Source organism: Carlito syrichta, unplaced genomic scaffold (genome assembly GCF_000164805.1).
Source record: "Carlito syrichta isolate Samal-C Ts95f unplaced genomic scaffold, Tarsius_syrichta-2.0.1 Scaffold303303, whole genome shotgun sequence".
In the NCBI taxonomy this organism is placed as follows: domain Eukaryota; kingdom Metazoa; phylum Chordata; class Mammalia; order Primates; family Tarsiidae; genus Carlito; species Carlito syrichta.
This window is the reverse complement of record NW_007247399.1, coordinates 321,172-393,260: the sequence shown is the minus strand read 5'-3', so window position 1 is coordinate 393,260 and position 72,089 is coordinate 321,172.

Genomic DNA, 72,089 nt, shown 5'->3' with positions numbered 1-72,089 from the left:
TTGTGAGGCTGAGGTGAGTGGATTGCCTGAGCCCACGGGTTCGAGACCCGCCTGGGCAGAGAGACCTCATCTCTACAATAAAATCAAAAAACCAGCCGGGTGTGATAGCGCATGCCTGTAATTCCGGCTACTTGGAAGGCTGAGGCGGAAGGATCGCTGGAGCCTAGCAGGTCGAGGCTGCGGTGGCCGGGAGCAGCCACTGCACTCCAGTCTGGGCTACAGAGTGAGACTCCAACACACACACACACACACACACACACACACACACACACACAAGAGAATAGAAGATCCTTGGAATCTAACTATGTCAGTTCAGTTTTTTAAAAAATTTCTTAACCAAATAAAAATTGATGCCCTTTATAGATTTTTGTAAGACTGGGTAACAAAAAGAAGTCAAAAGGAGTCAAATCAGGGCCATAAGGTGGATATCTAATGAATTTTTATCTCAGTTATTGCAAAAACTACCTTTTTTAATGAGAGGAATGAGCAGGAGCATTGCTGTGGGGGAGAAGGACTCTCTAGTGAGGCTTTTCTGGATCTTTTTGTAAAAAACCTTCAGCTAACTTTCTGAAAACACTCCCATAATAGTCAGATGTTATTGTTCTCTGGACCTCCATAACGACAACAAACAAAATGCTTTGAGCTTCCCAAAAATCTGTTGCCATAGGCTTTGCTCTTGAACAATCCAGTTTTGTGTTGACTGAACTGCTTCCACCTTTTGGTAGCCATTGCTTTGATGGTGCTCTGTCTTCAGGATTGTACTGGTAAAGCCGTGTTTCACCTCTTGCTATAATTCTTCCAAGAAATGTTTCAGGAACTTGATTCTACTCATTTAAAATTTCCATTGAAAGCTCTTCTTTCATCTGCAGCTGATCTGGTCACAAGTTTTTGGCACCCATCGAGTGGAAAGTTTGCTCAACTTTAATTTTTCAGTCAGTCTTGTGTAAGCTGAACTAATTGAGATGTTTATAGTGCTGACTATAGTTACTGCTGTTAATCATTGGTCCTATTCAATTAGGGCATGAGCAAGATGAATTCTTTCCTCACAAATTGATGTGGCTAGTCTGCCGCTTCAGGCTTCATCGTCAACATTGTCTTGTCCCTTTATAGATGAATTATCCATTTGCAAACTGCTGACTTTGGAAAGTCATTGTTCCTATAAACTTTTTGTAAAGTATCAATAATTTCACTATTAATCCATCCAATTTCATCATAAATATGATGTTTGTTCTTGCTTTAATTTTCTTTATAGAATTCATATTTCTTTAATGGGGACTCTTCTCAAACTGGTATCTTGTCCATCTTAGTATTCCAAACTAGATCCTGTTCCAACATGCTATAACAATTTAGTGTGAGTTTATTTTGGTACACAATTTTTGAAATCCATGCATAGTTTTTTTTTTTTTAATCATATTTTTTTTTGTGAACTTTTTGAAGTATCCTCATACATTCTGCTTCCCATAGAAGTAATTTGTGGCATATGAGGTGTGAGAGTGAAGGGAGTGGACAGAAAGAAGTGGTTTCACGAAATCAAGAGTAAGTCTAATGCTGGCAGAGATCCTACTATGAGAAATAGAAGATCAAGAGTGAGGATGATTTACTCTGTGATCATGGTGAATATTGATGTAGTAATGTCATTGATTCTTGGAAAGGTATTAAGCAGAATATACAAACACTGTGAGAAATAGGAGAGATGTAGAATTAAAAAAAGTAATGAACATATATACACATACACAGTGGAATATTAGTCAGTCTCAGATATTCACAGAATAAGAAAAGTTCTACCTCATAGAAGCAGAGAGTAGAACATCGTTGCCATTAGCTGGAGAGTAAAAGACGTTTGTCAAAGGGTACCAACTTTCAATTATGTAAGATGAATAGATTCTAGAGACATAATGTCAGCATTATGACTATAAAGAATAATACTATATATTTGAAATTTTTAATTTGCTGAGAAAGAAGGTATTAAGTGTTCTCACCACAAAACAGGAAGAAAATGATAACTATGAGGGTTGATGCATATGTCAATCAACTTGAGTTGTGATCATCTCAAAATGTAAATGTATAAAAAAAATCAAGCTATAAACCCTAAATATATACATTTAAAAATTGTACTTCTATAAAGCTGTTAAAAAAAAAGAAACCATGAGGTTAAAAACAAATAAGGAAAAAATAAAAATTCCTTGGACAAATAAAGGGAAATGGAAATGTTTGCTGCATAAAATGGGATATTATGCTATTCAATCTCTATTTAAATCTTTTTTTGTCTTACATTTCAGATGGGAACTAAGTTTCTAAGTCACTCTTCTTTCTTCAGGTGTTGTTTTGGGAGTAAGATTTTTTGTTGTTGTTGTTAACCTTCAAATTATTTTACTTTCTGCTGTACTGAAAAGTGATATCAGTTAAGCAACTATTTGAACATCTATTATATTTCCACATTTCATGTGTCAGATTTAAATATTCAATAATGAAACAAACCCAGTTCCATGAATAAATAGTGAGAATCACAGAAAAGGGAGGCATTTATTTTACTGGTATTCTGTGCCTGTTAGTGGTGTTCTATGCCAGGACCTTGACTTTGCCACTGAAAAGAGTTTCAAAGAAGTCAAAAGCAGAAAGGGAGTTAGCAAGTTTACTAAAAGCAGAAGCAACAGAATAGTACACACTTCTGGGTGAAGTTCAGGTAGACACAAGCAAGCATCATGCAGGGGGTCTTTGGCTTGTGGATTTTGTGAGCTACAATAATAAAGGAGTAGAATATTCTATTTAAGGAGTGAATTTTTCTACGGGGTGGACAACTCCTAGAATTGGGGTGATATCCAATTTATTACTATGAATGGGCAGGGTTGGAACTGTCTTGATACTGGGGGTTGTGTTAATTTTGCATGCTAATGAGCACATAAGGAAGATAAAAGTAGGTCACAGTTATCTTAGGTTAACCTTGGCTATTGATGTGCATGCTATCAAGTGTCTCTAAGCTAGTTCCTGCACTGGTGATTAGGTCAGGAAAACAAACATTTTGAATAGACTGCTGCAGGCATTGTTTAATAAGAGTTTTATGGCATAAGGGTTTAAGCTGTAGATATGAAACTGTAGTTTTTCAATGACTAGGCTGCTTGGAAGTATGGTTCTGCAATGGCTGCAGAAGGTGCCAATGGGCTATAAAATGTTCCCATAGCCTTAAAATTCCCTGGTTTAACATGCCTTTATTTTATCACTTCTTCCTTAAAGATGTTTGGACTCTAAATTATTTTAGGGAAGCTGAGGGATGGAGATATCTCTTCTGTAACTGCTTCAAACTGAGTGTGGGCATGAGCCTTACCTATAGGGTGCAAATCTTCTTGCTATTCTTAGGATATGTAGGTGTGGAATTTTGTAGCTGCTCGATCAAATAGGTTGATGGTAGCTGATTCTTCTGGAAGAACAGGATGGAATCCCTGTTGTAATTTTATGTGGAACTAAAACTTTTGGATCCCAGAAGACATGAATTTAAAAGGTTAAAAAGACAAGGTCTGACAATTAAGAACCTACTAGGAGTCCTCCAAGCAGTGGGAGGAGTTGGAGATAAGAATTGTTATTTTGGTCTCCCAGGGACTGAGAAATTTTAACCTTATTAAGCAAATATAAGGCATAAGAATTTTGATATTTATTTGCTCAAATCCATGTGGGCCAAAGCAAGTTTTTTGTTTGTTTATTTGTTTTAGGAGAAACATTGTCCTTTCAGAGACAGAAGCAGCCCATTTACATTTAGCTATTATCATTATTAAGCATAAAAAGGAAAATGAAATTTTGGTTTTATTCTTTTGTGGCAAGGCAGTTATTTATGTGTGTTCCTGGAGGATTGTAGGTAAGCTTTAATATTTTTCAAACAGAAAAACCCTGAGATTTTGTCAAAGTTCTTTATCAGTGCAAGGAGGTTTTTGACAGATTCTCTTGGATTTTCGAGGTATAGTATCATATCATCAGAAAAGAGGGAAACTTGACTTCTTTTCTTATTTGGATACCCCTGATTTTCTTCTCTTGTCTGATTGCTCTAGCTAAGACTTCTAACACTATGTTGAACAGGAGGGGTGAGAGTGGGCAACCTTGTCTTATTCTGGTTTTCAGGGGAAATGCCACATATCTGACAAAGGCCTAACATCCAGGATCTGCAAGGAACTCAAACGTGCCAAAAGGAATAAAACAAACAGCCGCATTAAAAAATGAGCAAAAGACATGAATAGACACTTCTGAAAAGAAGACATACAAGCAACCAGCAGACACGTGAAAAAATGCTCAGCTTCACTAATCATCAGAGAAATGCAAATCAAAATCATAGTGAGAGACCACCTAATTCCAGAAAGAATGACCATCATTAATAAAACAAAAACAGCAGATGTGGAGAAAAGAGAACTCTTTACACTGCTGGCTGGAATGCAAACTAGTTCAGTCTCTAGGGAAAACAGTGTGGTGATTCCTAAAAGAACTAGAAATTGACCTTCCATAAGACACAGCAATCTGCCTTCTGGAAACATACCTGAAGGAACTTAAACCACTTTACCAAAAAGATATCTGCACATGCATGTCTATTGCAGCACTTTTAAAAATAGCAAAAACATTGAACCAACCTTGCTGCCCATTAAAAGTGGACTGGATTTTTTTAAATGTGGTATAAATACATGATGGAAACACACAGCCGTAAAGAAAAACAAAATTATGGACTTAGCAACTTGGATGGATTTAGAGTTTATAATACTCAGTGATTTATCACTTGGATGGATTTAGAGTTTATAATACTCCGTGATTTATCACAGAAGCAAAGAACTGAATACCACATATTCTCATTCATAAGCAGACCCAAAATATTTTTTACCATAATATTTTTTTTTTGAGTTGGAGTCTCACTCGGTTGCCCAGACTGGAGTGCAGTGGCCGCTCCTGGCCACCGCAGCCTCGCCTGCTGGGCTCCGGCGATCCTTCCACCTCAGCCTTCCTAGTAGCTGGAATTACAGGCATGCGCTACCACGCCCGGTTGATTTTTTGATTTATTGTAGAGATGAGGTCTCGTTGCCCAGGCGGGTCTCGAACCCGCGGGCTCAGGCAATCCACTCACCTCAGCCTCCCAAAGGCGCGGGATTACAGGCTGAGCCACCGAGCCTGGCTCATTTACCATAATATTATAAGAAAGGGATTGGCAGTAGCCAGAAACTACCAGAAGTGGAAGTGGGTGGGGCATATAACATCAGTAAAGGTACCTGTTCTCAACCAGGAAAAGTGGGGACCAAAGGGAGGTCCAAACTTTACCTATATGATGACCACTTATCTACCTAATCCTGAATTTACCCCACATCTTTAAAATAATAATATATTTTTTTAAAAAACCCAAGTAAATACAGAAGTCCAGTGTTGAGTTAAAACTTAATTCCCTTTGATGGTCTCAGGAGGTTTCTTTTTGAAGAGAAGTTTCAGGTCTTTCATAGGTTCACAAGTGTGTTCCTGGTCTGTGACTGCGGGCTATGATCCTGAGAAGGTTTGTTTTTGTTTGTTTGTTATTTGAGGTCCTGTGAAGACTCAGAAAATGATTTTATTCTGGATATGTGTATCCAAGTGTTTGTCCCTTTGAGTTTAGCTATGGGGGCAATAAGAAGTACCCTGTAGGTCCTCACTCATTTGGAAGTAACTGATTCTGGGGACTTTTCTCCTTCTAGGTCTTAAAGAGGACTTGTTCTCCAAGTCGCACCTTTGGAGAGGGTGGAGCACTGGAAGGTTTGGAGATGATTTGATTACCATATTTCTTAAAACTTCCTGGACTTTAACCTAATTTATGATATATACTAAACTACTTTGGAGTTTAAGATCTATAATAAGGTTATTAGTTACAAATGGCTTTCCTTATAAGGAAGAACTCCCCCCAAAACAGAATTATCTTTTGGAGGGAGGGCCCCTTGAAAGTACACTCAGAATTAGTTCCTCCTATCCAAAAGGTCAACCAAAGTTTTTACTTGGAAGTTTTAAGAAGGTTACATCCAGATTTATGGAAGAAACAACTTGACTCGTGGCAAACAGGTGATGGGTTCTTCCCCATCACCAAGCACCTTCTGACACTGCTGAGTTTCAGCAGTTTTTGATCAAAAGTTGGCATAACCCTCTTGCCCCACCCTCCCTATTCACTTGATCTCACTTTGAGTGACTTTTGAGTGAAAAAAATCTGCAAAGGGAGACATTTTACCCATGTGGAAGAAGTGACACAAAAAAAACAGTGGAAGTGCTAAAGACATCAACATTAATGAGTTCAAAAACTGTTTTGAGTAGTGGAAAAAGCATCTCGATAGGTGTATTGTATCAAATGGTGAGTAGTTTGAAGGCGACCGAAGTTTCAACATGTAAGAATAAATACACAGTTTTTTTTTTATACATAAATGCCATTTTGGGGGCCCCCCTCATATTTTAAAGGACTAAGATGTAGCTCAGTTTGGGGGACCATTCTGACATGAAGCAAGCCAATAGATAATGCCTGGACCCAGGAGCTTATAGTTTCTTGACAAAGTTTTGTTAAGGGTTTGATTAGCTTTTCCTATATTTCCTGAGGATTGGTGTCTCCAAGTAGAGTGAAGTTGATAGGTGATGCCCAGAGTGCTTGACATCTCTTGTGTGACTTTGGACACAAAGGGGAGTCCCTTGTTTTTCTGTAACATTTGGGGAAGACCAAACCTGAGAATTATTTATCTGCAAAGAAATTTTGTTAATTCTATTGCTTTCTCAGTTTTTGCGTGGAGGGTTTCAACCCAAACAGTAAAGGTGTTCAAAAAAACAAGTAAGTTTCTGAATCCTTTTAAGGGAGGCATTTGTGTGAAATCTACTAGCCAGTCCTCTCCAGGAAGTGTCTCACCTTTGGATTGGCTGTGTTAAAGGCAGACGTTTGAGGCACCCCTGTGGGTTATTTCTGGATCATAAAGGGAAAGATGTGAATAATTGGGAGATGGTGACACTCAAACACTTTCAAAAAAATAGTTTGTTAAGTAAAGTAGTCATGATGTCTCTTCATAAGTGTTCAGAAATCATGTAATACTTTAACAAGAGGCCATTGTTGACTTTTGGGGGGAAAAGATTTTCTGAGTCCTTTGTTAGATGCTCATTCTTTCTCTGATTTTGTATATTTGGGAACAAAAGGGCTAGTGGGAGAGGAGGTAGCAAGGGCAAGACAGTTACTGGTGTCTTGTTTTAAGCTGACGCCTGGAAGCAGTGTTAGTCAAATAGTTACCTCTGCTGACTTCTGTGTGATCTCTTTGATATCCCTTGCAATTCATCACAGCAACTGCTCAGGGCCTTTGAACAGCTTTTTTTTTTTTTAAACATCTTTTTTATTTTAAAATTGTGGGGTACAGTTAAAGGTTAGGTATACAAATATGCATTGTTCAGGCACTGTTGTCGATAAGGGGTGTCTCCCCGTACCCAGACAGATATTGACTCGGTTAATCCCACCTCCCTTTCCCTCCTGACCCCTCCCCATAGTTTCCCGCCACTGTCAATCCTTTTCTTATAGTATTATGATAGATGTTCAAGGTCCACTATATGAGTGAGAGCATGTAATACTCAGAACTTGGTTTCTATGAGAGATCACTCAGTATTATAGACTCTAGTTCCATCCAGGTTGCTGCGAAATTCATGATTTTGTTCTTTTGTATGGCTGTGTAGTATTCCATCATGTATATGTACCACATTTTTTTAATCCAGTGCTCTTCTGATGGACAGCATGGTTGATTTCAGGTTCTTGCTGTTGTGAACAATGATGCAATAAACATACATGTACAGGTATCTTTTTTATAGAGTGATTTGAGTTCTTCAGGGTATGTTCTCAGTAGGGGGATTGCAGGGTCATATGGGAGGTCTATACTTAGAGCTTTTAAGAATTGCCACACTGCTTTCCACAGAAGTTGCACTAGTTTACACTCCCACCAACAGTGTAGCAGTGTTCCCTTTTCACCACATCCTCTCCAGCATCTGTTATTTTTTGTTATTGATAATTGCCATTCTGACTGGAGTTAGGTAGTATCTCAGTGTGGTTTTAATTTGCATCTCCTTGATGATTAGTGAGGTTGAATATTTCTTCATGTGTCTGTTGGCCACTTGGATATCTTCTCTTGAGAAGTATCTGTTCATATCTTTTACCCACTTTACAATGGGGTTGTTTGTTTTTTTTTCTTTTCAGCACGTTTGAGTTCCTTGTGGATTCAAGATGTTAGGTCTTTGTCAGACATGGAGTTAGCAAATATTTTTTCCCAGTCTGTGGGCTGTCTCCCTGCTCTCTTGATGGTTTCTTTGGCTTTGCAGAAGTTTGTCAGTTTAATGAGGTCCCACTTGTCTATCTTATCTCTTATGGCCCCTGCGTTTCGGGTTTTGTTCAGGAATTGAATGCCATTTCCAATTTCCATAAGGGTGTGTCCTGCATTTTCTAAGGTTCTTATGGTTTGAGGTTTTACATTTAGGTTTCTGATCCATTTAGAGTTAATTTTTGTGTATGGGGGATAGATAGGGGTCTTGTCTGAAACTTCTGCATGTGGTCAGCCAGTTTTCCCAGCACCATCTGCTGAATAGGTTTACCTCCCCCCAGAGGCAGGTGGTGGAGGCTTTGTCAAAGATGAGTTGGTTGAGAAATTGAGGTTTTGCTTCTGGAATGTAAATTCTATTCCATTGGTCTATATGCCTGTTCCTGTACCAATATCAAGCTGCTTTGATTATTGTAGCTTTATAGTAAATTTTGAAGTCTGATAATGTGATATCTCCTACTTTTTTTTTTGCTGAGGATTGTTCTGGCTATTCTTGGTCGTTTGTGTTTCCATATGAATTCCTGTATTGTTTTTTCTAGTTCTGAGAAAAATGTTGCTGGTAATTTGATGGGTATTGCATTAAATCTGTAGATTGCCTTAGGTAAGATTGGCATCTTCACAAAGATTTTATCAATTCTTTCAATCCATGAGCATGAGATATTTTTCCACTTGTTTGTGTTATCTTTGATTTCTTTGACCAGTGTTTTGTAGTTTTCATTATAAAGGGCTTTCAAGTCTCTGGTTAAGAAGATGCCAAGGCATTTCATATTTTTTGTGGCTATTGTGAATGGGATTGTCCTTTTTATTTGGGTTTCTGTTTGTTTATTATTGGTATAAAGAAATATGATTGTCTTTTGCACATTTCTTTTATACCCTGAGACTTTGCCAAAGTCCTTTATCAGTGCAAGGAGGCTTTTGACAGATTCTCTTGGGTTTTCAAGGTACACAATCATGTCACCTGCAAAGAGACATAACTTGACTTCCTCTTTTCCTATTTGGATACCACTGATCACCTTCTCTTTTCTAATTGCTCTAGGCAGGACTTCCAATACTATATTGAACAGGAGGGGTGAGATTGGGCATTTTTTCTTGTTCCTGTTTTCATGGGAAATAGTTCTAATTTTTGTCTATTTAGGAGTATGCTAGCTGTGGGTTTCTCAAAGATGGCTTTTACTATTTTGAGTTATGTTCCATGTATGCCTAGATGTTCGAGGATTTTTATCAAGAAGGGGTGCTGGATTTTATCAAAAGCTTTTTCTGCATCTAATGATATAATCATGTGGTTTTTGTTCTGACATCTGTTAATGCATTTAATCACATTTATTGTCTTGCTAACGTTGAACCAGCCTTGCGTCCCAGGGATGAAGCCTACTTGGTCATGATGGATGATTTTTGAGATGTGTTGTTGAATCCAGTTTGCTAGGATCTTGTTGAGAATTTTAGCATCTATGTTCATCAAAGATATTGGCATGTAGTTCTCTTTTTTTGTTGTGTCTTTACCTGGCTTGGGTATCAGTGTGATGTTAGCTTCATAAAATGATTTGGGAAGATTTTCATCTTTCTCAATCTCCTGGAATGCTTTCTTTTTCTTTTTCTTTCTTTTCTTTTCTTTTTTTTTGAGTTGGAGTCTCACTCTGTTGCCCAGACTGGAGTGCAGTGGCCGCTCCCAGCCACCGCAGCCTCGACCTGCTGGGCTCAGGAGATCCTTCCGCCTCAGCCTTCCAAGTAGCCAGAACTACATGCATGCACTACAATGCCTGGCTAATTTTTTGATTTATTGTAGAGATGAGGTCTCGCTGCCCAGGCAGTTCTCGAACACACAGGCTCAGGCAATCCACTCACCTCAGCCTCCCAAAGGCGCAGGATTACAGGCTGAGCCACCGAGCCCGGCTAGGAATGCTTTCAATAGGATTGGTATCAGCTCCTCCTTAAATGTCTTATAGAATTCTGCTAGAAAGCTATCTGGTCCAGGGCTTTTTTTGGTAGTAGTTTTTGTATTACATAGTCAATTTCCTTGATTGTTATTGGTCTATTTAGGGTCTCAATTTCTTCTTGTTTCAGCCTAGGCAGGTTGTGTGATATCAGAAAATCTTCCATTTCCTTAAGGACAGTGTCCAAGAATATGGATCAAGAGTCTCCTAAGTGCCTCCAGGAAGACTTCTTGGGGTCAAGTGTCCCCAGAGTCTTGGTTAGAGGGTGCAGTGGGTCTGAGTGAGAGGAGTTTCAATGTAGGTGCCTCGGGAGGTTTATGAGGAGACCAAAAGTGAAACAGAGTAACCACTTGAAAGTCTTCTCAAGCAAGGAGGAAATGAGAGACAAAATACTAGATATACGCAAGTATAAGTTAGACACAACCAGACAGAGCACTACAGCATCAGGAGGTCAGGGGCTCCAAACTTGTCAGAGAGTGGAGGGATCTTACTTCTGATTCCCAGTAGAGTCACCAAAAACTTGTTACTGGAATTCTGTGTCTATTACCATGGTTCTGTCCTTGTCTGCTTAAAAGAATTCCAGAGCAAGTCAAAAGTAGCAATACAATTAGCAAGTTTATTCAAAGTGAAACCAACAAAATAATACACACTTCCAGGTAAAGTGAGGGTGAACACAAGAAAGTGCCACACAAGGGGGTCTTAGGCTTGTGGGTTCTGAAGAGGTGGAATATTCTATTAAAGGGGTGAATTTTTCTAAGAAATGAGTGGGCAATTCCTGGAAATGGGATACCACCCAATTTATTACCATAAATGGGCAGGGTCAGAACTGTCATGGCTGTGGATGGTGTGTTATTTAGTATGCTAATGAGCATATAATGAAGGTAAAAGTGAGTTATGGTTATATTAGGTTAACCTTGGCTGTTAATATGCATGCTCCATGGGCATCTCTAAGCTAGTTCCTGTGGTGGTCAGGTCCTAACCACAAACATCCTAAGTAGACTGCTGCAGAAACTGTTTGATAAGGCTTTAATAAGTTAAGCTATAGGTGTGAAGTTGTAATTTTTTAATAGCTAGGCTTCTTGTAAGGGTGGTTCTGCAAATGGCTGCAGCAGGTATCAATGGGTTGCAGAATTTTTCTACAACCCTGAAATTTCCTAGCCTGATCTGCCTATTCTATTATTATCAGCTAAGCTCTTCTTCATATATACAATTTCTTGAAATCCATCATATTCTCCTTATCGCTGAACTTCCCTACTTCTAAGTTTTTTTTTCAATAATTAATGATGAACATACTCTTATTTTGCCCTACATTTGGCATAGCCCTGCGTTTGAGTAAATAGCAGTCTTTACTGACATAACCTTAGCTTTATTCTTTTATTTATTTCTGCTTTCATTTGCTTGATTTATACTTCTGGCATGCTACCATCCAATACTAATTCCAATGCAATCTTTGCTTATTTGTCACAGCACTTAGTACAAGGGAAGTTGGTGGATAACAAATGAATAGGTGATGCCATACCATTATAATTAAAGACTTCAATGAGTGGCACCAGGTCTTGCCAGGAGAGGAGTGAAACTCAATTAAATTAAAAATTATTATGGAACTCTATGTGCTAGGCATTCAAGAATTCTAGGGATGAAATAATGACAAAGATATGGTTTGGTTTCTAAAAGTTTCGTATGTTATAAACTAGCTTTAAGAATTATTTATCTGCCCATATTAGTCTCCTGTATGTTATGATTAAATGTAATATCATTTTATTATGAATTTGCTTAAGTAAAAAAGTCAGGTTAGTTAAATAAGCATTTTAAGTTAAGAAAAAAAAATTTGCACTAACTTTTCCCATTAATGTGCATTATAGACCTATATGTTCATTTACCCATTGGTATAATTGTAGCTGCAATTAAATCAGATGTTAATAATTCCTCATTTATCTGCTCTAAATCTCCAGATTTGTCTTCTACCCACAAATAGACCATTTTGACCTGTTATTTTATTCATCTTTATGTATTATTTATATTTATTTTATATTTATTTTATAAATAGACAAAATAACATATCAAGAAATTTTCAAGGAACAAGATTATTTAGAGGGATGACAAGTTTAAAGAAGCATGAAAATGGTAGAAATATTTAGGAGAAAAAAATGAAACTGTAAAAATGCTTACTGAAGACTGCATATAATTGTATGATCTTGGAAAAATGTGTAGCTGGAAGTCACCAATAGTAAGAAAGTTATGAGAAAACCAACAACAACAAGTGCAATTAGATACAGTCTAGGACACTTTGAACTTTGGAATGCAATTTTGAATAAGATAGAAGAAAAAGTTAAAGAGAAGGACGTGGCTTGTCAAAATGTCAAGGAAATCATGCTGAGAGTAAGCTAGGTATGTATGTAACTAGTCTCCTCTTATACATGGAAATGATGTGAATGATACTTGTTCAACTTCTCACATACCTGGAGTGTACCAATTATTGATAAAGTGTATCATATTTCAACACTTAGCAAGTGAGAAAGATAATAATGATTGTGATACCACCCTAAACCATTATGACATTGAACTCTGTGGGAACTTGTATAAAAATCATTCTGGTGCTAAAACAAAGTCAAAATATAGTGGCTCAAAAAAACATTTTCCACCACTGTCTGTTTATTTCTCCTCAGAACATCTAGCCTCACCAGGTTGACGAGGGCCTCGGCACTAATTGTAGTTGGCTGTCATCTCTGGCTCATGGTTTCTGCTTCAAATGTATTAATTCCCCAACCAACAGGAAGTAGAAACAATTAAGCCCAAAGCAATATTTCTGCATATATCCCAAAGGACAAAACTATTGATATGTCCAGATCTAACTTCAAAGGAGGCTAGATATTGCACCAACTAGGCAACAAAGTGTCCTCATAAAATCTGAATACAGTACAGTGCAATACTGGGATACTGATTAACAGTGAGTGCCACAACTTCTACCAATGTGACTGCATGTTCTATGTGAATATAATTACTGCAGGAATGAAACATAATTAAAATGAGCCAAGTTCATAGGATGTTAAGCAAGAATAAATATGTTTAAAGTTCAGCAAAGTGGGATATTTTGATTCAGTAGTATTTACTATTATTTGATTTTATTAATAACACTCTATTAATTTATTAATTATTTATTGCATTAATAAACTAAATGAGATACTAAAACAATATACAAAGTTAACAAATAAAATATTTAATTATAATAAATTATAAAATAAATAGATAAATAGCAAAATATAAATAAAATAATAGTATCTGAGTTATTTTGTTTTGATAATGTTCAATATTTTAATAATTTTTATAATATTAGTTATTAAATAAGATTTTGTGTTAGTAGAATAAGTTTTTTGATTGATAAATTAATTTATGATCTAGCATACTGAGTCCATGAGTACAAGTCAAAGATGAATTTGTGAAATGTCCTCATTTGTGGCAACTGAAGCATTATTTGGTTCAGCAACCTTCCCCATGCAACCCAGATGTTCTGATAAGTGCTGTGAAGTCTGAATGTTGGCTGGATCTCTGTAAGACAATGAATCCCAGAAGCCTTATAAGTTCGCTTTTTATTAGGTCCTAAGTCTTCATATTCTGCTTTATATTAGGTCCCAAGTCTTTCATTTTGACAAATACACAAAATATGCTTTAAATAATTTTATAAATGATACTACAATGTTTTATTTTAATGAAAATTTACTGCGTTCTAGCTTACAGTTACAGAATATAAGACTCAACATTTATGAAATGCTAAATAAGATAAGGAAGTGTTGCTAAACTATTCAGTATAAAATCAGAAACATACAATCTCATGCCTCTGTTTAAACAATGAATTTGGAGGTCGTTAGACTGAGGTGGTCCCAGAGCCCTAGGTTCCTTTGTAAACAAACTGAAACCCTTCTCAGTGTTACTGGTAAAACGAACCTTAAGCCTAGCAAGAAACTGCAAGCTAAACTAACTCTGGACTTTCCACTGGAATGATCCAAATAAGGCTATTGCTCCACTTTCATCAACCAAATATTTTGTTTTCTTGGATTCCACATTTACCCTATAAAAGTCTTCCCCTTGCACCTCTTCAGTGGAACTTCCAATCACAGCCCGCCTCTGCCCAATTCATGAGTAATTGCTTACTCAAATAAAGCCTTTAATATCTGATAGTGCCTCCGTTTATTTTTAACACCTCTCAGTGATCTCAAGGCAGACAAATGTCTGCTATTCATCCCTCTTTAGAAGGTCCCTCTAGGCTTTATAATACACAAAGATTGTTTCTCAAATGAATTGTGGAGAGGAGGTTGAATACTTTTTTTGATGGGTTGGAAGGAGTAAAAGAGTGAAGTGTATCCACTCGATAGGGTAAGTTAACACTTTCAAAGTTTAAGGTACTATTTAACATAATTGAAAAGTTAATGCTCTTCAAAACACTAATGTAGAAGTAAATTTCTAAAGCTAGAAATGTGACACATTATCAATGATGCAAAAGCTCAGCCTCACATCTCAAACAATCGCGAGGGTAGGTGGTTCAGCCTGTAATCCCGCGCCTTTGGGAGGCTGAGGTGAGTGGATTGCCTGAGCCCGCAGGTTCGAGACCCGCCTGGGCAGGCGAGACCTCATCTCTGCAATAAATCAAAAAATTAGCCGGGCGTGGTATTGCGCGCCTGTAATTCCAGCCACTCAGAAGACTGAGGCGGAAGGATCGCCAGAGCCCAGTTGGTCGAGGCTGCGGTGGCCGGGAGCGGCCACTGCACTCCAGTCTGGGCCACAGAGTGAGTCTCCAACTCAAAAAAAAAAAAAAAAGAAGAAGAAGAAGGCTTCTAATGTAACTTAGTTATTCTCTGAAAAAGCACTCTTTTATGTGGTTAAATGAATATATGTGCATTCAGGAGTATGAAAAACAAAGCAATTAAATGAATGGAGTATAAGACTGGGCAGCTTGTTATTAGAGAGCAGAGAACATTCTGGATGAATATCAAGTTTCCTCATTCATTAGTATAGTATCTCAAATCATTAGATCCTCACAATGTGTTTAGAGTTTTCAGGAATATAGGCAAAACTTAAGAACAGAAAAATAAATTTTTACCCTTCATAATATCTCCTTTTTTTAAAAAAAAGAAAAAGTTATTTAAAAATATAAGCATATATGTGGACAATGTAGACAGACTCATGTTTCTAGGTCAGAACATAAGCAATTTTATTTTTCATCCCCTACACAACTTAAAAAATAGCAACTTCAACTTCTAGTTAAATAATCATAGAAAATTGGAGAGGAAAATGTTGGGTAGAGAAAAAATATTATTTTAACCTTTTTATTTTTAAAATTTCATTTTAGTAATATAAATCTACAGATTAAATATTGAAATAAGATCCTTAATAAGAACCATTAGACTTATAAACACTTTTCAGGTTAATGTGCAAAATATAAATGTTTAGTTTAATTGTATACCTAGAATTACATCAGACAAATTAAAACAATTTAGAACTTGGATGTTTCTCCTATATTTTAAGCATTGTAAATATCAAAATGTATATTTAACTATAGAAAGCAGCAAACACTGACTACTTATTTTTAATATCTACAAAAATATATGCCTCTTCTTAATAAATCTAATGTTACCTAAAATGTTATCTGAATTAATGAAATTTATGAGCACTTGAATTCACATGATTTCATGAATATTGTAGCTTTATTAGGAATATGGTTTTATATGCTAGAATTTATACATATAGATCGCCAACATTATTAATATGCTTTATTAATATGTATTGATTGGAGAATGACAAAGTCATATAAAAACTTTTGGACAATTTTCATAATTATATTTCTCTGGAGAGCCTTGAAGAAAGCAAACAAATTACGAACTTGATAATTATAAGGCCAGCGCCAGGATGGTGTCATGGAAAGTAGCATTGAGAGATACTCTTTTAAGTTCTAATACTTCTCTATGTCTTGGTGGGTATGCAAAGAATGTAAGGAACTCTGTTTGGGTCATTTCCCAAAGCTGTGATTTCAGTGAGCAAGCTTGAGGAAGAAAGTGAATTCTCTTCTCAAAGAGTGGGTTTCCGTACAGTATAAGCTGAAAACAAGGAACAAGTTTCATCACCTGAAATATAACTTGCTGCATGTACCAAATTCCAATACAGCCCTGTAGTATTGACCAGGTGGTAATAGGAGCTCAGGAAATTGATGTGGTCATTCTTATATTTTGGTAACTGCTTTTGCCATGAGTAAAAAGTCATTTATCTATAACTGAAGATCTTGTGTCTTTTTTCCAGCATCTGTAAAACTATTGCTAACTAATTTGGGTAAAAATTTCAAGCACTTCATAGTTCTTAACAAGTAGTAAGATGTGTAAAGCAATATTTATCAATGCAGTAAATTTTGCAAAAATAATTAGTTAGTTAGATGTGGCATAAGAGAAAGAGGAAGTATGCAGCATTTTAAAATGGAAGAAAAAGTACAGTGCTCTTATGCTAGAAGAAAGACTGTGAAGTTAACAATCTTAGAGGTTTACATATATATTTGCCTCAGAATTCATAGACCCATCAATTAATTTCCATCATTTCCCATAATAAAGATTTTGTGTTGGTTAGTATAAATAAGTAGTAAAAGGTTCAACATTGTGAAAACAATATAATGTTATGAGATGTGTATGAGAGAGCTCTTTTATGTCCTAGTTAACTTACCTGAACTAATCCAATCACTGATGACACATCTATTATTTTCCCTTTCATATATGATGTGAAACACACACACACAAAACACAGGATTTATGTGTTAAAAACTGTATATTTATTCCAACATGTTGAAACTTCAGTCATCTTCAAAGTTCTCTTCATTTGATGCAATACAACTATCGAAATGCTTTTTCCACTGTGCAAAACCACTTTTGAACTCATCAATTTTGATTCCTTAGTGCTACTACCATTTTTTGTTTCACCTCTTCAATGTTAGCAAAATGCTTCTCCTTGAGGACTTTTTTCATCCAGGAAAACAAACAAAAGTCATTAAGGGCACGATCAGTGTATAGGGAGGTTGCGGAATAGGGGTTATGCCATTTTTGGTAAAAAAACTGGTGAACACTCAGTGTGCCCGTAAATCACTAGTCATGAAATGGGCAAATGCCTTGAAATAATTTCCCCCCAAAATTCACTGAAGCTTAACGCAGCCTCTCACAAAAACGCTAGAGCTGATATACTAATGCAGATGTCTTCCTAGAACACTGACCTAGTGGGGGAAGCCGGTACTACAAGGAAACTGCTCTAAAAAAAAATACATTTTTTTTTTGTCTCCCTTGGTATTAAGACATTTTAAAGTGTAAGATGAACTAGTATTTACTTTTTCCTCTATGACCTGAGCAGTGAATTTTCATCTCTATTTTCCCCCTCTGGTCATACTAAAATTTCTCTATATATACAAAATGAATTGTCTGCATTAAATTTAATTGACTTAATTTAGCTGAGGCAAAAAATCTTTTCGTAATTGCCTAGGTACTGAACTCCCATTCTGGATTTTAGAATCTTCCTCCATTTGTTCTCCTGGGTGTAGCAAGAAAATGAACTGTTAACTGGCTTTTACAGTCTCTACCTGAAAAGAGAAATTTTCAGGTAATTTATGTGCCTTGGAGAGTAGTTAGTGTCCAATGTGCTGTTAGTTTGAGTCATGATTAAAGCCGGCAGGGGATTGATGTCACTAATGACCAGTTAATTAGGGGCATCAAACAGTCCTTAAAGGAGATTTGGAGTATGTGATATCATTAGGCTGAAATGTAATTTTCTTACTTTATTCTTATTAAATTGGCCTGGTATATTTCCTATCCTTTGGTATGTGTGTTTTTAATTAACACACAGCGTATATTTCAGAACACTGAACAAGGCTGAAAAATGCAATATCATCTAAACTGCTGTGGAAAGTATAGCTACTCAAAATTGTGCTTATGTATTTTTGTCAGTTTCATTGGATTTACTTTAAAACTAGAATGACTAATGCCCCTAAAATAAATAATGTTATAGGATAGATGATGACTACCTTATAAAGCTTTTTTGTCTCAAATTTTATCTACAAATGAGTAGAATTTTTATGCAGGTCAATTACTTCATACACATCATAATAATTCTTATCTTTGGTTAGTTGAAGAATAATCACTCTGTGTGCATAGCAAAGTTTTTTCTTTGATGAGGGTAGGAGGAGAGTATAATTTCATAAAGCTACAGAAACAATGTTATCACAATTACATAAGTCTCTATCTTAAAAACCATGAAAGCACATGTGTATATAATAGAGCTTCTAGAAAGAGAAGTCATGTATTTTTATTAGTGTACAGACTCAATAAATACAGAAAATGCTTGAACATATTAAGAAAAAAACAAATGTATTATTACATATTGTATTGTATTATCTCTAAATGATTTTGATTTGAGTATTTTTTTTAAATTTACTTACATGTCTTTTGGTTCAAAAAGAGAGGAGAGAAGGGGTAATATTATGCTTTTGTTAAGTATCCATAAATATCAACACAATCCTGTTTTATAAGAATAATTGATTTGTATTATTGATTGCATTAAGTATTTTGTTTCAGAGCACTGTCAAAAATATAATAAGAGCATATAACTAAAGTAGTGCAAAAAACAGAAAATATGTATTTGTTTGTATTATTCTTCAAATTTTAATTTTAAGAGAAAGTCTCAAAGCAGTATCCTAACTTGTTGAGAGTTATGTGAGCCTCAGGAAATGTTAAATGTTTTCATACAAATTTTTTTGAAAGTTTCTCCAAGGTTCTGGTTCTCTCTTCTGTTAACTCAGCTGGGGATTGAGTAAAATAGAAAATCATTCTATCAAATTGGGAAATGGGTTAAGCTACATTTTTAAATACATTTGGCATATATTTATTTTAGCTGGCAAATGCTTTTGTTTTGTTTTCCTAATAAAATTCCTGTAACCTTCAATCCTTTTGCTAGGCATTTATATTCCTTGATGATGGAAATGGTTAAAGAGTTGGAGGTATAAATATGTTTCTATATGGAATAGAGACTAAAAATTTGCTCCCACATTAGAATAAGCATGCAGATTAATAAGGAACAAAATAAAAATGACAAAAAATGTATTGTTCAAAAACATTACGTTGTTCAGGTCCTCTGACATGGCTTATGATAAGACATGAAAGAGATTTTTCTGTGTGTGTGGTGGACATCTGGGTGGGAAAAAGAGGAAAACGATGAAGAAACTTGAGACATTGAGGAATATCTTCAAACCACAATGCTATTCTGGACCTTGCAAAGGAGAGAGAGTAAGAAGAAAGTTGGGTTGGCAATCTTACAACTGCAGTAGCACAGTTTTAACAAAGTTTTGACTAAAGTGTGTTTGAGCCTATGTTGCTCACCAAAAGACAGGAAGGAGACATGGACTGTAGGAGAGAGACTGCCTAAGAATTTCTGCTAAACTGAATCACTGACTAATGTAGGAAGCAGAGCCATGTTGGTAATATGATGGTGGATTCAGAGCAGAGAACCTAGTGCTGTCTCTGAATTCTGCTCCATGTGGCAGGAAGTCTGAGATGTCCATTGCTGTGGTCATCACTCTTCTGTGATACCCATCTGCACCACATAAATCTATTTATTCCCACAGTTTTACAGAGATGCTCCTACATTGTGTGCAGTTGGAAGATAGGGAACTTGAAAGAGATTAATGTGATATACCACAGCCCCATCATTGAAGTTGATCTTAGGACCACAACTGATACTCATTTACTTCCTCTACTATTAATTCTTAATTTATTCTACCCTTAACTATCAGCTGAAAGTCCTTGATGAATTATCTCTGCTCGGGATTGCTACATGTATCCTTCCACAATTATGGTAGGAAAAAAAATACCAGGAGTATCCAAGTTGGTCATCTCAGTTTTAATATTTCTTCCCATGTGTATTGCAGAAAACCAGTCCTATCTGCTCCTGCTGATCAGGATAAATAACCTCTGCCAATACGGTGGCTCCTTTTCTCATGTCATGACTCCTGTATGAGAGAAGTTCAAAGTTGAAGCTCTTGAGATATTCCCTTAAAAGAATATGGAACCTTTGGGCATAGAAGCTCCAATTCTACAGAACCTAGAGATGCAGTGTCAAGAAACACAAAATTCCCAGTGGATCACTGAGGATGACAGTCAGTAGAGCCATTCATGTGGTTACCTCTTGCTTACAGACACATGTTTTTTCCTATAGACCATAAAGTACCATGTATAAATCTTTGTACATATACAGCATCATGAAGGACATTACGATATCTATTCAGATTAGTGGCAATTCAAGTATGTGTAGGAGTCCATTCCAACATTCAAAGACACCAGTTACGTCTGGATGGTGCACTTTTCTGTTGTCATTCTGATGAACTCCATGTGATTTTTGCAGAAGCCAGACTGGTGAATCAAGCAAGTTATGATGGGAACCCCACCCTCACATTAGGTAGGTTTCGATGATGACATTAATTCTCAGTCCTCATTCTAAAATGCAATGCACACACAAACAGACACACACACACACACACACACACACACACACACACACACACACATACACACACAGATATTTAATTTTATTATACTGACTAGGGTGCAATTTCAGAGATTTCTCACACTGATGGGTATTACTCATAGAACAGAAAATCAAAACAGGTTTAGTGCAAACTGCTAAGTATATACATCACACATATACACTTGAGTACTAGAGAAATAACTACTGGGTAGTTCTGTGGACAAACAAAACTACTGTGAGCCATATTCAAGTCCAGGCTGTAGTTGATACCCTCAAACCCTCACTATAACAGGGAAACCATATTGACCCTTTGGGGTTAATTGAATAGAATTGCATCATTGTCAATGCAGAGTGGTTGTCCAATAGTCCTTAAAGAATTTGGATACATCCCATTCCCCAGTGTACATTCACTAGAGTAAATGGCTGTTAAGTACCTTTGGGTGGGATTGGATAATTATCACACAACCCACCAGACATTGCAAGGCAAATCTCTAGGTGGCCTTAGACTGACCCAGATCTCTCCCCCTTTCTCACTTGTGCTTCTTGAGAATATAGAATGTGATGAGAACACAGTCTCATGAGATAAGGAAGAGCTTGCCAAAATAGCCCAGGTGTCACAAATTTTAAACTGAAACCCAAGACTCAAAGAACAAGGACTCTGCACACCTCAGTCTATTGAAGGCTTCAGATACTTTATAGTGATAATATCTGTCTATTCGTGTTGATTGCCTTGGGGCAAGCTGCTGTGTTTAAACATATGGATGACAGTAAAGTATCATCATTTGGTATTTGTGTTGGTTGCATTGCTTCTATGTTTCTTTCTCAAGTCCTCCTTGATAATTGATGTTTAATAGACCTATTTAATAAACTTTTTTTTTTCTTTTCAGTCCTATGTGGATTTTGGCATGCTCCATCAAAAACTAGTATCAGACAGCATTGCAAGCAATAAAACTTTGAAGACAATGGAAAGGAACTGAGGATAGAAAATGAAATAATTTATTTGAATTTCTGTGATAAGGAATGTGCATATCCAACTACTTAAGTATGAGGATTGATAAACTTTGACCTGTGGAACAAATCCAGCTAGCAACCTATTTTTCTATAGCCGAAGGGCAATAATTGGTTTTTGTTTTATATTTTTTAATAATTAGGTAAAAAATTAAGGAAAAAAAGATGAAAAAAAGAGATAAAAATAACAAGAAGAAGCTGTAGTGACAGAAACATATGTCTGAAAATCCTAAAATATTTACTTTCTGGTTCTTTAGAAATAAATGGAATAATCAGGTTCTCACTACCAATCACATGCAGCAATAAGTATGCAAGCTGAACAGCATCTTTGTTTAGCTAAACTTAAATGCAAATGAACACAAAAACAATGAAGAAACATGACATACCAAACTCATGAGATACAGGTAAAGCAGAAATTCATGGAAGATATACATGCTTGTATTTTTTTTTTTAAATCAATATTTTTTTTATGGTTTTGTGGGGTACAGTTAAGGGTTAGGTGTACAATTACATTTCATTCAGGCACTCTGTTGATAAGAGGTGTTTCCCCTTCCCCAGACAGATATTTGCTACTGTTAATCCCATCCCCGTCTCCCCCATAGTTTCCCAGTACCATCAGTCATATTCTTATAGTATTACATTGGATGTTCAAGGTCCATCATATGAGTGAGAACATGTGATACTCGGATCTTTATTTCTATGAGAGGTCACTCAGTATTATAGACTCAAGTTCCATCCAGGTTACTGCAAAATTCACGATTTTGTTATTTTTTATGGCTGCATAGTATTCCATCGTGTATATGTACCACATTTTTAAAATCTAGTCCTCTTTTGATGGGCAGCATGGTTGTTTCCAGGTTCTTGCTATTGTGAACAGTGCTGCGATAAACATACGTGTGCAGGTATCTTTTTTATAGAGTGATTTGAGTTCTTCAGGGTATATTCCCAGTAGGGGGATTGCGGGGTCATATGAGAGATTGATATTTAGAGCTTTTAGGAATCGCCACACTGCTTTCCACAGAGGTTGCACTAGTTTATACTCCCACCAACAGTGTAGAAGTGTTCCCTTTTTGCCACACCCTCTCCAGCAGCTGTTATTTTTTGAGTTGTTGATAATTGCCATTCTGACTGGAGTTAGGTGGTATCTCAGTGTGGTTTTGATTTGCATCTCCTTGATGATTAGTGAGGTTGAACATTTCTTCATGTGTTTGTTGGCTGCTCGGATGTCCTCTTTTGTGAAGTGTCTGTTCATATCTTTTGCCCATTTGATAATGGGGTTGTTTTTTTTCTTTTCAGCACGTTTTAGTTCCTTGTAGATCCAGGATGTGAAGCCTTTGTCAGACCTGGTGTTGGCGAATATTTTTTCCCAGTCTGTAGGCTGTCTTCCTGCTCTCTTGATGGTTTCTTTGGCCTTGCAGAAGCTTGTCAGTTTAATGAGGTCCCACTTGTCTGTCTTCTCTCTTATGATCTGTGGGTTTCAGGTTTTGTTCAGGAATTGGATGCCAGTTCTGATTTCCATGAGGGTATTTCCTTCATTTTCTAAGGTTCTTATGGTTTGAGGTTTTACATTTAGGTCTCTGATCCATATGGAGTTAACCTTTGTGCATGGGATAAATAGGGGTCCTGTTTCAATCTTCTGCATGTGGTCAGCCAGTTTTCCCAGCACCATTTACTGAATAGGTTCTCCTCTACCCAGTGGTAGGTGGTGGAGGCCTTGTCGAAGATGAGTTGGTTGAGGAATTGAGGTTTTGCTTCTGGAATCTCAATTCTATTCCATTGATCTATATGCCTGTTCCTATACCAATACCAAGATGTTTTGATGATTGTAGCTTTATAGTAAAGTTTGAAGTCTGGTAATGTGATACCACCTGCTTTGTTTTTTTTTGCTGAAGATTGTTCTGGCTATCCTTGGACGTTTGTGTTTCCATATGAATTCCTGTGTTGTCTTTTCTAGATCTGAGAAGAATGTTGCTGGTAATTTGATGGGTATTGCATTGAATTTGTAGATTGCCTTAGGTAAGATGGACATCTTCACAATGTTGATTCTTCTAATCCATGAGCATGGGATGTTTTTCCACTTCTTTGTGTCATCTTTGATTTCTTAGAGCAGTGTTTTGTAGTTTTCATTGTAAAGGTCTTTCATGTCTCTGATTAGGAAGAGGCCAAGGTATTTCATTTTTTTTGTGGCTATTATGAATGGAATTGTGTTTTTTATTTGGGTTTCTGTATGTTTATTATTGGTGTAGAGAAATGCGATTGTCTTTTGTACATTTATTTTGTATTCTAAGACTTTGCCAAAGGCCTTTATCAGTGTAAGGAAGTTTTTGACAGATTCTCTTGGGTTTTCAAGGTACACAATCATATCATCTGCAAAGAGAGATAACTTAACTTCCTCTATTCCTATTTGGATACCCCTCATTTCCCCCTCTTCTCTGATTGCTTGAGCCAGGACTTCCAATAATATGTTGAACAGAAGGGGTGAGAGTGGGCATCCTTGTCTTGTTCCAGTTTTCAGGGGAAATGATTCCAATTTTTGTCCATTTAGGAGTATGCTGACTGTGGGTTTCTCGTAGATGGCTTTTACTATTTTGAGGTATGTTCCCCATATGCGTACATGCTTGTATTAAGAAAATGAAAAATTTCAAATTAACAATCTAGCTTTCAACTTTAAGGTACTAGAAAAAAGATGAAGAGAAACTCAGAGAAGATAATAACAACAATTAAATAGAAATAAATAAAACAGGGTAGAGAAAAATAATGAAAACAATCAACAAACTCAAAAGTCCGTTCTTTATAAAGAACAACAAAATTGACATAACTTCATCCAGACTGATGAAGGAGAAAAGAGAGACAATAAAGTGTGAAATAGGGACAAGCCTTAGAAAAATTAAAATATATATGTTAATATTAATTACTCTATGCTAACATATTAGAGAACTTAAATAGATTTCTAAAAAGAGACTATTAAAATTGACTCAAAGAAATAGAAACTTGAATAGTCCTACAGTCAAAAATTAATTCAATATTTTAGAAAGGTACAACAAATAAAAGCCCAGACCCAAATGACTTTGCTGGTTGATTTTATCAAACATTTAAAGACTAAGTAACACTTTATAGAATCTTCCCAAAAAATAAAAAAAGGAATTGTTCTCAACAAAACTGAATGAGTCATGACTCTTGATTTCAAAAATATTGTGATGAAACTATTATGATTAAGACAGTGAGGTACTAGAATGAGAATAGACCTAAAAATGAATGAAATAAAATAGAGAGTACAGAAACAAATCCTCACATTTATGGTCAACTAGTTTCAATAAGGTGTGTATATCATTCAGTGAAGAAAAAAGTCTTTTCAACAAGAGGTGCTTGGACATTTCTTCACAGAAGATATTCAGGTAGACAATAACACATAAATATATGTTCAACCTCATTAACTACTGGGAAAATCATAATAAGATATAGCTTCTTATCCACTAGGCTGCCTACAATAACAAGAATTAATGAGGATGTGGAGCAATTAGAACTCTCCTACATTGCTGATGGGAATATAAAATCTTGGTGGTCACTTTCTCTTTCTACATTTCAGGTAGAAATATTTTGACCATTTCTTAAAATGTTAAACATAGACTTATCATATGATCTAGTAATTTCATTGGTAATATCTGTCTTTAAAAATTTGGTGGCAACTTCACAAAAAACAGAATCATATTTTGGAAGGAGAATCTCTTGGAGTACAGGCTTCCCTCACTAGGTAAGTGTCCTAGGGACCCACTGGCATCAGTGTACCGCGAGTGTTGTTGTAAGAGACTGCATTTAGCTTCAGTGAGCTTACTTTTTTTAAAAAAAATTTTATTTAGGAGATTCTTTCAATGGTTTACACATTTTATGATGTATGATTTACGAGCACACCTGCTCACAGCATGCTGAGTGTTCATTAGTATTGGGCCAAAAATGTTATGATTTTTATGCCTCACCCTCCTTAATAATCCTATCTCACCCTGAACGACTTATTTGTTTCTCTGTATGAAAAAAGTCCTCAGAGAGAAACATTTTGCCAATGTGGGAGAGATGAAACAAAAAATGGCAGAAGCACTAAACGACATCAAAATTGACAAGTTCAAAAAGTGTTTTGAACAGTGGAAAAAGCTCTCCATAGGTGTGTTGCATCAAATAGAGAATACTTTGAAGGTGACTGACATTTAAACATTTAAAAATAAGTACATAATTTTTTATAAATAAATTCTAGTTTTTATTCCCCCTCATATACATTAATGTATATATTCAATCTATATCAGTTAAGGTATGTGCCAATATTAGACATCCATTTTGATCACAAGAAACATGTTGCATTTTACAAAGAGCCAATTGTTCAATTTCTTTCCTTACAATTGATTATTTTTCACATTACATAATCACTGTCTTGACTTTGGATTCTTTTTTTACATAATTCCATATAATTCATACAATTTATTAGCTTAAATCCATACATTCCATAGTATGAAATAACATGCAATAAATCCATACAATTTATTAGCCTATTTGCTACTTATTCTCTCTCTCAGTAAAAATAATAATCTAAAATATAGTTAGCTAGTTCACTCTGTAAATGTGTGACTTCATAACATATTTGTGAAATGGAAAGCAAACCACATGGGTGTATGTAAATATACACATACAAATAATTCATTTTTGATAGATAAATATATATAAATATTTGTATTTATTTATTATGTAAGTATTTAGGTATGCATAATGCCTAATACACACATAAAGATTCATACATATGTATATAAACATACCAAATAAACTATATAAAATATATATACATATGTACTATGACTATTAATGAGAGCATGTAGATTTAACCTGGAAGCTGGTATGTGAACTAATTCTTATTTTTTTATCATTATTCTATCTTTGTTAGATATTTCTTTTGAATATTTTTCTCATAATTCTAGATTACTAAGAGTTGTTAAATGTCAAATATGTTAAGCAAATTATTAGTTTTGAGACTAACTTGCTGAAATTATAAAAATGCTTATATTCCCATAAAAATCATTAATCCAAATTTTGAGCACATACATCTGATAAGTTTGTAAACTTACCACTGTGCACTTTTGTTGGCAGCACTGTACAAACAACTCAGTAAAGTTTCATAACTTTGGGATATCAGCATCTCCCAGCTGTGTTCGTGTTGACATGACATGTGGTGGTGTCTTGCTGAGTGGCATTCATTATTGTTGTTGCATGCTTTTGTGGGCTATTGTGAGAATGTTGGGGCTTGAATTAGAGCAAGGAACAAACATTAAATTTCTTGTTAAACTTGACAAGAGTGGAAGTGAAATTAGGGACATGTTAGTCCAAGTATATGGGGATAATGCTACAAAGAACAAAATGGCAGTGTACAAAGTGATTAAATATTTTTCTGAGGGGAAAGTGTCACTAATGAAGAGAGGTCAGGACAGCTGGTAATGAGTAGAACTGACAAAAGCATTGCAGAAATTTGTCAAATTATGTGTCAAAGCCATCGGCTTACTGTGAAAAGTACAGTAGAGCAAATAAACATTGATAGAGAAACAGTTACAAAAATCTTAACTGAAAATCTTTTCATGAGAAAGTTGTGTGCAACATGGTCCTGAAGGAACTCTTTCATCATGACAATGTACCAGTTCACACAACACTGTCTATGAGGGAATTTTTAGCCAGTAAACAAGTAACTGTATTGGAATACCATCCCTACGCACCTGATCTGGCTCCGACTTTTGTCTTTACCCCAAAATGAAGGAAATATTGAAAGAAAGACATTTCATTTTGATGATATTCAGGACATCAAGGGTAATATGATGACAGCTCTGATGGCCATTCTAGGAAAAGAGTTCCAAAATTGCTTTGACAGGTGAACTAGTTGCTGGCAATAGTGCATAGTTTCCCGAGGGGAATACTTTGAAGGTGACCATGATGATATCCAGCAATGAGGTATTTAGCACTTATGCTAGGATGAGTTCATAAAATTAATTGTCCATCTTTGTGTATAAGTTTAGGTTTCCCAAAATTCACAATTTCAGGTACAACTTTCTAATCATCAAAATCTATAATTTTAAAAATTGTGGGAGCCTCATTTCCTTATTTTCTCTTCAAACAAATAACTTTAAAAGGCATATGAATATGTTTAAGTTGTTTATTTTAGCCATATAAAATTTGTCTTGCAGAAGAAACACTATCTCCTAGTCTTATGCCAACACTACTTATAGTTCATGTTTGAATTTTGTCAGATCAACTTGATTTTATAATTTTTTGGTCATGTTTAAGCACTAATGTTCCTAAATTTGGTCATGCCAGAGTCCTGGCACCCACAGACCTCAAAGGTTATGTGTGGGGAAAATTTAGCACTTTGTGGGCACTATAGCCCCTGTCTCTTTAAATCACACCTGCTTGGATGAGAAAAGCACATCAAACATGGCCTTCTATGGAGAGAAGACTAGAGGCACCAGCTGTATTCTTCTAGATATAGAGGCACATAACTTTGTTTTCATACATAAACCTAGCATTTGGTAGATTATTTTTATTTTATGGTAAATGGAAAGATTGAAGCTAAATTACATATGAAAAAATAATGAAAATGGGACTTTTCTAAGAATAAAGAGGAAAAAGTTAATAAACAATTCCAGACGCTTTTCCCAGCTCAAGAAAATGTATTTCATAATTTTAGAATGTCTCTTTTTAAATAGAGTAAGGGTATACATTTTTTAAAATAGAAAAGTTGTCAATTTTAATGAGATTAAATTTACATACATCAAAATCCACTCTTTTGTGTACAGCTTGATGGGTTGTGACAAATATAAATGGTAAACACCACCACAATTAAGAAAAACACTTGTAAACTCCAAGGCATTCCTTCTTGCCTGTTTACAGTCAATCTGCTACCCTCAGGTCTTGACAATTGCAGATGTGACTTCTGTATGCACAATTTTCCCTTTCACAATTTTTTTTAAGGACATGGCTTTTTTCACATAGAAATATTAATTTGAGGTTAATCTGTGTTGTTTCATATGTCAATTGTTCATTCCATTGTATTGCTCAATACCTTTGAATAAATATGCCCACAGTCTGTTTACCCTTTCACAAGGTGATAGATATCTGGTCTTTTCTAAGTTGAAGCTGTTATAAGCAAAGCTGTTGTAAACATCCATGTGCCATTCTGTGTGGGCGTATTTTACATTTCTATTGGGTAAATATCTAAGAGTATTTGTTGTGCATTATTACATTTAGTTGAGCAATATAAGAGACATTTCATTGTTATACATCATTTTAAGCATTTAGTATGGTCCTTTTGTTTAGTTTAATTTTAGCTGTTCTAGTAGCCATGAAATGGTACATCTCTCATGGTGATTTTAATATGTGTGTCCCTAATGAATATTGATGGAGAATATTTTTCTTTGTGCTTGCTTACTCCAAATCATTTCTTTGATAAAGAATTTGTCCAAATATTGTAATGTGTTTTTAGTTATATATTATAAAATACAAGTCTTATATCAGACACGTGTTTGCAAAGATTTTTCTCCCAATCTATGACTTATCTTCTCATTTTTTAAGTGTCTTTCAAAGAGCAGGGAAATTTACTTATGATAAAGCCCATTACTTAATTTTTAGGCTCTACTTTTTCATATATAATTGATAAAATATTTGCCTATCCTAACATCTGAAGAATTTTGTCCTAAATTTTCTTATAGAATATTTATTGTCCTCGGATTTGTTTCAAGTTGATTTTTTAAAATTTAATTTTTGTAGAGACAAGTCCTAGCTATTTGACACAGGCTGATCTTGAGTTCCTGTCCTCAAGTAATTCTCCTGTCTAAGCCTCCAATAGAGCTAGTATTACAGGCACAAACCACTTGATATTATTTTTTACGTGACTGAGATATGAATTGAGCTTTATTAATTTGCATAGGAAAATGTCTTTTTGTTCCAGTACATTTTACTGCAATAACTATCTTCAACATTGTTTTACCTTTCTTGAAAAGCAGTTCATCACATTTATGTGGATCTATTTCTGTATTATGTTTTTTATTTATCCATGTGTATCTTTATCTAAATACTATACATACATATAGTGAATGTTTTAACTTCAATCTAATGTAATTCAAGTAGTGCAAGATTTTCCTGTTTTGCTTATTTAGGCCTTAGATGTGTCCACACAAATTGTAAAATCTACTAGAGAATTTCTAAAACATTTTGGATTAGATGGTATTAAACTTATAGGTTTAATTTTCAAGATAATGATGTGTTAAGAATACTGAGTCTTTCCATTCTCAAACACTATAAGAACACTTGATATATTTCTATGTTAGATTAAGTTCACTTGAATTTGTCTTTTTTTTAATTTCATTTTTGTACTATACATAATTTACATAATTGGTAGATTCATCACTAAGTCTTTCATGTTTTTATATGATTGCCAATGGAACTGGTTCATAAATTTCAATTATCAATCATCAATTAAGATACAGAATTACAGTTTTTAAAAATGTGGATGTTCAATACTGAAATGTTGATGAATATATAATGTACTAGTTACTTTAGCTTTATTGTATATTGCTACTTTCTACCAAGATCAACATGTTATTCATACATAAATTCAGTTCAGTTTTCTTTCTAAATATTTATGCCTTTCATCTTTATTTTTTAAAAATTACCCTGCAATATTTGACCAGTAATTTCTCCCAATGAGTGCTGATAGAAGTAATAAGAGCTGATATCTTTGATTTGTTTATTTTAGAAGGAAAATTTCAAACTTTCATCATTAAATATTGTATTAACTGCAGGTACTTTTCTGTGATATCCTTTTCAGATTGAGAAAGTTCCTGCTTTAGTTTGTTTTGTAGGTTTTTAAAACTCATGAATGAAATATTTATCTTTACAACAAATACATTTTGTCTGTAACACATTTAATAGCTTTTTTGAGATTGATTTACTAGCTTTCTCTTGTTCTTTTATATGCTGCAACTAATTCATGCCTTTTCTCTCTTCTTATATTTTCCCATTTATTTAAATATTAACTAAATAAGGTTTTTTAATTCCCTTTATTTTTTTAGGTCTGCAAACCAATTTTATGTAAGCCAGTAATCTTTACAACATATTTTCTGTCTGTCAACTTATTGAGTCTATGTTGTTCTTGAGCTTAGAAATTGCACAGAACATTTCCTCTTTTTTCATTTTTCTGGGTGATAAAAATAAAATATATAATTATCTTTGTTATTCTGGTGGCCAAATTGAAACTGTTCAGTGATGTATTTTAAAATGTGTGTCAAAAACAAGAAATGAATATTTATAAATATTTAAAAATTTGCAGCGAGGGAGACTGAATAAATGTCAGACAAGATTGGAAATGAAAGGCCAGATTATCAATGTTGTTTTGCAGTCATCTGTTCCTCCATTTTTATGGAATATATTTTCATGTATTTTTATTTTCCGTGTGTTTTTAATATTATTTTTACATATTAAAATGTGTGGAAAATAAAAAAAATGCATTTATTTCTTTTTTAGCATGAATTTAGTACACAAGAACTTTATTTGCCTCTTTTTTTGTATTGTATTTCCTTGTATACAAAATTGTATTCATATGAAAATAATTTTTCTTAATAAACATAAGATATTATTAAAAAGTTGATATACTACTTTTCTAGGAGAGAAAAACTCAGTGCATCCTTCCAGTCTTTACTAATCATTAAACATCACTATATCTTCTCTGCAGTTTAGTTTACCAGATTTAATTTTTATAAAGTACAATAAAAAACAATTTGAAAGACATTGGGGGCCACTTTCTTTTATTTTCTAAATTAATTTTCTCCTAACCAGAGCAGAGTAGAGAAAAGTAAAATGCACAATAAAAATAAAACTGATTTTTAAAAAATATCTTCATAAAACTTTAAAGTTGCTCTCTGGAGTCCTTTTTAGGCTTACAAAGTAGGGTTTAAGGCAGGAACTTTCTTTTCATCAAAATTTTAATTTAAAAATTTCAGGCAACCGCCAACAGACAAATAAACAAGTAAGCCCAAAGGGAAAGCCAGCAGAATTACAAGTGCTCATAGTGTGAGCTGTTTCTAAACACTGACACTCAGCTCCCTGGAGTCCTTTGCTCACCTGTTTACCCCAGTAAGTGCCCATTATAGGTTATTTTCCCTGTGCTCCTTTCACACTAAATCAATGACCTTTTTGTATAGTAATGTCTTCTTCCTGATATGGTATTTCTCTTAAACCTAACCTTTGGTCAGCATAGGAAAGAATGATTTCAAGATATTAAATAAATTTATAAGTCATTTCCCCTAAATTTTCATGGCTTTAATGCTAATTATTGTTGTTTTAAATATGACCAAGTTTGAAATCTTTCATTTTCTTTCCCTTTTCCCTCTGTTTTCTCTTTTCTTGTTTTCCTTCTAAAATTGAAAACTCCTTCTTGTGTATATTACAAAAACACATCTCAAGATTATGGAAATGCAAATTAAGAAACATTAAAATAAAACTATTATCATTTCCCAGTGATTCACTCTGAAGCAACATGGCAACCTATAAAATTTTGGTTAAAATTCCCTTACCCCCTTCAACATGAGTCAATTTATTGGTTCTTCGAAACGATGTAGTTATGGTCATATTTAGTATGAATTTTTATTAATCTTGCACTGATAAAAAGTCATTAGCAGTTAAAAATGTTCTTTATTATGTTTATAATCACATTTTAATTCTGTTTTCATTTCTACTATAGCACCACACATGAGATGGGTAAGAAAGCAATGTTCCATCATGGGTTACTGACTATGGATTATTATGTTGCTACAAACCAGTGAAAAAGAGGATAAAATTAAGTACAAATTATAAATTTCAAGATAGTCTCTGGTGGATTTAACAAACTATCCACTCTATTATGCTGTCAAAATTTTCTATGAGTCTATTTAAAATTATATTGTAGGCCAGGTGTGGTGGCTCATGCCTGTAATCCCAGCACTTTGTCAGGCTGAGACAAGACTTTCCCTTGAGGTCAGAAGTTTGAGAGCAGTCTAGCCAACAAGTGAGACCTTGTCTTTATTAATAAATTTTTTTTAAAAAAATTCAAACTCTTCAGGAATGAACTGCAACCCAAATGAAATCTTTGAAATTTCAGACATAGAATTCAAAAGGTTGATTATAAAATTGAGCTTCAGGAGAAAATTGAAAGCCAACATTTAAACATCCCTCCCCTATCCCCACTCCCAAAATTATTCAGGATATGGAGGAAAAATTCTCCAAAGAGATAGACACACACACACACACACACACACACACACACAAATTCTAGAAATGGAATAATAATTCATTCAGATAATTACAAGTTGCACTGAGAAGTTTTAACAGTAGACTGGATCAAGCAGAAAAAACGATCTCAGAAGTTGAAGACAAGGCTTTTGAATTAACCTAAGCAGAAAACAACAAATAAAAAAGAATCAAGAAAATGGAACAAAATCTTCAAGAAATATGGAATTATGTAAAACAACCAAACCTAAGCATCATAGGTGCTCCTGAGGAAGAAGAGAAGGCAACAAACTTGGAAAAAACTATTTGAGAGAATATGGAGGAGAATTTCCCTGCCCATGCCAGAGATTTAAATACCCAGATACAAGAAGAACATAGAACCCCTAGAAGATTCATTGCAAAAAGGTATTCCTCAAAGCATATAATCCAGTTATGCAAAATTAATGTAAAGGAAAAGATTTTAACAGCAGTGAGACAAAAGCATTAAATAACTCAACATAGGTAAACTTTCAGACTTGCAGAAGAATTCTCAAAAGAAACCATGCAAGCCAGAAGGAATTGGGAACCCAACTTCAATCTCCTTAAACAGAATAACAGTCAGTCAAGCATTTTGTATCCTGCACAATTAAGTTCCACAAATGAAGGAGAAATGAAGTATTTTTCAGACAAGCAAATGCCAGGGGATTTGTCACCATCAGGCCAGCTCTATAAGAAATATTCAAAGGATTTCTAAATACTGAAACAAAAAGTCAAAATACACCAATAAAAAACTACTGGAAATCATGAGGCTCACAGGCCTTATAGAACACCAACACAACAGAGAAAATAAATGAATAAATAAAACAGTTAACAACCAGTATGTTGAATGGAATAGTACCTTACATATCACTGTTAACTCTGAACATAAATGGCCCCAGTATCCAACTAAAAAGATAAAGACTGGTAGAATGGGTTTAAAAAAAAAACAACCCAAATATCTGTTGCTTCCAAGAGACTCATTTAACACAGAAAGACTCTTACAGACTCAAGGTGAAAAGGTGAGGGTAAATATTCCATTTATATGGAAACCAAAAATGAGCAGGAGCAGTCATTTTCCTATCAAATAAAACAGACTTTAACAACAGTTAAAAAAAAAAAAGATGGCTATTACATAATGATAAAGGGATCAATCCCATGAAAATATATAACAATTTTAAATACATATGCACCTAACACAACACCATAGCCTCCAGCTTCATAAAACCAATTCTACCAGACCTAAAAAAAGAGATAGACAGGAACACAATAATAGTGGAAGACTTCAACACCTCCCTGATACAATAGACAGATCATCAAGGCAGAAAGTCAATAAAGAAACATTGGAATTAAACCAGACCCTAGAGCAAATGGAACTAACAGATTTCTACAGAACCTTCCACACCAAAAGTACATAATATACATTTTTATCATCAGCACATGGAATATTCTCCAAGAAAGACCATATAATAGGCCACAAATTAATTCTTCATAAATTCAAAAATGTTAAAATTGTATCAAGTACATTCTCAGACCACGTGGAATAAACCTAGAAATCAACTCCAAGAAGAACTTATGAACCCAAACAATAACATGGAAGCTAAACAATCTGCTGCAGAATGATCTTAGGGTCAACAATGAAATCAAGATGGAAAGTGAAAAATTTCTTGAAATAAATAATGACAATGAAACAAGCTATCAGAATCTCTGGAACACAGCCAAAGCTGTACTCAGAGGAAAATTTACAGTGCTTAAGGCCTACATCAATAAAACTGAAAGATCACATATCAGCAACCTAACATTACAACTCAAGGAAATAGAAAAACATGAACAAAACAAGCTCAAAGTTAGGAGAAGAAAAGGAATGACAAAGATCAGAAAAGAACTAAATGAAACTGAAATTTAAAAAACCGCAAAGGATCAATAAAACAAAAAGTTGGTTCTTTGTAAGGATAAAATTGATAGTGTATTAAAAAACTGCTTTATATTTATTGAAATTGTCTTCTGTTTCTTCAAGCATAACATTAGTTTAGTTTATTTCAGTATTTATTAAGCAACTACTATGTTGCAGAAATTGTGCAAGATGATGGACATAAGGAGATACAGTATGGCAGCCACCTCATGGAATTTATAATTTGTTAGCAAAGACTAATATAAAGGCATATAATGTGAATTAGACATAAATAATGAACTTAATTTCTCAACAATATTAACTAGATTGACTTACTATCAAACCAGGGACTATGTCATTTTAAAAATAATCCTCTAAAGTTCTTGATTAATGCACTCCATTCACTCAATACATTTTAATGTTCTGTCTGTACACAGTGAAAAACTTTCTTTTCTTCTAATCCACTCCTTTCATCATTTTAATATTTTAATTTCAGAGTTATACTATATTGTGGTATTTAACCCCATGGTTTTCAATTTCAAAGAGATCAGCATTTTATTTTCAATGATGGAATTTACAGGTTGTGACCTTTATTAATTTACTTAATCCTAGTTTGGTTTTCACATTTGCAAAATGAGAAGCAGACAGTGACTATCCTCACAATATTATGAAGTTTAATAATGATATTTTAGTGTTGTAAATGATCACTATCATACTGAAAAACAACTGGGCCAGTTAATTTTTTCTAAACCTACTTATTATGTCAGGATTCAGCACCAGATTCTTATAGGATCTGTTTATTGTAAGTAGTGAATAAAATTCTATTTCCCTTTTTTCTTCTCACATATTAATTGAATGGATAACCAAAAAACACTATGAAATAGTCAAAGAAAGTGGACATTTTTACATTTTTAGAACTTATATTTGAACCAGAGAGTTTAGATGACATGTCTGATGCAATGTTATTACAGTATTTGAACTACATTTCAGGAATTCTAGCTCTATTTCACAAATATTTCTTTCTGATAAACTTACATTAATATAATATTTTAATTATTTTTGGAATATGCATATTAACTGTCTCCTTGAAATCATATAATGATCTACTTAGCCTTTGCTTTGTAATTAAATTAGAAGTCTGAAAAATTTTGCATTTTTTTCTTCAGTGTAATAAAGACATAGCAGTGAGTCCTTCCTTCTGGTTTTTTGTTCCTGTGTCAACCAATACTTCACAATTTACTAAAACCTAAGTTTGCCAGGCAGGGCTTTTTGAGTTTTAGACGAACGCAAAGTGAACCTTCAGCTACCTAAAAGCATGAGGCTATGGCTCAATATGTATATACTTGTGGATTGATATACAAGAAAGCAGCTGTACTATGGATTCCTTTGCTTTTATTGTTTAAAGTCATATTCACAATTCAAGCCAAGTAGTTTCTTTTCAAAGTTAATGCACTCAAGTGGATGCCAGAAAAAGAATGCTGTGAAAGCTATCATAAATCTTATAATAGTCTCTAAGATTTTTGGCAATGTGTGCATCCAAATAAAGGGTTTTTGTTTTATGTTAAAGGCATTGTTTATAGGTTGATAAATGACATGTGTGCTAAAACCCATTTTTGTATCACTCTTATGCAAAATTAGCTTTTAGCAAAGAAGTAGATGGCTCTATTGTCACACAGTTTTAAATAGAAAACAGAATTTATGCCTGTAGGATTCATTTCCCTTTAGGATTAGAATAGGAATCTTTTTCTTTCCTGATGATCAAAGGGTAGCTCCACACCAGACAGGAAAGAGAGGTTCAATAAACCTGTAGCAAATAGATAATTGATTGATTGAATTAATAAATTAATGGTGATCAGAGTTTTACCTAAAGTTTATGGTCCAGACATTATCTTGCTACCAGCTTCCAAACACTAAACCTGTAATTAGAACACTGAACATCAATAATAATATGTGAGGAAATTTCTTTACAGTTGAACAGGTGTCAAGAGTTCATATTTTTACAAGTTCTAAAAGACAATTTAACTCCTGGGTCATATATGGCTTAGTTCTCATTCTACTTAAGGATCCTACCCTTGGTTTTCATTTTCTATCTAGACCTGAACCATGACTGAATATATGCTTAGAAAGTTCAGGAGCCTAACCACTTTGCCCAGTCCATGCCATCACCTCTTTAGGAACTAACTACTGTCTCTAATTTCCTAAAGCAACACATGAGAGTTAGAGTTGCTGCTAGTGGAAACATTTACCAATTCTCCCATTCACACCTGTTTCAGATTCCACACACTAACTTGATCTCTTTAATTTTTGTTAGATTTTCTTAGATGAAAATCGGTCCTCAACAGAACCATGCTACCTTCAGGCATATTTTAGTTTTATGACAATAAATTTAAAATGAGACTAGTTAGCATAAATTTTTTTATTCTAGCAAAGTCCAATTGCATCAGTGCAAAACAGCATAGGAGAAACTTTAAGTTTAGCCTCAATTATAGATAGCCAAGTAAATATTTGCAATTCTTAGCAAGGGAATAAATAAAATAATGGATCAAGTTTATATTAGTAGGTGAGGATATTAAATGCATGAAGACAGTGAATATGAGACAGAGCCAATGAAAAGTGGGTCTTTATATGGTCTGAATAATATAACAGATGGAAATATAGCAGAGTGAGAGAAAGTAGAATGTTTGAAACAGAAATTTTGGAGACATTACAATTAGAGGTTACAAATAGTTCTAGTATTTAACAATGATAATACATGGCTGAGTTGTACTGTAGAAAAATATAATTAGAAGAAAAACTTGAAGTTCTGAGAGACTAGACTATTGCAAAGATCATCTACATAAACATTGATATCATCAAGAATTGTGACATTAAGAGTGTTATTCTTTAAATTAATATGGTCAGAATCGGAGAGACGGGGAGAAAGAATTTCTTGATAGACATGCTAACCCTGGGTGCTGGAAAGAAGGGAAGAAGATGTTTGTGTGGAAACATGATTCATCACAGTGGAGTCCAAGGAAAATTTAGCAACAATGTGGGTCGATCTTTGAACCAAAGTCACCCATTAGAGGAATTAACCCATCTTCCAAGGATGTCTCCTTTACTATATCTGCTACACTTAGTCAATGACTGGAAGCAGTCTCTGGACAGGTTGGCCTCAGAGAAAATACAGCAGTTGGTTTCAAACAGCAATAGCTGAAGCTTTGGCAGTTGCATTCCCTGTATTTGGAGGTCTTTCAGGCACATTCTCTAAGCTATCCCAGACCATTTATTATTACATACAGATTGATTTCTTCACACTGGTTCAAGAAACATTTTCTTCATGGATCCATGATCCTTTCTTGATGAAGGGACACTCAGCAGACAAAAACCAGTCCAGACCACAGAATCATTGCTGCCAATGACCTTGGAACTTGTACCCGTGCACTCTCTCCTCTAGTATCCCTTTGAAAATTTCCTTACCATTGGCATTCTCAGCAGAGTCTGTGCTTATCTGGATGAATGACCAAACCCTTAATTTATGAGGATTTGAACCCTTCATTACCTGTGTGGAGCTGGTCACAGTTATGGTGGAACATGAAATAATAAGCTATCATCCAAGATGGATGACCTGGTTTTATGTCTATTGCTGTTTGCTCTTTTTATTTGAAAACCATCTTACCTCCTTCCACTAATCAGGGTCAGCTACTCCAGTCAGTATGGTAAATTCTCTTATGACCTGCTGGTTCTTGGGAACAAGGTGTGAAAATTGTTCTGGTAGCTGCTGTAATTTTCAGCTCAATGGGACCCATACAGTGATCCACTAGGGTTATGCTACTTTTTGTGAGCAGGATCTCAAACCCTAGAGATCCCAATGTGCAGGAGCTTCTCTGGGTGTAATTCTCTGTCTCATGTTTCCATCTACCATGCTGGTAGACAGGATATTCTAGAAACATAATGCTCACCACCACAATGTTAGCTATTGGCCCAAATTGCATTTATTTCTAGGGTGAATAATTTTGCATGGTGGTCTCTAAAACAAAATCATTTAAGATCATTAAGATTATTAACTATCTGAACTATCTTTTAAAGGACTATTGGCTTTTTTTTATGCATTTTACCCTGAGGAGAACTCAAGAAAAATCTCTTTCCTTTAATTTTCTAAAGCTCACCTATACGATGCTGAAATGCTTTAAAAGTAGCATAAGCTGGACAATTAAAATCATAATAGCTGAACAAGAAGGAATCACAAAATTGGGTTTGTGTACTATATCCTGCAGAATAACTTTTTTATAAATTTATTTTAAGAGTTTATGCTTTCTTACCAATATAAATAACATTTTATTAATATATCTGTTTAACGGCATAAGAGTAAACTCTTACTTATCTCCAAGTATTAATATAGATTAAAGGAAATAATGTGAAAATTACTGAAAAGAATGAAAAAATCAAGAAAAAAATTCATCATATAAAACTGACCTTAACAACCACAGATTATAGAAATGTGCTCCATATACCCTGTTCCAATGGAACAAGAATATGGAATTCTACAACCAATAGTATCCACAGAAAGTTTATTCTATAAACGACTCTTCATTTATCATCTCAATACTATAATGAGTTTAGCTAAGTATTGTATATAGAAAGGAGAGAGAGGTTTGGTGAATAATAAAAATAACACAGAAAACTCGATTTGACTTTTACATAATTTACTGCAACAGATGAACTCTATTCCTTTTGCTGTGATAACCCAGTGCCTTATACAAAGATCTAACCACCTGCTACTGAAGTGCTCATTTTTTTTAGAGAATTCTGAAAGCTTGTTTTATAGCAATTTTAATTTTAAAGTTTTAGATTTTAATAATTGCTTGTGAAATTTTTGTTTTACATTACCAAATGATATAGAAAATAGCCTACTCAAGTATAAGGGTATAAATTCGCTAATTGATCAGTCTATCAAAACTAATAAAAGTTTATATCCATGTCACTGTCATGGATTAATCAACACATGAAAATTTATCGTGTTTCTGGAACTAAATGAAAACTAAGTCTGCCAAGAAATTAGTGTAGATAATGGAAATTCGTGGCATAATTATTAACTATGATTTATTAATGAAAATATTACATCATTGTAAAACCATTCTTATTTTGTCTTACATTTTAATCAAGATAATATTTCAGCATTTTTAAATTTTGCTTATTAATAAAGTAAATGAATGTTTGTATTGAATAAATTGTCAAAATAATAGCACAGTTTAAATGTGAAAATCAAAATGCAAAAATTAACCATAGAACACTAACATGGTATAGAAATAGAACATTAAATGTAACATTCATGTCAAAGTAAAAAGATACATACAATTTTTCCAACTAATTTCTTGTGGCTAAAGCATATGCTGAAAACAGAACTGAACTCTTGGGAATTTTAAAAAGAACAGCTGCTCCATCAAGATGACAACCTTGTAGTGTTTTGTCTTAAGTGATTATATCCCAAATGCAAATTTACCCTTCTCTACTCTGTATATAGGTATGCAAGAGTTAACATTTTTAGATCACATTCTGCTTTCCAGAAGGCTTCCCTTAGGGCACTGAGGATTACAGGTACATATGAAGAACGTAACACTTACACCAGGCATGATGGCACCCACCATCCCAGTTATGTGGGCGACTGAGATGGGAGAATCTCTTGATGTGATACTGGGAGTTCCAGGCTGTAGTGAACTGTGATGGCACTACTGCACTCCATCCTGGGTGACAGAGGAAGACTCTGTTTCTATTTTTCAATTATTTATTTATCTATTTTAGAGCTGTGGAGTACAAGTGAGGATTTACTACATAAGTAGGCTGCAGTCAGGGGAAGTTTGGGCTTCTATATGGCCCTCACTCCTCCTGGTAATGGACCAGGTACCCTTGTCAAATGGCCCCCATCAATCACCCTCCCTCCCTTCCCTGGCAGTGTCCAGTGACTGCTGATTCCAACCCTGGGGTAATGTGAGAACTAATACTTAGGGCCCACTTATGACTGAGAACATGCAGTATTCAGTTATTTGTTTCTGTCATAGCTCACTTAGTATGGTGTTTTGCAACTGCATCCAAGTTGCTGTGAAGGTCATGATTTTGTTCTTCTTTATGACTGTGTAATACTCCGTCATGTATATGTACTACAAGGAACTCAGATGAAGTGAAAGGAGAAAAACAAACAACCCCATTAAAAAGTGGGCAAAGGACATGAATAGATACTTCTCAAAAGATGACATACAAGCAACCAACAGACAATGAAAAAATGATCACCCTCACTAATCGTCACAGAAATGCAAATCAAAATTACAATGAAATATCACCCAACACCAGTAAGGAAGGCAATGATTAATAGGTCAAAAAGCAACAGGTGCTGACGTGGCTGTGGAGAAAAAGGAACATTTCTACACTGTTAGTGGGAATGTAAGCTAGTTCAACCTCTATGAAAAGCAGCATGGCAATTTCTAAAAAAATTTAAGAAATATATTTTCCATATGATCCAGCAATCCTCTCCTAAAAATATACCCAGAGGAACATAAATCTCTCTACCAAAAAGACACTGGCACACACATGGTTATTGCTGCACTATTTGCAATAGCCAAAACAAGGAACCAATCCTGCTGCTTCTCAAAAGTGAACTGGATAAAGAAAATGTTTCTATATTTTTATGTAGAATACAACACTTATTTGCTTCCATTTTATATTTTATGTGTTTCCTTTGCAGTTAATGTGACTCCAGTCTCTCTCTTCATCAACTGTGTCTGGTCTACTGTCTACTAAAGAGTCAACTGAAGTATTTCTTCATTTTTGTTGCTGCTGTTATTATTATTATCCAGTTTTATACTACTCCCTGGCAATGAAAGTTTATTCAAGAAGCAGATGTTGAAACAATTTTACAGTCTGCAGATTTTCAAAATTCACATACCAGTCTCATCACATCTCCTCAGAGATTCCAGCATATCTGGACAGTTCTTATTACTCAGGGGTCTAGATAGTAGCCCTAAGGAAACTTCCTTTAACCCCGGAGAAAGACAGAGAGAGCTATCAGTCACTCAAAGCAAGGTGAGGAGTGCTTTCACTTAGAAAGGATGATTTAGCTTGGAATGTGAAAAACCAAGAGTAATAGATGGTCATGAGCATAGTTGAGTCTAGTGTCAAGTACCAAAGTGTGAACCCTACAGGATGCTGAGCACCCATGAAAGAATACAACATATGTTATCATAGCAAGAATTGGGCTACTGTGATCAGTCAAAAAAACGTGTCATTATGTGATGCAACGTTAAGAAGGATTTTTAGGAGGGCAGATGTGAAATGAATGGCAAGTGATATATGAGCCTGTGGGGATTGATAAGGGCTTCTAAAATGGGAAAGACATAAGAGTCCACACACTAAACACAAGGTAACACCAGAAGAATTTGAAGCCTGTGTGCACTGAGAGTAGTCCAAAATGCAACAAGCCAGTATAACCCAATTTATATCCTGATTAACTCTGAAATAGGGACCTGCACAGCTAGTAGTACAAAAAACAAACTAACAAGCAAAAAACAAAAAAAACCCTTCACACATATTCTCATAGCTTGTTTCTGCTTTCAACAAAAGATTATAGGTGTATAAAAAATAAATAAAAATTTAAAACTATGAAGAGATAAAACAGTTCTCAGAACCAAACAGATATGACACAGATGTTGGAAATATTTAATATAAAATTTAAATAATTATCACTTATATGGTAAAAGTTCTAATGGAAAGACCAAACATCATTTCCAATAATTTCCACAAATATATAAAAACAAAAATAAAAGATTAAATGTAAACAATATAAGTAATAGTACATACAAAAACATGATTGAAGAAACTCTTCAATTAACTGATCATAGGCTAGATACAGTTGAGGAAAAATATCTGTGAACTTGAAGATCAGTCAATAGAAGTTATTCAAGCTGAATTATAAAGAGAAAAAAGAGTGAAATAAAGGAACATAATATCTAAGACTTTTGACTCCTACAAATGAATACACAACAAATGAATAACACATGACAAATGATTACACAACATTTGAATCCAGAAGGAGAGAGATAAAACAGGCCAGAAGCAGCACATTAACAAAATACTGGCACAGATATTTTCATATTAATATCAGATATCTAACCCACAGATCTATAGAACTTAAATTATGCCAAAAAACACTAAAAATGTACCTCATTTTCATACACACACACACACATACACACACACACCTCTCTAAATATATATAATTCAACTGTCCAAAACCAAAACAAAGAGAAAATCAAAATCAAAGACAAAGAAAAAAGTCACAAAAAAGAGATTGGTTACCTACAGTGAGACTGTTATCTAGTTTAATGCCTTACATGACTCAGCTGAATTTCTACCTCAATCTTACCCTGCCTAACTTTGAGAAACAGAAAGGCCTGTAAACAGAAGTTCTCCTCTTGGCCAGACCAGCTAAAACTGATAGAATCCACTATGGCAGCTCACTTGACCTCTGAAGAACCTCTAACCTCATTATAATATTATTTCCATGATAAATAGCACAGTCCTCGGCAGCCATAACAAGAAACATGGGACCAGAAAAGGAGAGAAAAGGGGTATAATAGAAATTACAGAAAATCTCTGCCCATGCCTAGAAAATACACAAATAGTCCTATCTTCTCTTTTAATGCCCAAGTCCTTCATTAAAGAAAATTTGTATTTTAATCTCATCACCTCCTTGTGGTGGAAAGTTGATTTGCAAGCAAAGTTCTCGCTTGTTTCTCCATTTTAGAGCCATAGAATTAAAGCCTGCATTGTTGACCCACAATTTCAGTTTCATATATTGATTTTTTGATACTGAACAGGAAAAAAAAAATGAGGGTAAAGTTGATATTTGTCAGTAACAAGATAAGGATAATATTTAAATTCTTTTTATTAAAAATACACAAGCAAGAAGGTTCACATGGAAGAAGAATACGACCAATTTACAGTGCTAACAGAAAATAAAATGTGTTAAACTAAAAGTTATATCCAGCAAAAATATTCCCAAGCAATGAATGAGAAATAGACTTTTTCAAACAAATATGAATCATTGCTAGCAAATATATGTTAAATCATTGCTAGCAAATATATGTTAAAGAAATATATGCTATTCTGAAATATCTATCTTTTCTGAAATATATGTTAAAGAAAGATTTTGAAGCAGAAGGAATATCATAACAATCAGAAAGAAATAAAGATTGTTGGAAAATAAGAAACTGCATATAAAATAGATTTTTTTTCTTGTTAATAGCTCTAAAAGATAAATGACTAAAAAGTGGAAGTTATAATATATTTTGAGATTATCATGTGTGAAAACATAAGCTAAAGCAGTGCCTCTTTATCCACAGTTTTGCTGTGGATTAATTTCTGTTACTTATAGTTCATTATAGTCAAATAATATTAAATTTAAAATTCCAGAAATAAACAATTCATAAATTTTAAATCTTATGTCATTCTGATTAATGTGATGAAATCTCATGCCATTTCGCTCCAACTCCCTCAAGACTTGAATGATTCTTTTTGTTTAGAAAATCCATGCTATATACACTACCCACTCATTACTGTATAAGAAAAAAAAAAGTATAACCAATAGAAAGAGGATCTTGAGAATAGGCTTTTAAAATGTTTTTATAGTAGTTTTAAGGTTTCAATTTATACAAATGAAATAATAGTACTTGAAGCTAGGCCCCCATTTATTTCAAAGTGATGTTGTAAACCTTAGGCTAATCTCTAAGAGAACTTTAAGTATAAATGAATCAAAAAGCCAGACATAATGGAATTTTTTTAAAGTCAAAAATTTTGAAAAACCTGAGGACTTACCATACTTAAAAACTAACAAGTTAGCCAGTCAGTTTCAGGAATGCTGGTAGAAGATATGAGGCTCATTAGTCAGAGACAAAAAACACTTTACAACTCACATAATTAATGACACAAGGCAGTGTGTGTCAAACATTTTTTAACGTGTTCTCACACAATAGGCTGTGTTAAGACATGGGACCCTGAGTACAAGAAACATCAGTGTGTTAGAAGAGGACTGCCACAAAAACTTCCCATACTTTGTTTTAGAGGAAGATAATTTTTGATAATTAAAAAAATATAAATTTAATAGAATAGAAACAACGCAAGCTGTATTTTCAGAGCATAATAGAATTTTATTAGAAATCATAGTCATAAGATAACTGAAAATGTTCCAAATAGGTGAAAGTTAAACTACACACTTTTAAATAACTAAATATTTTTTTCCCGATATGGGATTGGGTGACTAGATAGACAGCAAGGAATGGAAAAAGGAATGACTCAGGTCCTGAGCTTGAATGAATGGCATGATCAAAGAGGAAGTTTAAAGCAAAGCTATCAAAATATTTTTCTTGCGTGAAAATAAAGTACAATGTTTAGAAATTACATTCTTAGATACTTTCCCAAAAGATAAAAGCAGCTCATACACTAGTCAAACCTGGATGCAAACTAACTAAATAAATCCCTCAATATGTAAATGGACAGCACTCTGGTGTCCATACTTTGAAACCCATACTTTGAAAAACATTCAGCAATAAAAAGAATGAAGTACTTATTCAAACTATAACATGCATAGAAGTGATTATAGTTAGAGAAAGACACCAGGCAAACAGATTCCATACTACATCATGCCATTTTAATAAAATTCTGGAAATATAAAATAACATACTTTATCAGACAAGAAGCAGTTTGGGAATTCAGTTTGTAGGAAGGAGTAGAATACTTACTTATGAGGATAATGGATATGTTTATTGTTTTGATTTTGTAATGATATTGCAGATGTATAAATATTTCAAACCTTTTTCAAATTGTACCCTTTGAACATATGCAGTTTATTGTATGTTAATTATACTTTCAAGGAAGCATTAAAATACGTAAGTGAATATAAAGTAACAAAGATAAATAAATAAACCACCTTTATTTTGGTTCATACTTTAACAAATTTGAAATCAGATTGGATTTACAATGGACATGATGTGTGCACCAGTTATTAAGTTATATTTCTCCCAATTGCAAGTCCACCCTTTTGTTCTCAGTTTTGTGACGCTAGAGCTTAGATATTTTAAATCACATTGCTGCTTTGCAGCTGAGGTCATCTTAGGGTTTGTTCGTAGAGCATCATAAAAGAGCTTTGCACATTTCTCTAGGGTTTTGGAGTCAATCTATGCTCTCTTCCAAAGATCAATGTTTTCTTTAGAAAAATACTCGTAGATACAAGTGGCTTGTCTTACCATCATGAAATGTATTTCTTTAACCCAAATATCATATTTGGTGGGCACAACAAACATCCTATCATTAATGAAAATAGTATATTTAAAAAGTTGGCTCAAGAATGCCTTGAGGCACAAGTACATTATATGACCAGAAGGTCAAACTCTTACCTTAATGCACTGTCTTCTCTGGCTAAGTCCTAGTCTGTAGCTTCATGGGAGTTCTCTCCAGCATATGCAGAAGGAATGATGCCCTTGGTAGGCAATATGAATGTTACCAAAAAGCATCTATCACAGAGGAGGTTCTCAATCAAGTGGCAAAATACATATTCTGTAGATATGGTAACTTCTATTACTAGCCACCTCATTATCTGCTCAGTGTCAATGTACAAAGTGGCCATAGTAGCGGGAATGAAGACTGCATAGGAACAACAGGAAAAGGATCCCTTCACCAGGGATTATGTGGGTATTGCTAGTGCATAGTGCCTAACTGGGAAACAGCTGAGACCAACATTAAGCCCTCACTGAGGGTGGGGGTTGGAGGAAGCCAGTCAACAAATGGCTATGGACCACATTGGGTTACATCCATCATAGGAGAGACACATAATTTTTTCACCAAAATACATATATGTTCTGTATATTGATTTTCTTCTCCTTCTCATAATACTTTCTGCCAGCATCTGCCATCAACTGGTATATGGAATGACATATTCACAGCCCAGGTATTACATACTACATTTCTTTGGATGAAAAGCCTTATTTTACAGAAAACAAAGTATATATTCTCTTCAGAGTTATGACTCTCTGCCCTTGAGCACCATGTTTGAAATTTCTAAATTTTAATTTCTTCCTATTATTTTCATGCCTTTTTTTCAGTTATGGCTCCAATGATAATGTAAAGTTATATTTGAATACTTTCTTAATAACCTTATAATTTAATAAATTATTTATGTTCAAATAACTGTTATGTTTTTTGTGTCTACCTAAAACTCTGACTGTTAGTTCATATTTTAATTAGTGGCTTTTTTTTGTTCTTGCTTTGCAAACAAAATTATGCATCTTTAATTGATGGCAGCTTAAATTGTATAATATTGAGTATTTAGCATAGTAATAGTAATTCAGTTGTGCACAGTCAATTGCAAATACAAGAACTAAGTATTTTTTAAGTGCCATTGGAGTAAAAAGAAAATTAAATAGAATGAGTACAATATAGTATTTGATGATAGGACAACACGGTGACTATAGTCAACAATAATTTATTGCATATTTTAAAATAACTAAAAAGAGTAATTAAAATGTTCCTATTCATAATTATTTTGGCAAGGATGTGATTATATAGCTATTCAAATAGTAAAGCATAAAAAGGAAAAAGGAATAAATTTAAATTTTAAACTGAAACATAATTTCATTTTTTTCCAGTATGTTAGCTGACAACTAACCCAGGATCATACTCTGGCCAAAGCTTAATCATCTGGACATCATGAAACATTTATTGTACTATTCATCCATTTCAATCTCAAATGGATTCATCTAGTATGCCTGATACAATGACCAACATTTTATTTATGATTGAAAGAATTTAAATTAGAAACCTGACAGTACATTAATAGTCAAAAATTATACCTTTAAAAATGATGTAATTGAAATAACATCTTTATATTTAAGCACAGATCACAAGGTTCTGATAATTTCATTAGTAATCATGATTCTGTTTGATATAATTAGTTTAGCAGTATGCAAACAGTCAAATTATGAGAAGAAATAGCTTAGGTAGAATATTTTATATCCACTGGATAATTTTATTTTGTAACAATAGAACAAACAATAGATAACTGCTCTCTGCAATGTAAATGCTTCTCAATGTTAGTTTGGATTAATCCCAATATTAAATTAAGATATACTTTTGGAAGCAGGCACACAGGACAGTTCTGCCTGTGTGTGTGTAAATGTGTGTGTGTGTGTGTGTGTGTGTGTGTGTGTGTGTGTGATATATGTATATAAACATTTGGTGGAGTAAAAAATATTTCCTTGTGATGGATAACATAAGCACATCATCTCTTTTTCTTAATGTAGTATGATATTAAAAATAACCATATTGTAAGAAAGGTGAATCTTTATTAATATTTTATATGCATTTTTAAAATGTTATGTTTACCTTGAATTATCTGCTAATAAATAGATCATCCATTCAAAATTAAAATAACTGTCATGAATTTCATAAAGCAAATGGCCTTATTTCTTAAGGTGGCAGTTGGTGATACTAATAATTTAAAATTGCATTTAGTTTATACTTTATTCAACAGCATGCCTTACCTTGCCTTGCCTAGTTAAACATTTCAAGCACTGCAACAAAAGGTACGATATTACACCAATTATGCCCAAACAGTAATTACTGAAACTGGCACAAAATTGTTGATTTGTGGACAGCTATGTTTCTCTAATGGAGCTTGTTAATGGAGCTGAATTCTGTTCAGGGATGTTGTTTAATGCCCCACCACTTTATATTATGCTAAATTACTGTCAAGCATAAAACAAGAAACAGTTTCTATTGAGTCTTAAATTAATCAAAGCTATGTTGCAAACTTTTTGATTTGTGACTCCATACAAATTGGAGAAAATAAAATGTAGAGTAATGCACTGTAATGTAAGGACATCTGTATATTTTGACAAGTAAGTTGATGAACTGCGGTACACAGGAAATTAAAATATGTAAATCTGAAAACATCTTCATCTTGCATTTTTATCTTATAAAACACTTTAAATACTTGAAAATGAAGTTTAAAAGCCTGTCTTGTTTCGTTTGTTTAGTTTTTCTTCTGAAAATGCATTTATCCAAGCAAAGTTGAACTGTAGCTTTGAAAAGTCTTTTACATGGATATGTATTTTATTTTTATACTTAAAAAATGTATCTCTTCATTAAAGACTATGTGAAAAATAAAGAAAATACTTAAATTGGGAAAAGAAAATACCCATACATTCATATTTTTCACTTTTAAATTGGGATTGAATCACAATAGTTTTGAACTGTGCATTATTCCTAATGATATATCATGCATATTACTATCATTTCATAAGAATTTGGAATTGATGAATGCCTATTATCTTGCAGATATGCCATAATTTAGGTACCCAAATTTATTTTACTTGACATTCAGATTCCATTTCTCAAGATTAGTGATAATGTACTGGAAATTTAAAAATCATGCATTAATTTATGTTGAATTTTATAAAGCAAGAGTCAGTATTTGAGGGTTCTTTTGGCTGCTTGCATGTTTTCCCTCAGAACAGGGAAATAGGTGTTGTGCTCTCCCAGTTTTTGTATGCCGAACAGTGTATACTTCATACATGTATTACGACATAAATTAGCATCAATATTTTGTATCTCAAATTTTTTATTTCAATCTCTGTATATAGTCTCTCAGTGTTTTTTAACACTGTCAAATAGGGATATCTGAGGCCATTTTTATTTTTCTTCCATTAGAATTATAATACCTTTTGCATGATACTTATAAATATTTACTGGAAATTTTTATTTTTTATTCTTAAATACTGAATAAAAAAACACTGTGAATTATTTTTCCATATTGACTAATCTGTGTTTTTTGTTGTTGTTGCTGTTTTCTGTCATTCCCCCAGGGTTTTGCCTCTTCAGTTCTGTTCTTTTATTTAGGAACACTGTTTTTTCTATGGTGCATTTGTATGCTTAGATATTTTATAGCATATCCCTTCATTTTTAAAACTTGTGATTTGAGTACTTGCCATTGTTTCAAGGCTGCCTTCCACATTGCAATTTAATTATTGGGAGATTTGTTTGTTTTTACAATGACTGATAAAATGTACAAACATGTATAACCTTAACTCAGCAAATAGATAGAACATTGCTATTTCAATAAAAGGTCCCATTCTGCATACTCTTGTTTTTACTGAAAGATAAAAATAAACTAGATTGCGAACAGCATAGATTTGTTTGAACTCATGTATTAGTTTCCTACTGAGGCCATAACAAACTAACACAAATTTAGTGGCCTAAAATAGCACACACTTATTATCTTACAGTTTAGTGAATCATAACTCTGAAACTAGTTACATTGACCTACAAACAAGATGTGGTCTGGAGTGTCTTCCTTCCTGGGAGCTCTGGGAGATTATCTGTTTATTTCTCTAGCTTCTGGAAACTTCCTTCATTCTTTGGTCAGGATCCCATTTCCTCCTTCAAGACCTTTGCCCTATCACTCTGAAAATCTCAAAACCACTTCTCTTGCTAATGTCAGTCAGGAAAGTTTCTCTGCTTTGAAGGATTCGTTAAGTTAGACTGGGATAATTGAGATAATCTAAAACAATCTCATCTCAAGGTCTTTAATTTAATCACAGATGCAAATTCTTTTTTGTAATTTAAGAAAACATACGCAGAGCTTCTGTCCATTGGGATGTAAACATTTTTGGGCAACCATTATTCTGTCTACCTCATCTCCTGTTAAAACAGCTTTGCAATTATAAGCTTTCTATTATTTTTGTCTGTCTTCTTTCATTCACTAAGATTTATGAGCTTCATCCATATTACGGTTAAGTAGAAGTTTGTTCATTTTCACTGCTGCAAGATAGTCACAAGTATAACAAGCAACCTTGATATATTGATCTATTTTATCATTGAGAAGTACTTATTTTCACTCTAGTTTTGAGCTATTGCAAAGAGTGCTGTTATGAGCATTCTTGTTATATGCATTTTGGTGCAATCATATCAATTGGTAGACTTATAGAGGGTACATATTTATTCAATGGACACACAATCATTAAACTTTCAGAGGAATAAACGTTAATTAATTCCCTCCTATCTTCATCAATAATTGCAATTTTTTTATTTTATCAATAGCTTATTATTGATTTCCTATAATATAAAGTTGAACAGTGTTTTCACTTGTATATATCCTCTTTTGTAGAGTATCTATTTAATTGTGCTGCAGCCAGGCTCAGTGGCTCAGCCTGTAATCCCGTGCTTTGGGAGGCTGAGTGAGTGGATTGCCTGAGCCCACGGGTTCGAGACCCACCTGGACAACTTGGCAAGACCTCATCTCTACAATAAATCAAAAATCAGCCGGGCGTGGGAGTGCACCTGTGGTTCCAGCTACTTGGAAGGCTGAGGCGGAAGGATTGCTGGAGCCCAGCAGGTCGAGACTGTGGTGGCCGTGAGCAGCCACTGCACTCCAGTCTGGGTGACAGAGTGAGACTCCAATTCAACAAATAAAAAATAAATAAATAAATGTGTTGCAAATATCTTCTCTTGCACTTACAGTGTGAGTTTTCTTTTCACTGTCAATGTTTGGGGAATAAACATAAAGAACTTTAATTTTTAAAATAAATTTAGACTTATCAATCTTTTCCTCATAGGTTTTTGTATTTATATACTATCAAAATCATTTAGTATCTTAACTTTATGAAACTATTCTCATATGGTATCTTTTACATATTTTTGTTGCAAATTTCAATGTTTTATTTAAAATTTGTTTGTCTTATATTAATAAAGCTATAGCAAGGTTTTTAATTGGATTCCCCTACTACATTTTTTTCTAATCCTTTCTTCATATTTATGTTTTATGTGTGGCACTTCTCAAAAACAACTTCTACATTTTAGTGTTCACTTGTCTCAGTATTTGTCTTTTTACTTGGATAATCATATCACGAAATTTTTGACAATAAACAAGTTTACTCATATAATTATTGAAAACTAAAAAACAGTGGTGATTTTTTTTGCAAAGTCAACAATAAGCTCAATTTGTTTTACTGAATAAATTTTTCAATTTTTAAAAAATTCTCCCAACATTATATAAGTAATAGAAAAAAGGAATATAAACTGTCTCAATATGAAGTCAACGTAAGCACAACACAACCATATGTCAAAAGTAAAGGAAGAATTCCAGCAAGATGGTGAAGGGGCAGGTTGGTCACTCACTTTCACAGAGAGTCCCACGACCCCAAGCCCTGCTTTGTTTGCTGCTGCAGCTGCTGCCACTGACACTGCTGCTGCCAGCCACATTGGCCTGTGGGTTAGAGGCTCTTGGTTCCATGCACCACACAGCTGGCTCAGCTGCCACAGATTCTGTTCCCTTCCACAGTCACTGCACCACCTGGATCAGTTCTATATTACTGGCCATGGAGATCTTCCCATGTATTGCACTGCTGAAGACACCACTGCCCCTGCTCCTTCCCATGGCTGCTCTTTTCCCCTGCCAACGCAGTCCTCAACTGCCACCCCAGAAGCTCTGGGGCCCCCATGCCTGCTACACCACCCTGCGCTGCCCAAGCCACTCAGTGCCACACTGACCTGCGGCTCCTGGCTGTCCCACACTCCACCTCTTCCAGTTCGGCCTGGTTGGCAGGTCTGGAGAGCAGCTAGAGCCCTGAGACCAGGAGGAGACTGCATTGACTCTCCCAGGATGACCAGCTCCGCCCAGCTCTACCCACCTCCAGCTTGAGATCTAAGGTAATAAAATCAAACTGGGAGAGAGAGAAACTCCTCCCCCATGCTAGATAGGACACAGGTCAGATTTGAAAGGCAGACTTCTCAGGCAGCAAGCTGACTGAGCTTAGATCTGATCCAACCTCCCCCTGCAGCAGGCCTGGGGCATCAGATCCTAGCTGTGAACAACCCTACCACCCTGCAATGAGAGCTAGAGATCAGAGCTGAAAGGACATTGGACTTTGAGGAATGATCTAAGAGCATGCTCTGTTCCCTTGTTTTTATTTTTTTCTATTTGTATTCTTTGTATGTTTATTTTACTTATCTTGTTTTTCCTCCTTTTTCTCTCTTCTTACTGTTATTGATAATGTTTTTGTACCTGTTTTGTCTCTGTTAGTTTACTGATTTTTTTTCTTTAGATTTCATGTTTGTGTAGGAGAATAGTATCAATAAGGAGGTTGATTGGCTTGTGTGTCTATATGATCGTTTGTATGCTTTAGTTTTTATTGTTTGTTTTTTGTTTTTGTTTTTGTTTTCTTTGGGTCTCTTCTCATTTATTAGTCAATACGCTTGTCTGTTTTCCTTCTTACTCTTCTCACTCCTCACCTACCTCTTCCTCCCTTCCGTTGCTCCATTCCTTTCATTTTTCTTACCCCATTTTTCTTTCAGGGAGTAAACCTATTTCCACAATGCATAGACAGATTGAAAGGGAGTGGGAAATAGGTTCCAGTGTATTCATACACCTGTCGGTGGATACTGGGATCTGCAGATAGATTTGAATCATGGCTTCCCCCTCAATTCAATCTCAAAACTGCCAAAAGAACAAAAATACAACCCTCACCCCACAGTCAAGTTTCCAAAGTAAGGAAAGCTAGAAGATTCACACAAGGAAGAATAAGAGATCAAGCAAACAGAAGCAAAAGCAACTCTGCCACTACTGAACAACAAAATTAAAGAAGAGGGAGAGAAAAAGAAAAAAGTGGGGAGGAAAATCTACACAAATGAAGAAAAACCAAAAGAAAAATATAGGTCTCACACAGACCCCTGGGAGATAAGACATTGAGAAAACAGACTTTGGAACATACACAATGAGGAGCCCCCAGAATGACTGGTCACATACCACAAACCCAGACATCAAGACACTAATAGAGAAAGTAAAAAGAATTGAGGAGAGACAAGAGGAAAATATGAAGGAGTTGAAAATGGAGATAACAGCAGTAAAGACTACTGTGATTGAAATAAATAACAAACTAATAAGCATGGTAAGCAGAATTAGCCAAGCAGAAGAAAGAATCTCAGAGCTTGAGGACCAAAATATAGAACTACCCCAAACTGTCCAAACCATAGAAAAGAAACTTAAAAAGACAGAATAAAACCTTCAAGAGATCAACAATTATTTCAAGAGACTGAGACAAAGAGTAATTACATTTCCGGGGGCAGAAAAAGAGACAGAGACAACCTTGGAACAAACAGTCCATGAAATTATTCAAGGAAATTTCCCTTATCTCATCAGTGATATGAAAATTCAAACACAAGAGGTTCAGAAAACTCCTACAAGACAACAAATGAGAAGATCAACCCCCAGACTCATAATAATTCACTTAAATAAAGTAGGTATAAAAGAAAAAAATTCTAAAGGTTGCAAGAGAAAAAGGTCAGACTATCTACTGGAGAAGACCAATTAGAATAGCAGCAGATTTATCTACAGAAAAACTTCAGACTAGGAGAGCATGGTGCCCAATCTTCAAAGTCCTCAAAGATAATCAATTTCAAAGAATAACCTATCCAGCTAAACTAAGCTTCATCAGTGAGGGAGAATTAAAATTTTTCCCAGACATTCAATCCCTAAAAACTTATGCTACCTGTAGACCAGCCCTACAAGAAACACTTAAGAAAGTATTAAACACAGATGAAAAGGGAAAAAAGAACAACAACATTCTTCACAAGAGTGCAGGAAAAATATTGAAAGCACCCATGAATCAACCCCCAAATCAAAAGAAACACAACAAACAAACAGGATCCACAATAACTCTATAAGAACCCCATGACAGGGATAAACTCTCACATTTCAATAATTAGTCTGAATGTGAATGGGCTAAATGCTCCACTGAAAAGACATAGAATGGCAAAATGAATAAAATATCATAAGGCAACATTATAGTGTCTCCAAGAGACTCATCTCACCAGAAAAGATACTCACAGACTCAAAGTAAAAGGATGGGAAGCAAAATTTCAGGCAAATGGAACACAAATGAAAACTGGAATTGCATTAAAAAAAAAACATAAAATAGAAACTAACTTTATTTCTCTGGAAGAAGCAGATATTGATAGCTGGGGCAGCAACTTTGGTAACAGAGGTTGTGGTGGGCAGGGACACAGGAGCCCAGGAGATGGCAGCCAGGTTGCTCCAGGTTCCAGTCAAACATCTCCAGCACTTTGTGACACTCCCCCCTTGGCCACAGACCCAGCCTGAAGAGCAGCTCCACCATCTGCATCTTGTCTGCTGGCCGTCCAGCCTCCAGACCATCCCCAGGGCAGCCCTTCTGTGGCAGCTGAGCAATGGCCCTGAGGGCTGGTGCCTGGGTCCCTGGGTTGCTGTTGTTGGTGGAGAAGTTGGCCTTGGGATCTGAGGCAGCCTGGGGCATCGGTCGAACAGTGGCAGTGGGGGCGGTAGGGGCAAGGGTGCTGGGTGGGGGCAGCAGGGGCACAGGCAGGGGGGGCAGCTCCTCAGGACTCCAGGCCTCACACAGGAAACGTTGGTAGCACTCCAGGTAGGGTGGGCCCTCGGGCAGAAGGTAATAGTGCGTGTTGCTGACCTTCTTACCATCACGGGCGATGGGCAGGATGCAGGGACCAGCCCATGGGCCAGGGGCCTGGATCACCTGGGGGGCAGCATATTTGGGGTCTGAGGCGAAGCTTTGGGTGGTGGACATGGTCTTCCCTGGTGAGCTTGAGAGCCGGGGTGGCAGTGGGTAGCTGCCAGGTGGCACTAGGGGGCTGGGGGTCCTGGAGCCTTGAGGGGAGGGGCTCCCAGGGAGGCACCCTGGGAGGGGAGATAGGTCCAAGCCACTGATCTGTCTCCTCCTGCAATTTTAATATCAGACAAAATACCCTTTAAGTTGTCAAAAATTTCAAAAGATGAAGACCATCACTTATAATGATTGAAGGTTCAATCCATCAACAAGAAATATCCATCCTAAACATGTATGCACCCAAAAAAGGAGCACCAAAATTTATAAAACAGCTTGTATGGAAACTTAAAAAAGAGATTAACTCTAACACTATCATAACTGGTGACTATAATACCCCACTCACAATCCTGGACAGATCATCAAGATAAAAAACCAGCAAGGAGATCTGGAACCTAAATGAGACTCTTGAACAAATGGACCTAATTGAAACCTACAGAACACTCCACCTAACGATCACAGAATGTACATTCTATTCATCACCATATGGAACATACTCCAAGATTGACCACATCATTGCCCATAAATCAAACATAAGCAAATTTTATAAGACTGAAATTTTGCCATGCACCTTCTCAGACCACAGTGGAATAAAAATAAATATCAACAGCAACAAAGTTCCCACAAAACCCACAAAGACATGGTCACTAAACAGTATGATGCTAAGCAACTCCAGGGTCAATGATGAAATCAAAACAGAGATTAAAAGTTACCTGGAAACAAATGAAAATGAAGAAACATCTTACTAAAATCTCTAGGATGCCATGAAAGCAGTAGTAAGAGGGGAATTCATATTTTTACAAACGCACATGAAGAACATGGAAAGATCACAAATTAACAGCCTAACATGTCACATAAGGAAGCTGGAAATGAAAGACCACAAAACCCTAACTTCAGCAGAAGAATCCAGGTCACCAAAATAAAAGCCCAAATCTAGCCAGGATCCGTGGCTCAGCTTGTAATCCCATGCCTTCGGAGGCTGAGGTGAGTGGATTGCCTGACCCCATGGGTTCAAGACCTGCCTGGGCAACTTGGTGAGACCACATCTCTACAATAAATCAAAAAATTAGCCGGGCGTGGTAGTATGCGCCTGTAGTTCCAGCTACTTGGAAGACTGAGGCAGAAGGATCACCAGAGCCCAGCAGGTTGAGGCTGTGGTGGCAGACAGCGGCCACTGTACTCCAGTCTGGGCAATAGAGTGAGACTCCAACTCAAAAAAAAAAGCCCAAATCCAGGACATTGAAGACAAAAAGAAAATACAAAAAATAAATGAAATAAAAAGCTGGTTCTTTGAAAGAGTAAACCAATAGATGATCCCCTAGTCAGACTGAGCAAGAAAAAGAGATAAAAAACCCAAATAAACACAATCAGAAACACAAAAGATGAAGTCATATCTGACCCTGAAGAAATACAAAAGATTATCAGAGATTACTATCTACAAATGTATGCAAACAAACCTGAAAACCTAAAGGAAATGGAGAACTTTCTGACATCACACAACCTCCCTAGGTTGAAACAAGAAGACACTGAGACCGTAAATAGACCATTAACAATCAATCACGGAAATTGATTATGTCATAAGAATACTACTGACCAAAAAAATAAAAAATAAAAAAAAAATCCTGAACCAAATGACTTTCCAGCAGAATTCTACAAAACATAAAAGGAGGAGATGATACTAATCCTATTGAAAGTATTACAGGAGATTGAGAAAGATAGAACTCTCCCCAAATCATTTTTTGAAGCTAACATCATATTGATAAACAACCCAGGTAAAGACCCAACAAAGAAAGAGAACTACAGGCCAATATCTTTGATGAACATAGATGCTAAAATTCTCAACAAGATCCTAGCAAACCGGATTCAACAGTACATCTCAAAAATCATCTATCATGACCAAGTAGGCTTCATCCTCGGGATGCAAGGCTGGTTCAACATTTGCAAGATAATAAACATAATTAAATACAGCAACAAACGTAAAAAACAAAAACCACATGATAATATCATTAGATGTAGAAAGAGCTTTTGATAAAATTCAGCACCCCTTCTTGTTAAAAACCCTCAAACATCTAGGTATACATGGAACATACCTCAAAATATTAAAAGCCATCTACAAGAAACCCACAACCAACATACTCCTAAACAGACAAAAATTAGAAAAATTTCCCCTGAAAACCGGAACAAGACAAGGATGCCCACTCTTGCCTTTCCAAAACATAGTTTTGGAAGTCTTGGCTAGAGCAATCAGAGAAGGAAAGGAGATCAGGGGTATTCAGATAGAAAAAGAGGATGTCAAGTTATCTCTCTTTGCAGATGACATGATTATATACCTTGAAAACCCAAGAGAATCTGCCAAAAACCTCCTGGCACTGATAAAGGTCTTTGGTAGAGTCTCAGGGTACAAAATAAATGTACAAAAGACAATTGCATTTCTGTTTTTTTTTTTTCTGTTTTTTTTTCCAGGGGAGAGTGTGAACGCAGTCCCCCACTACCACAAATTATGCAGTCAATTTTCCCACATTTGGGGAAATCACAGGGGTCAGCACACCCGGAGTGCAATGGGTAAGCCTCGCCCTGGGAAAACCACCTTCGTGATCATGGTATCTCCCCTGCCAGGTAAGTATGACAATTGCATTTCTATATACAATAATAAACAAACAGAAACCCAAATAAAAAGCACAATTCCATTTACAATAACTGTAAAAAAATCAAATATCTTGGCATCTTTCTAACCAGAGATGTAAAAGACCTTTACAATGAAAGCTATAGTACACTACTCAAAGAAATCAAAGATGATACAAAGAAGTGGAAAAATATTCCACGTTCATGGATTGGAAGAACAAACATTGTTAAGATGCCCATGCCCATTTAACCTAAGGTAATCTACATATTTAATGCAATACCCATCGAATTGCCAGCAACTTTCTTCTCAGACCTAGAAACAATAATACAGGAATTCATATGGAAACATAAACAATCAAGAATAGCCAAAACAATCCTCAGCAAACAAACAAACAAACAAAAAACCAAGCAAGAAGTATCACACGCCCAGACTTTAAACTATACTATAAAGCTACAGTAATCAAAACAGCCGGGTATTGGTACAAGAACAAGCATATAGACCAATGGAATAGAACTGAGATTCCAGAAGCAAAACCTCAATTTCTCAACCAACTCATCTTTGACAAAGCCTCCACCACCCACTACTGGGGAGAGGAGAACCTATACAGTAAATGGTGCTGGGAAAACTGGCTGACCATGTGCAGAAGACTGAAACAGGACCCCTGTCTATCCCCATACACAAAAATTAACTCTAAATGGATACAGATCTAATTGTAAAACCTCAAACTGTAAGAACCTTAGAAAATGCAGGAGTCACTCTTATGAAAGTTGGAACTGGCAACCAATTCCTGATCAAAACCCAAAGTGCCCAAACCATAAGATATAAGATAGACAGTTGGGACCTCGTTAAACTGACATGTTTCTGCAAAGCCAAAGAAACCATCAAGAGAGCAAGGTGACAGCCCACAGCCTGGGAAAAAATATTTGCCAACTCCATGTCTGACAAAGGCCTAACATCAAGGATCCACAAGGAAATCAAACATGCTGAAAAGAAAAAACAAACAGCCCCATTGCGAAGTGGGCTAAAGATATGAATAAACACCTCTAAAAGGAAGATGTGTGAGCAGCCAACAGACACATGAAAAATTTTTCAGCCTCACTAGCCATCAAGGAGATGCAAATTAAAACTACACTGAGATACTACCTTACTCCAGTCAGAATGGCCATCATCAATAACTCAAAAAATATCAGATGCTGGAGAGGATGTGGCAAAAAAAGAAGGCATCTAAATTCTTGGTGGGAGTGCAAACTAGCACAGCCTCTGTGGAAATCAGTGTGGCAATTCCTAAAAGTTCTAATAATTGACCTTCCATATGACCCTGCAATCCCTCTACTAGGAATATACCTGGAAGAACTCAGGCCACACTATAAAAAAGATACCTGTACACTTATGTTTCTTGTAGCATTGTTCACAATAGCAAGGACATGGAACCAACCATGCTACCCATCAAAAGAGGATTGGATAAAAAAATGTGGTACATATACACAATGGAATATTACACAGTCATAAAGAAGAACAAAATCATGAACTTTGCAGCAACCTGGATGGAATTAGAGTGTATAATACTGACTGATCTCTCACAGAAACAAAGAGCTGAGTATCACATGTTCTCACTCATAAGTGGACCTTGAACAACTACCGTATTACTGTAGGAAAGGGATTGAAAGTAGCGGGAAACTGTGGGGAGGGAGGTGGGGGATGGGTAACTGGGATTAACAGTAGTCAATATCCGCCTGAGGAAGGAGAGGCAACACTTCATCAATAGGGGTTACTGCACAATGAACATTTGTATATCTAACCCTGAATTGTACCCCACAATGTCAAAATAAGAATTAAAAGAGAAAATAAAGAAAGAAATATATAAAATTTATAAACACAAAATATTAGCAAACTTTATCTGACAGTTTATACCATTTTATGTTTATTTTAAGAGTAATTAGAGTTTAATTTTAAAAATCATAAATATAATTCACCACATTAAAATATTGAAGTTTTGGACTTTCGGCAAGATAACAATGGGGCAACCTGGTCTGTGAAAACCTCTGCAAAGATGAACTGCAGTGGGTCTCTGACTCTTGCCCTGGGGGCAACGGACCCCAACAGCTCAGCCTGCTCTTCATATGGAGCTCGGCTGTTGCCACTGCTGGGGCATCGCAGTAGTCTGGACAGCCACTGCAGCACAGATGCTGCCACTGAAGCCGCTGCAGCCACCGCCACCGCCGCCGGTAGCACATCGCACCACCCGGGATGGAGGCAATCCACAACTTCAGTCCTTTAAACCCCTTCAGGGAAGATCTGCTGGGATCGATGCCACCTCTCCTGCGACCAAGACGTCCTGCCTGCCGTAAGTCTCCTGCCGTCTGTTCTGAGGCAGGCCATCTTGCCATCTTCAGCCTCTGCCGTCCCTGTCTGGCCCCACCCCCTCTGAGCAGCTGAGCACCACCTGCACCACCGGCTGGCGACTCAAGGTACCAACACCGAAATGGGAGAAACAAGCTTGATAAAAACATAGACCAGAGTGGTGAACAGAGGGTGATCTGAACTGTCCTTCACAGCAGACCAGGTGCAACTGACCCTAACTGCAAACTAATTTACCAGCTTGAAAAGAAAACTAGAAACCAGACTTGAAGGGACATTGAAATTAAACGAAATGTCTCAGAGTGTGCTTCATTGATTCTGTTAGTTTAATGACTTAATTCTATTCCTACTGTATTGTTCCTTTTTTCTCTTTTCCTCTTCTTTTTCTTCTCTTTTCTTCTCTCTGTAAGCTATATCTTTGTATAGAGGAAAAGCACACTAATAAGGTGGATGGATAGCTGATATGTTAGCATCACTATATGTTTTATTTTTGTTTGTATGAGAGTTGTTTCATCTGCAGCTGTGGTCTATTGTTTTTATCTGTTTCAGTATAGGCCTCTCTCTCTATTTGTTGGCACACTTGTTTGTTTCCTCCCTTACTCCTCTATCTCTCCACCCCCCTCTTCAAACCACTGTCTGCTCCATTCTCTCCCCTATACTAACCACATTTTATTTCAGGGAGTAAACCTACAGCCCACTGCACGGACAGATTACAAGGCAGTGGGAAGTGGGTTCCAGATTATTCACACACCTGTCAGCAAATACCAGGAACTGCAGATAGATTTTGAATCACAGCTCTCCCCTTAAGTAAATCTCAAAACTGCAAAAAGGACCACCCCCAACCTACAGTGCAACTCCAGAATTGAACAAAGTAAGAAGGTATACATAAAGAATAGGAGATTGAACAAACAGAAGTAAAACCAATCCCTTTACCCTAAATAACAGAATTAAAGAAGACAGTGACGTGGAGGGAAGCAAAAAAGTAGGGAGGGGGAAAAACCACACAAATGAAGAAAAACCAAAAGAAGAATATAGGTCTCACACAGAACCCTGGGAGATCACACACTGAGAAAACAGATTCTGAAACACAATGAAGAACCCCCGGAATGACTGGTTACATGCAACAAACCCAGACATCAAGACATTAATGGAGAGAATTAAAAAAATTGAGGAGAGACAAGAGGAAATAGGAAGGAGTTGATGTCAGAAATGACAGCAGTAGAGAATACTGTGATGTAAATGAATAACAGACTAATAAGCATGGAAAGCAGAATCAGCCAAGCAGAAGAAAGAATCTCAGAGCTCAAAGACCAAAACACAGAACTAACCCAAACTGTCAAAAGCATAGAAAAGAAGTTCAAAAAGACAGAACAAAACCTGCAAGAGATGAATGATCACTTCAAGAGACCAAACCTAAGAGTAATTGGGCTTCCTGAGACAGAGAGAGAAAGAGAAGCCACACTGGAACAGACATTTCATGAAATAATTCAAGAAAACTTCCCTCAGCTCATCAAGGATGAAAAAATTCAAACACAAGAGATTCAGAGAACCCCTGCAAGACAACAAATGAGAAGACCAACTCCCAGACACATAATAATTTGCCTAAACAAAGTAGCTATAAAAGAAAGAATCCTAAAGGCAGCAAGAGAAAAAGGCCAGACTACCTACCAGGGAAAACCAATTAGAATAGCAACAGATTTACCCACAGAAACACTTCAGGTTAGGAGAGCCCTATCTTCAAAGTTCTAAAAGAGAAACAATTTCAGCCAAGAATAACCTCCCCAGCCAAACTAAGCTTCATTAGTGAGGGAGAATTGAAATCTTTTCCAGATATTCAATCCCTAAGAACCTACGCTGCCACCAGACCACCTCTATAAGAAACACTTAAGAAAGTACAGAACAGAGAAGAAAAAGAAAAAAGAACAACATTCTTCACAAGAGTACAGGCAAAAGATTAAAAACACACATGAACCAACTCGAAAACCCAAAGAAAGACAGCAAACAAACAGGAACAACTCTGTAAGAACATTATAACAGGGATCAACTCTTGCATTTCAATTATTAGCCAAAATGTGAATGGACTAAATGCACCACTGAAAAGACATAGAATGGCAAAATGGATAAAATATCATCAGGCAACAATCTACTACCTTCAAGAGACGCACCTCACTAGAAAGAACACCCACAGACTCAAAGTAAGAGAATGGGAAACAAACTTTCTGGTGAATGGAATACAAAAGAAAGGAGGAGTAGCAATCCTAATTTCAGACAAAATACCCTTGAAGCTATTACAAATAAAAAAAGATACAGAAGGCCACTACATAATGATAAAAGGCTCAATCTATCAACAAGAAATATCTATCCTAAACATATATGCACCCAACATAGGTGCACCAACTTTCATAAAGCAACTTCTTGGAAAACAAAGAAAGATATTGACTCTAACACCATCATAACTGGGGACTTTAATACCCCACTCACAACCCTAGACAGATCATCAGGACAAAAAATCAGCAAGGAGATCCGGAACCTCAATGTGACTTTGGAACAAATGGACTTAATTGATACCTACAGAAAACTCCATCCAAAGACCACAGAATGCACATTCTACTCATCACCACATGGAACATATTCTAAGATCGACCACATACTCGGCCATAAATCAAGCATAAGCAAATTTAAAAGGACTGAAATTCTACCATGTACCTTCTCGGACCACAGTGGAATAAAAATAAACATTGACACCAACAAAGTCCCCCCAAAACCCACAAAGACATGGAAATTAAACAGCATGATGCTGAACAACTCCTGGGTCAATGATGAAATCAAAACAGAGATCAAAAGATACCTGGAAACAGATGAAAATGAAGAAACATCTTACCAAAATCTCTAGGATGCCCTGAAAGCTGTAGTAAGAGAGGAATTTATATCCCTACAAACACACTTGAAGAAAATGGAAGGAACAGAAATTGACAACCTAAGAAGCCACCTAACGAAGCTGGAAAAGCAAGACCACAAAAACCCTAATTTCAGCAGAAGAATCCAGATCACCAAAATAAAAGCCCAAATCCAGGAAATAGAAGACAAAAAGCTGGTTTTTCGAAAGGATAAACAAGATTGATGGTCCCCCCTAGCTAGACTGACCAAGAAAAAACAAGAAAAAAATCAAATAAGCACAATCAGAAACACAAAAGATGAAGTCACATCTGACCCTGAAGCAATACAAAAGATCGTTAGAGACTACTACATACACTTGTATGGAAACAAACTTGAAAATCTAAGGAAATGGAGGACTTTCTGACATCACACAACCTACCTAGGTTGGAACAACAAGAAATTGAGACCCTAAATAGACCAATAACAATCAAGGAAATCAACTACGTAATAAGAAAACTTCTTACCAAAAAAAAGCCCTGGTCCAGATGACTTTCCAGCAGAATTCTACAAGACATTTAAGGAGGAGCTGATACCAATCCTACTGAAGGTATTCCAGGCGATTGAAAAAGATGGACCTCTCCCCAAATCATTCTATGAAGCCAACATCACATTGATACCCAAGTCAGGTAAAGATCCAACAAAGAAAGAGGACTACAGGTCAATATCTTTGATGAACATAGATGCTAAAATTCTCAACAACATCCTAGCAAACCGGATTTAGCAATACATCTCAAAAATCATCTACTATGACCAAGTAGGCATCATTCCTGGGATGCAAGCCTGGTTCAACATTCGTAAAACCATAAATGTAATTAAATTCATCAACAGATGTCAAAACAAAAACTACATGATCATATCATTAGATGCAGAAAAAGCTTTTGATAAAATCCAGCACCCCTTCCTGATAAAAACCCTTGAACATCTAGGAATATGGGGAACATACGTCAAAATAGTGAAAGCCATCTCCGAGAAACCCACGTCCAGCATACTCCTAAATGGACAAAAATTGGAAGCAATTCCCCTGAAAATTGGAACTAGACAAGGATGCCCACTCTCACCCCTCTTGTTTAACATAGTATTGAAAGTCCTGGCTAGAGCAATCAAAGAAGAGGAGGCAATCAGTGGTATTCAAATAGGAAAAGAGGAAGTCAAGTTATCTCTCTATGCAGATGATATGATTGTGTACCTTGAAAATCCAAGAGAATCTGTCAAAATCCTACTTCCATTGATAAAGGCCTTCGGCAAAATCTCAGGATACAAAATAAATGTACAAAAGACAATCGCATTTCTCTACACCAATAATAAACAAACAGAAACCCAAATAAAAAACACAATTCCATTCACAATAGCCACAGAAAAAAAATGAAATACCCTGGTATCTTCCTAACCAGAGACATGAAAGAACTTTACAATGAAAATTACAAAACACTGCTCAAAGAAATCAAAGATGACACAAACAAGTGGAAAAATATTCCATGTTCATGAATTGGAAGAATCAACATTGTGAAGATGTCCATCTTACCTAAGGCAATCTACAAATTCAATACAATACCCATCAAATTACCAGCAACATTCTTTTCAGACCTGGAAAAAACAACACAGGAATTCATATGGAAACACAAATGTCCAAGAATAGCCAGAACAATCCTCAGCAAAAAAAAAAAAAAACAAAACAGGTGGTATCACGTTACCAGACTTCAAACTTTACTATAAAGCTACAATCATCAAAACAGCTTGGTATTGGTATAGGAACAGGCATATAGATCAATGCAATAGAATTGAGATTCCAGAAGGAAAATCTCAATTTCTCAACCAACTCATCTTCGACAAAGCCCCCACCACCTACCACTGGGTAGAGGAGAACCTATTCAGTAAATGGTGCTGGTAGAACTGGCTGACCACATGCAGAAGATTGAAACAGGACCCCTATCTATCCCCTTGCACAAAGGTTAACTCCAAATGGATCAGAGACCTAAATGTAAAACCTCAAACGATAAGAACCTTAGAAAATGAAGGAAATACCCTCATGGAAATCAGAAATGGCATCCAATTCCTGAACAAAACCCATAACCCACAGGTCATAAGAGAGAAGATAGACAAGTGGGACCTTATTAAACTGACAAGCTTCTGCAAAGCCAAAAAAACCATCAAGAGAGTAGGGAGACTGCGTACAGATTGGGAAAAAGTATTTGCCAACTCCAGGTCTGACAAAGGCTTAACATCCTGGATCTATAGGGAACTCAAACATGCTGAAAAGAAAAAAACAAACAACCCCAATATAAAATGGGCAAAAGATATGAACAGACACTTCATAAAAGAAGACATCTAAGCAGCCAACAAACACATAAAGAAATGCTTAACCTCACTAATCATCAGGGAGATGCAAATCAGAACCACACTGAGATATCACCTAACTCCAGTTAGAATGGCAATTATCAGCAACTCAAAAAATAACAGCTGCTGGAGAGGGTGTGGTGAAATGGGAACACTTCTACACTCTTGGTGGGAGTGGAAACTAGTACAACCCCTGTGGGAAGCAGTGTGGCGATTTCTAAAAGCTCTAAAAATCGACCTTCCATATGACCCCACAATCCCCCTACAGGGAATATACCCTGAAGACCTCAAATCACTCTATAAAAAAGATACCTGCACACGTATGTTTATCACAGTGTTATTCACAATAGCAAGAACCTGGAAACAACCATGCTGCCCATCAAAAGAGGACTGGATTTTAAAAAGTGGTACATACACAAAATCATGAATTTTGCAGCAACCTGGATGGAACTAGAGTCTATAATACTGAGTGACCTCTCACAGAAACAAAGATCCGAGTATCACGTGTTCTCACTCATATAATGGACCTTGAACATCCAATGTAATACTAGAAGAAAATGACTAATGGTACTGGGAAACTATGGGGGAGAGGGGGATGGGATTAACAGTCACAAATATCTGTCTGGGGATGGGGAAACACCTCTTATCAACAGGGTGCCTGAATGAAATGTAATTGTACACCTAACCATTAACTGTATCCCACAAAACCATAGTAAAAAATATTGATTAATAAGAAAAAAAATTAAAATTTTGAACACCAAAAAAATAATAAAAATAAATAAATAAAAAAATAAAATAAAATAAAGTATTGAAGTTTAAAAATGATGAACTAAATTTTGTAATCTCTTGATAAAATTTAAACATGAATTCATAATAAAAACTCTGATTAACTCACCATATTTGCTTTAAATATAAATATTAAATCATCATCTCTTATGGAAAAAATTTTAGAAAAGCTTTATAAATGAAAAAATATTGCAAATATATCTAGTATAATTTCCATCCAAGATTTTGCTATGGGTCCTATATAATAAATTTAAAGAATATAAGTTAGAGGTATAAAGATAAGGAAATAAGAAGTAAAATAGTAATTATTTGTGGATAATATGATTATTTATATAAGAAAATTAATAAGAAGATAAAAATATTAGAAATAATAAAAAATTTTAAGATGATGCTGGATATAAGAGCAATATATGGAAAGTTTGTACATTTTTTATACCAGCAAAACACAGAAAATGTAACTAAAGAAATGACAGCATTTGCATTAGTACTAAGTACCCATTAAATTACTAAAGATTATTCTAATAAAAAAGGTAAAACATTCACAGGGGGAAAAAAATCTGTATATCTATATCTATATAAACTTTAATACTAAAGAATACCCAAACTTTAATACTAAAGAATAGAAAGATATGCAACATTTGTGTTAAGAAAGACTTGATACACATAGCTGTAAATTATCCTAAAATTGATATATTGACTTAATCCAAAGAAACTTTCAGTACCTTTTCATAAAACTTAAAAATATATTGACATTTTATTTGAAAAAAATAAAGAGATTTGTTCAATCTCTGGAAGGGCAGTGTGAGGGGCTCTGTGTGTCCTCTCCCCCATGAAACAACCATTAACAATTGAAAATTATGTTTAAAAAATTAGCATCAGTTGATACAACCAAGAAGTGGCTCCCTCTCCCCTGAGTTCCTGGCCTAAAGTAGGGAAGGGCAGGCGTCCAGTGTCTCTTATCCACCCCAGGATCGTATTACGGAAGTAACATTCTGAGCCGGAATGGCTCATTCTTCTCCAATTCAGCCACCATGCATAAGGCAAGAGCTTTGTCTTAGGTAAGACACACCGACCCTCAGAAACTAATTGTTCCTATTTTATATTGGAAAAGGTAAGATGAGAAGACCAGAAATGACCATCCCTCACCCCAAGTCCTCCTAGCACACAGTTCAGGAATACCACTCAGGGAAGAGGGGATCCCTGTCTTTCATCCCAGGTCCGCTGCAAAAATATTACCAGTGTAAATGTGGGCTGTAGAAATGGACAGCTTCATAGCGTGGGCTGAAGGAACTGATTTTATTTTTAGAACTAAGCCTGAGGAGTTCATGTCAAGGATCTTAGTAGCTGGCAATTAAGAGAAAATTGATAGCTCTACATATCAATCACAGTATATGAAATAGTAGGCCTATAACTTTAATACCGACAAGAATAGAGAAAGCCAGAAAGAATCCTCCTAGATCCTAGCATTTTCTAGGGTTCAGGAGGTTATGTGCCTGCACAGGCCTGTACTTCTCAGGAATATTCACAGTGGAACACAGGCAGACTTATATTCACTGTAAGTTATACACAGATTCATTAAAAAAAAAAAAAAACAGAAACAAAAATATCCAGAATCCTTATCGGATTGAGGGGCATACAAACAACCTCTGACAAAACACTGACTAAACAATAAGCCACTCTGAGCCAGTCACAGCACCTGGCATTCTAGGTTTAAAATAAAATCACAAGCCGGGCTCGGTGGCTCAGCCTGTAATCCCGTGCCTTTGGGAGGCTGAAGTGAGTGGATTGCCTGAGCCCGCGGGTTTGAGACCCGCCTGGGCAACTTGGCGAGACCTCATCTCTACAATAAATCAAAAATCAGCCGGGCATGGTAGCGTGTGCCTGTAATTCCAGCTACTCGGAAGGCTGAGGTGGAAGGATCGCCGGAGCCCAGTGGGTCGAGGCTGCAGTGACGGAGTGAAACTCCAACTCAAAAAATAAAAAATAAAAAAATAAAAATAAACAAAATCACACTCATTTCTGGAGGTCTGTAAGACTGAGTAGGCCCAAGGCTGTTTCGTTGAAGAAAAGACCAAGGAGAGAGAATCCATGAGGTATGGTCCCTGAACGAATAAAAGCCAATACTTTGTAAAGTCCCAGAACTGTAAAAGCAATCTCCAAGCTTCACACACATGCAGTATTATAGGGTAAAAATCTCTGACTAATGGGGCCTCATCATAGACTTTGACTTATACATGGCTTATGTTAACTCAGGCGTGATGTTTAAGAAACTGGAATGCAAGATGAAATTAAAGAAACCATCTGAGTACAGACATCAGAAACTATAAACTGCACAGAAAATAGATTTCACAGCCAAGTTACCAAATAAGTAATCACATGACCACCAAACACACACACACACACACACACACACACACACAAAACAAGCGAATTAGAGAATTTAACAAGGGAAATTCAAGAGTTGGGCAAGCTTTACAGGCTATCGACACCCTGCTCCTGCCAAATGGCTAAACTTTGTTTAGATCAGACTGTGGAACAATGTACACACTGGAGTGTTGTGGAAAATAATAGGTCACTCAGCTGGCAGTCAGTAGAGGCTAATAGCTGTGTATGGTGCCAGGTGGGTCAGACAACTCAGAAGTTCACAGGAAAATCAGGGAAAAGACATTTAAAGAGTGCAGCGAGCCAGGTACGGCAGCTCAGCTTGTAATCCCAGCACTTTGGGAGGCCGAGGTAAGAGGATTGCCTGAGCCCAGGGATCAAAACCACCCTGAGCAACTTGGTGAGACCACATCTCTACCATAAATCATAAAAAATAGCCTGATGTGGTGTGGTGTGTCTGCAGTTCCAGCTACTTGGAAGGCTGAGGCAGAAGGATCACCTAAACGAGCAGGTCGAGGTTGCGGTGGCCACGAGCTTGGCATTGCACTGCTTTCCAGCCTGGGTGACAAGAGTGAGACTCCAACTCAAAATGCAAACAAACAAACAAAAAACAAAGTGAGAGCAGCGAGAACCAGAGTAGGCTTGGTTGTGATGCAGACTGTGTCTCTGCTCAGTGTATGTGATCTGAGGAGAGAAGAAAGGCAGATCACCAGAAACTGTTGTCACGATTTTCTGCCTAAATAAAGACTAAACTCATAAATTCCCTAAACTGGGAGGCAGTCTCCAGGTCATGCACAGATCCAATGTTATAGGTGGAATCATAATTGGTTTAGGGACTTAATCCCAAACCCATTTAAAAGCTTACCCAACTCTTGAATTTAATCCATTAAATCCAGGGATGTAATTGGAGCAAGGGCATCTGAGCTAGACCTGTGCCAACACATTACCAAAAGAAACAAGTAACAGCAACTTCAAATTCAAAGATAAAAACAGTTTGAGAGTTAAAGGATGGGGGCGGGGGGGGGATAAACCATGTGAACAGCAACCATGAAAGAGATGAAGTGGCTACACCAATATTACACTAAACAGGCTTCAAGGCAAACACTAAACTGGCTTCAAGGCAAACACTACTGCTAGAAATGAAGAGTGATCCCTTCCATGACCCCTTTGAAGCTTTCTTGCTTTTGACCTTTATTATGTGACTTTTTTTATCTTGTTCATTTCCTTCTCAGTTTCCATTAGTAGACTGCTTTTCTTCACCCTGCTTTATACATCCATCATCCCAAGGGAATGCTTTTCAATTTCATTTATTTTTACTTTTATTTTTTATTTTTGAGTTGGAGTCTTACTTTGTTGCCCAAGTTGGAGTGCAGTAGCATGCTCACAGCCACCACAGTCTCAACCTGCGGGCTCAGGCAATTCTTCCTCCTTAGTCTTCCAAGTAGCTGGAACTACAGGCAAGCACCCCCATGTCTAGCTAATTTTTTTATTTATTGTAGAGATGAGGTCTCACCAAGTTGCCCAGGCTGGTATCAAACCCGTGGGCTCCAAAGTACTGGCATTATAGGTATGAGCCACTGTGCCAGGTCTCAACTTCATTTATTTAGGAAATATGTTTATAGTACACTTAAGCACACTCTTATGTGGACTCATAGAAATATTTTTTGTTATATGTTATGTTATTAAATTGCTTAAGATTCTTCTCTGAGTTATAAAACTAACCTGTTCAAAATTGTTGTTGAAATTGAAATAAAGATTTAGGGTAACCTCTAAAACTATGGAGTAGCTTTTAAAGCCTTAAAAAATACATGTGTTTCATCTCAAAAATCATCAATCATTACCAAGTAGGCTTCATTCCCGGGACACAGGTCTGGATGAACATCTGCAAGACCATAAATATAATTAAATACATCAGCAGATGTAAAGACAAAAACCACATGATTATATCATTAGATGCAGAAAAAGCTTTTGATAAAATCCACCATCACTTCTTGATAAAAACTCTTGAACACCTAGGCATAGAAGGAACATATCTCAAAATTGTAAGAGCCATCTATGATAAACCCACAGCCAACATATTGCTAAATGGACAGAAATTAGAAGCATTTCCCCTGAAAACCAGAAAAAAACAAAACTGCCCACTCTCACCCCACCTGTTCAACATAGTGCTGAAGTCCTAACTAAAGTAATCAGACAAGATAAAAAAAATCAGAGGTATCCAAATAGGAAAAGAGAAAGTTATGCTATCCCTCTTTGCTGATGTTATGATCTTATATCTTGAAAACCCAAGAGAATCTGTCAAAGACCTCCTTGCAATGATAACAAACTTTGCAAATTCTCAGGGTACAAAACAAACGCATATAAGACAGTTGCATTCTTATACACCAACAATCATCAGGCAGAGAACCAAATAAAAAGTGCAATCTTATTGAAAATAACACACACACACACGCACGCACGCACAAAATGAAACACCTCAGCATATTCCTAACCAGAGAAGTGAAAGACCTTTACAATGAAAACTACAAAACACTGCTCAAAGAAATCAAAGACACAAACAATTGGAAAAATATTCCATGCTCATGGATTGGAAGAATCAACATTGTTAAGATGTCCATCTTACCAAAGGCAATCTACAGATTCGATGTAATACCCATTAAATTACCAATATCATTCTTCTCAGACTTGGAAACTACAATACAGAAATTCATACAGAATCATAAAATAACATGAATAGCCAAAACAATTCTCAGCAAAAATACAAGGCAGGAGGTATCACACTTTCAGACTTTCAATGTTATTATAAGGCTACAATAATCAAAACAGCCTGGTATTGGTACAAGAATAGGTATATAGACCAAAGGAACAGAATAAAGATTCTGGATGCAAAACCTCAATTTCTCAAACAACTCATCTTCAACAAAGCCTCCAGCAACAAGCACTGAGGAGACGATAACCTATTCAGTAAATGATGCTGGGAAAACTGGCTGGCCACGTGGAGAAGATTGAAAAAGGATCCCTAAC